Raw genomic sequence first — 72089 nt, forward strand, 5'->3', positions numbered from 1 at the left:
AGCAAGATTAGGACAAGTTTTGGTGGGGAGTGATGAAGAGAGGGCATGGAAGGGGTCGGCTAGAACAATGAGGTTGAGCTGACATAAGTCTAGCTGCCATCGACCAGATGGTTCAGCGGGTGGTTTGGAGGTGCCTTCTGTGAGGAGGTTGAAGGTGAGAAGGTGGTGGTCTGAGGGTGGGAAGGGTGTGATGTCCAGGTCTTTTAGGGTGGTGGCTTTAGTAAGTATAAGGTCAAGAGTGTGACCTGCAGAGTGGGTGGGGGTGTTGGTGTATTGTACTAGGCCAAGGGAGCACTGCAATATAATAATGCTGCAATGGATGCAGTGTGAAAGTACCAGTGAGTGCAAGTGTTAGCACAGAGCAGAGCACATATGGAAATTGAGCCTTAGTGATGGCTTGTAACGATCAGTGGCGTAACAGATGATCAGATCGTGCTCAATCAGAACAATAGTCAGTATTTTATTCAGAATGGGATCACAGGTGTATTGGTGCATATTAGAATCAGGAGTACTCCTAAAGTGATAGCCCTAAGGGCTGGGGCTATCACTATGCAGAGAGTGGTCGTACAAGCGAGGTGGGTAACGGGTCGGTCAGAAACAGTACAGAATCGTCAGGCAAATATCGTAGTGAAAATAACAGGCAAAAGTCGGCAGCAGATGAGATTGGCAAGGTACAGAATCGTGAGGCAGAAATCAGGGTCAGTAATCAGGCAGAGAGTTGGCAACAGATCAGAAAGGCACAGTACAGAATCAGGAGGCAGAGAACAGAGTCAGAGTTTCAAGCAAAAAGTCATACACAGTAATATCAAATACAATAATAATAATATCCTAAGCTATGTGTGAATCCCCGGGGTCCTGCCGGATCAAACACACTGGGAACTGACTAAGGTCTGAGAGCTAGCACTGTGAAGTATTCGCAACAACAGACAAGGAATGAATGACAGGACAATTCGAACGGTGCCGCCCAGAAGCCCAGCCAATCAGCTTGCAGGGAGCTGTCAGCTGACCGGCTTTCTGGACGCATAAGTGCGGCGGCGATCCGCGCGCACGCGGGCCTGAAGTTCGCCACCATTCTGTAAAGACCCGGACCTCGCCGATGCCGGCGGGAGGCCCGGGGATGCCGCGTGATCAGATGCGGAAGCGGTGGCTGCGCCGCTATCCGCATCACGCCTGGCCGGCATAACATGGCTCCTTCTATTTGGCCACGGTTGGATTTTCCCAGGTGAAATCTGAGTGAACATGTGTGGCAGGCAGCTAAATAGAATACAAATAAATACAAATTCCACATGGATAAATATGCTGTACTAATGGATCTGTTGGGGAGGAGATATACATGTGTCATATAATCAAGTGTATCTGCACTACCTGCAAATGTCCAGAACTGTACAAAAGAATAGACACAATTATGACCTCTCTGTACATGATGACTGGCTGCATACTCAAAGATGCACAAAACTGCACTTTCAATATATTTCTAATGCAGGGAGTCTGCCGACATTACATTTGCCTTTTAGGTTTGGTTGTGAAACACTAATCCACAGGACAATACTGACTCCAGCTCACCTTTCATGGCATACAAATATTTACCGACGTCACTGCAGCCAGCAATGGCTATTTGCAAAGCATATGAACTGTACTCAGCGTACAGGTTAGTGGAGATAAAGGGTGTGTTCAGTGTTGGCTGGGTCTGTGCAAATGGCTGATAGGAGAGCTCAACTTCCAAAATGACAGTGTTATATTCCTAGCACATAATGAATAAAGGACCACTACAGCAAAAAAACGTAAGCCGTTAAAATCTTACAGAACTGGCAGGTTTTGGACTAGTCCATCTCCTCATGAAGGATTTTTAGGGTTTTTTTTGTTTTCAAAAGCATTCCCTGAAAGACTGCCAAGTGAGCAGGGAGGCTGGCTGGTATCTTAAAGAAGAACTTTTTTCAAAAGGGGGAAAAAATATATCAATACTTTGTAAAGTGGGAAGTTAGATAATAGAAAATAGATCAAGAAATGATTGATATTTGGCATGTGTGAGGAAACGCGGAAAAGCCGCCGCGTGTACTAACGGTAGGACGGCTGAATCCGCGTCCAGCACAGCGGCTGGCATGTGGAGACGTGCGCCTGGCACCACGAGAGAACGCGGAAAGATCGCCGCAGGTACTGACATCAAGGCTGCTGTTTCCACGTCCAACGCGGCGGTGTGCGTTTCGTGTGGCTGGGTCTGTTAGTTCACATAGGCGGATGGAGAGCTACGCGCGCGCGGCCCAGATGTCAGGACCTTTATACCAGCAGGGGAAGTGTCAGCTGATCTGGAGGATCAGCTGATTCCTGCTGGACTTATGATTGGCTGAGTGGCTTGGGCGGGGCGGCAGACTCCAGCAACTATATATTCTGGTTGCTTGTCAGTTGCTGGTTGTCTGCCATTGCGAATGCTTTATGTGTTAGTACACAGACCTCAGTCAGATCCCACAGCGTGTTAGAACCAGGACGACCTGGGAATTCACACTGAGCTAGATTATTCTCGCATTGTTATGTTATGCTATAGACTAGTTCCAGGGTGTTGTGACTACGGACCTCACACCCAAGCCTAGGATACTGTGTCAATGCTATGTTATGCTATAGACTAGTTCCAGGGTGTTGTGACTACGGACCTCACACCCAAGCCTAGGATACTGTGTGTCAATGCTATGTTATGCTATAGACTAGTTCCAGGGTGTTGTGACTATGGACCTCACACCCAAGCCTAGGATACTGTGTCAATGCTATGTTATGCTATAGACTAGTTCCAGGGTGTTGTGACTTGGACCTCACACCCCCAAGCCTAGGATACTGTGTCAATGCTGTGTTATGCTATAGACTAGTTCCAGGGTGTTGTGACTACGGACCTCACACCCAAGACTAGCATTGTGTACTTGTATTACTTTAGCCCGCTTCCAGGGTGTAGAGAGCTAGGATCTCACATCCAGTTAGGGCAAGTCTGTTCTTCTTCGCAGCAGGGCATCCTGCAACCAAGCCTAGGTCCCTATAGGGATTCACCCACAGTCTGGGGTGAATTCCCTTCTTCTTCTAAACCTCCAGCTCCTCTGGTGGTCCTTACTCAAAGTGGTACTGTTACACCAAACACTCATATCTCAGGTGTCCAGAGGTTAGACATACCTGGATTAATGGTAATTCTGCAGATCATCCATAATCTGGTGTATATCTGCATTACTGGTGATTCTGCAGATCACCAATAATCAGATTCTCTCTGCGTGTTGACACCAATCGTTACAGCATGTAATTTTTTTCATATTGTTTGATCCACAATCTGCACGTAATCATCTTTTGTAACAATAACAACAATAACAATAACAATAATATTTATATAGCGCTTTTCTCCCTGGGGACTCAAAGCGCTGTGACCCTGCATTATGCAGTCTCAAAGGCTCGGGAAAAGAGGTGAGTTTTTAGCCTTTTTTTAAAGCTGTCCAGAGAAGGAGCCTCTCGTACTGATTGTGGAAGTGAGTTCCATAGAGTAGGGGCTGCGTAGGAAAAGGCCCGAGCACCAAATGTTAAGTGTATCCTGGGAATAACCAGCTTCATCTTGTTGGCAGAGCGGAGGGTGCGTGAAGGGGCATAAAGTTCCAATAGATCCGCTATGTATTTGGGTCCCATGTGGTGTAGAGCCTTGAATGTCAGCAGGCAGATCTTAAAATTGATTCTCCATTTTACTGGCAACCAGTGAAGAGTTTGCAGTACTGGGGTGATGTGTGAGCTGCGGGGGGCATTGGCTAGGAGTCTGGCTGCAGCATTCTGTACTAGCTGTAAGGGGCGCAGAGCCTTATCTGTAGATCCGATGAACAGGGCGTTGCAGTAGTCTAGGCGGGAGGATACAAATGCGTGAACCAGGGCAGGTAGGTCTTCAGCTGGGATAAGGTGTTTGATTTTCGCTATATTTCTTAGATGGAAGAAGGAAGACTTGACGACAGCTGATACCTGCTGTCTGAGTTTTAGATTTCTATCCAGGATCATCCCAAGGTTTCGCACAGAGTCTTTATACTGTACAGTATCTCCCCCAATTGCTAGTTTGAGGTGGTGAGCGTTTTGAACTTTATCCATCATGTGTGGACCACCTACCACCAACACCTCTGTTTTGTCAGAGTTCAGCCTCAGCCAGCTGGTGTTCATCCAATTTTGTAAATCCACTAGACACGCATTTATGGATGCTGATGGGTCTTGGGTGCCAGGCTTGAAGGACAGATACAGTTGTGTGTCATCTGCATAACAATGGTATCCTAGGCCATAGTTCTGGATTATTTTGCCCAGTGGGAGCATATAGGCTGCAAAGAGTAATGGTGATAGTACAGAACCCTGTGGAACTCCATAGGCAAGTGGCACTGGATTAGAGTAGTGTGTGCCCAGACATACTTGCTGTGTCCTGCCAGATAGGAAGGTCTGAAACCATCTAAGAACAGTACCCCTTAGGCCACAGTAATTCTTCAGTCGCTGGATAAGAATTTCATGATCCACAGTATCAAATGCTGCTGACAAGTCAAGAAGAATCAGAATTGAGCAATCACCCTTGTCCCTTGCAGTAAGTAGATCATTCATTACTCGGACTAATGCTGTTTCAGTGCTGTGCCTTTTCCTGAATCCTGACTGAAAAGTATCAAAGATGTTGTTATCTGTAAGCCTGGCTTCTAGCTGGTTGGCGACTGCTTTCTCGATAACTTTTGATAGGAATGGTAAGTTCGCCACAGGTCTGTAGTTGGTTACAGAATCAGGATCTAGTGATGGTTTCTTCAGGAGGGGTTTTATGATTGCTTTCTTTAGTTCTTCTGGGAAAAGACCACTTTGCAAGGAGCACTGAGTGATTTTGTGAAGTGCTGGCCTGATCAGCTCTGGGCACTGCATTAAGGATCCAGTTGGGCCAGGATCCAGGTCGCAGGTAGTGGGGCGGAGACTTTGAATGAGAATTCCTAAATCTTCTACACTCAGAGTGTCAAAGACTTGCCATGGTGGTACGGTAGTAGGCATATGCAACGTCCAGTGGTCAATTGATGTAGTTGGTGTAATGCTGGCACGGATGGTAGACACCTTGTTTGTGAAGAAGGCAGAGAATTCTTCACACCTTTCCCTGGAGTATGTGGTTGGGGCTTTTAGGCAGGAAGGATTGCAGAGTGATTCCACTGTGTGGAAGAGTTGAGCAGCTCTGTTGTTGGCTGTAGATATTTTGTGCGAGATAAAGTCTGATTTTTTCTTGGTTATTGCTTGTTGGTATTGTCTGAGGTGTTGAACTAGGCTAGATTTGTGCTCCTCAGTCCCTGATTTACGCCACTGTCTTTCTAGTCTGCGCCCTTTCTTTTTTAGATCCATGATGGTTTTGTCAAACCAATTAGCTTTCTGCTTTTTGGTTGCTGATTTGGTGCGCCATGGGGCAATACTGTCAAGTGTTTCATATATCGTGGTGTTGTACTGGGTTACTAGAGTGTTTGGGTCCATTTGGCTGTGGAGCAGATTTGTAAAATCCAGGTTGGCAGTTATCCTCTCCGGTGTTAATTTACTCAGGGGACGGGTTTTGATTGTTTCTTTAGGGAGCTGCTTGATAGGGTGATGTTCAATAGTAAAGTGTATTATGTGATGGTCTGACCACACCACTGGGGTTACTGTTATGTTACTAATGTCCATTCCGAGGTGGAACAGTAAGTCTAGCGTATGCCCTCCTCTGTGGGTAGCAGATTTTACAACTTGTGTGAAGCCTAGTCCACCCATGAGATTTATTAGTTCATTTGCATCTTGTGATTGAGTGTTATCAGCCCGGACGTTGAAGTCACCAAGGATGATCCATCTCGGATAAGACAGAGTTAGCATGGCCAGAAGTTCTGGGAATTCCTGTAGGAAAGGGTCAGCATCTCCGGGGGGACGATAAACCACTAAAATTTTGAAGCCTTTACCAGCTGAGATCTGGGCACCTATACATTCAAAGGACTTTGTTGAGCCAACATTCAGGGCTCTGAGCTGCAGAGTTGTTTTGCCACAAATTGCTACACCCCCTCCTCTGCGGTCTCGTCTTCCCTCACTTAGGACTGAGTAATTGTATGGGATGGTTGCTTCCAGTGTGGGGCCCGCATTGGCATCAATCCAGGTTTCAGTGATGCATGAAAAATCGCATGTCTGAATAAGGTCCGCAATAATGGCTGTCTTATTGTTTATAGAGCGGGCATTGCAGAGCAATGCGGTGACTGCATGGGGCTTAGCAATGGCGACTGGGTTCACTGCTGGGGTGTTACTGCATCTCTGACTAGGGACATGGTAACTTCTGCTACTTTCAGCCTCTGATTTCCAGTAAACATCACTGGAGATCGCTGGAAAGTTCTTTTCTTTGAATGGGCCTGGGTCCCTGAAGTTGGACTGAGACTGAGTGTGGCACTTTTTATGGGCCTGGCCGCCTTTTTTTACCTCTGTGCGTTTTATTTAAAATCCCTAGAGATTCCAGCAAATTAGCTTGTTTTTTTCCAATGTGAGATGCAGCTCTCAATGGCCTGAGAGATAGTAAGAAGCTGGCTGTATAGATTCACATTGCTCTTTGTGAAGGAATGGGTTAAGTAGGCTCTTCCTTTGATTGTTGTTGTTTATCAGTGGGGGGTATACAAAAGCAAATGCTGGCCTTCAGAATCTGCTACAAGAGGTGTGAAAAGTCCATTGATATGCAGAAGCATGGGGCCTACTAAGGTTTACTTAGAAAGGCAATGGAGTCAATATAATTTCAGCCTCTGAATGCATTTCAAGTATTTGTACAGTCTGCAAAAACGGATTGCCAGCTGAAGGATATTACTGCTGTTTGAGGAAGGAGGATGAATTCCCTTACCTTGGGAAGAGGACTTGGGAAGGTAGGAAATCTGCTTGCTGTGTTGCATGGACATGCTTTTTGATGTGTTTGCTTGTTTGAAGCTGTGGACCTCATGAGTATCCAGGTGGAGAAATCCTATTTCATTGTGTGTCCTTGTAGGAGTAGAAAAGGTTTTTTTTTGTTTGTGTGGATTATCAGCTTCCCAACCCCATGCAGGACTCCAAAACCAAGGTCAGCTACACATGACTTTCATGGTGAGTACAATCCAGCTTGTAACTTAGCCATCCATAAACTTCCACGTTTCCCAGAAGGTTCCAGTTGTAGCCAGAGAGTTCATGGTGCAGAATCTGTAAGTATTTTTGTTCCTTCTGTGCATATATGTGATTAATGCTTCCCAGAGCCGAGACAAGGTGTGGAGCAGGTAAAAGGAGAGGCTGCCATCTTGAGCACGCTCACATAGAATACTGTACTGGCAGACATAAAAATACTGGTTGCCTGGCAGTTGGAAACAGCTGTTATTTTCCACAGTGTAATGTCAGGACCTAGGCCTTGGACCAGGGCCGGGCCGAGGCATAGGCTGGAGAGGCTCCAGCCTCAGGGCGCAGTGTAGGAGGGGGCGCACAATTCATTCAGCTGTCATTCCTAATTGTGTTTGAAGCAGAAAGAAGTAAGAAAAGGGGATACATGGCAGTGACTGCAAGCCAGATAACTAGATATTAGGGTGTTGGGGAGGTTGTGGGCCCTGTGGCCCTTCTTAGTCTAATAGCAATCAGTGTGTGATGGCTGGAGTGGCAGGAATGGAGGGGCGCACTTTGGTGTCTCAGCCTTGGGTGCTGGAGGACCTTGTCCCAGCTCTGCCTTGGACATTCAAACAGTTCCTGTTCCTATTTTGGCAGTTAGCCTTCGAAACTGCTGTTCAGGAAATGCTTTTGAAAACAAAGAAAACCCTGGGAATCCCTCATGAGGAGATGGAGATAAGGAGAGGGACTGTCATTTCTGTCAGATTTTAACGATTTACTTTTTTCGCCATAGTGGTCCTATAATTGTGACCTGGAACTCAAACACAGTGTTTTACAATATCTGTGAGGTTTTTATTGCCATGTCTGTGTGTTTTGAGCGTTTTCTAGACTTTTGTGACAGGGTCATCAACAATCCGGATGTGAGGACATTTCTCCTAAAAGGGAATACAAACAACAAGAAAAACGTAACAAATCCAAAAAAAACCCTTCCTCTATCCAATACTATCAAAAGATTTTTCATGACATAGAGAAATAGGGAAAACACACCAGTTGTGACATACTGTACAGACATAATACTGTTCTATTTCATATAAACAGTTCTACACAATTAATCATCAAGCTATTTTGTAACAAAGAACATATATAAAGTAATAATGACAAATATTGTTATTGTGCCTCATCTATTTATATCTATTTGCTTTGCATAACCTACAAGGCCTGCTACTGGTAATTCTTGTACTGCATAACATTGTGACTCAGGAAGCTCTGTGAGTCTGGCTATGACAAGCAGAAACAGGAATGTAACAGGACGCTGGTGTGATGTCACTGCGCTTTACATTATGTTCATCCCAGCTGGCAGGTAGTACAGGTATGCTTCATTTACATATCTACCTGGATCGGGCAGGAGTCAGCCAGCTAAAATGAACCAGCCTAGAAGTCATGAAACAATCACAGATAATCAAAGATCAAAATTATTCTCTGGTGACACCTTGTCACATGAGGAAAGCGCACAGTATCACAGTAACTCCTCCTTTCCTGTCACTCCCCTCCCCCTTTAGATTGTAAGGCTTTGGCAGGGCCCTCTCTTCTTGTGTATCATGCTAGATTGTACACTCTACCTAGAATATGTGAGCCCTATTATTGGGACAACCACTCCAGTGCATGATTTGGCATTGTATTATTACATGTGTTTTGTTGTGTATTGTATTGCTTCTTACTTGTATTGTGTTGTATCTTATTGCTTATTACCTGTTTTGTGTTGTCCATCCCCCGTTACTATTGTCTGTAATCTTATGTACAGCGCTGCATAACATGTTGGCGTTATATAAATCCAATAAATAAATACATAAATAATAATAATATCACATGGCAGATGGATCCTTTTTTTATAGTTTTGCCATTGCTGAGTAGATGGCAGTGGAAAAATAGCTAATTGTCTCATTTCTTTGCTGAGTTACATTGGCTAAAATAGGCACGTGCTAAGTACACACATGCGATAACCGTTGGCTGAAACAGCTGATAACGACCGTTTCAGCCCACGATTGTTATGTGAATATTCTCAAGAGGTCATCAAGCTGTCAAACATAGCAGCAGTGCTGAATCCTGTATGGCGGTACACAATCAGAGGCCACAATCATCCGTTGTCCTCTACAGCTCCTGCAATACACTCCAAGGAGTGAGAGATAAATAAGAACAGATCAGTGGCAGTAAAATAGTAGCTTTATTCCGTTTAAAATATTCCAAGAAGCACACATGGCTCGGCACTCACATCATGGGTCCGCTGCGGATCGTACAGAAACAGCCTTATCAGTCAGCAGACACACTGTAAACACGCACTACTGTCGGGAGAACGACCACCCAGCGGGAGGGTCTAAAGGACCCGTCTTTCTCTGTGTACGCACCTTAATGGTGTCAGAATCACAAACCTGAAATAAGCACATGGCTAATCCAGCCAGACTTCAGTCAGAAACACCACCACTGGGCCTCAATTCACAAAGCATTATCAAACACTTTATCAAACGTTTGATAATTTACCTCTTGGGTAAAACCTAATTTTGGATTCACCAAGGTGTTATATATTTATCGAATGTTTTATCGATAAAACGTTCAATAAATCTATAACACCATAGTGAATTCAAAATTAGACTTTACCCATGAGGTAAATTATCAAATGTTTGATAAAGTGTTTGATAAAGCTTAGTGAATTGAGGCTCATCTGTATACTTGTTTGGGATCTATGGCTAAAAGTATTAGAGGCAGAGAATCAGCAGGGCAGGAAATAAATATTTCAGCCTCCATATTCCGCTCACTTAAGGTGTGCTTTAATCTCAGGTTTAAATAATTTTTGATTGCATAAAAGGTGTGAGGACTTCCTGACAGAGATATACTAGCTCTGCCTCCCAGATATAGTTGCTGGTAATGAGCAGAGACCCTGGAAGCATTCTGGTCACCCCTACTCTAGTTGCCAGCAATTTTATACCTGTCTGTGGGGTGCCTTACAAGGGAGAGTGGCAAATCATCTGTTCTGATGTAGAAGAGCCAAAATGTTTCTGCAGTTAGATTTTAGAAGTGCCGAGTTCTATTGCTCCATCTTGCACATGAAATAAATGTTATATTCACCTAGTGGACAAACTAGCAAATAAAGTGTTCTCTCTCTCTCTCTTCCCCCTGCTTTGGGGAGGAAGGGAACTAGTAGTGAAGGGACTGTTGAGAATATGCTCTGCTTTGTATTCTCCAATAAAATACAAGGGGAATTAAGCTGGTCGTACATCTATTTTACTGCCCATCAACCAACCATTTTGATAGTTTTATCGAGCAGCAAGCCGCCCAAGCAACAAGCATGCCCAATCAACAATTTTACCAATTTTGGGCCAATTTTGTTGGGAAATCTCGGAACAAGCGAATAGCTGGGTGTGCAGCAGTGACGGTGTGCGATATCATGACGGTTAACGATGACCGTTGTCCCTCCAAATGTTTGTGCCCTGTGCAGTGTCCATGCATTCAAATCTCACCCGCCCAGCTGCCACGAGTGTCCAGTTTCTCTCGTTTTCCCTTTCCCATCCCACGTGGCGCATGTGTGACGTCACACATGCGCCATGTGCTATACACGGCAGCCATGTGGGGGGCAGATTAACATTTGGGTGAACAGTCATCGTGTCATAAGGCCAATTCCCAAGAGATTTCATGCAGAATAAATCAGGAATCAGCCTGCGGTGTATCAGATTGAGTGAGAGTGAGACGTGTCTCTTGCTCGATCTGCCCATACATCGCTAGATGTACTTCCACAAGTAGTATAACAAATGTTACCATTGTAACCCGCACATTACCCAGGCTGCGCTAATTGTGTAACATGTGTTATTCCCCTGGCGATTAGAACTGGTACATTGCTGTGTGCTCCCTGCACACTGCAAATTAACCACATGTGCATCAGGCCCAATGTACGCAGCTAAAGTCCAATCATAAGCTGTATGTTACATTACAGCCTATTACACACAGTGGATATTCCTCGGCTGAGACAGTGGTTAAGGGCTATCTCACCACAGTATCCGATATGTGTACAGCTACCCCCAGATGTCATATAGTAATCTGCTGACAAACAACCCCATTGTGCTCTTTTATCCCCCAAATCTCAGGATGCTGCTCCTTTATTTGCTGCTCATCGTCCCTCCTTCCTGCTCAAGAGAACAATACACATTGCTGAACCCCGGCCAAACAGCATGTCTGTACAGTGTTCATTATTGGAACTGTCACTCTAATGATCAATTAATAATTATTTAGAGTAACATGTCTATGAGGCTTTAGAGAGAAAAACTGGAAGATTCACATGAAAAGGTGTCCTCCTGTATCTGGGTTTGTTTTGTTTGTCTTTAAACATGTAATAAAGAATTATTTGCCTGGATGATATTACTGAGGAAAGATTTTTTTTGTATGTATATGAGATTGTATGATGGTACAAAAGCGCATTGTTAGCCTTCCCAGCATTATACAATGAAGATTCATATGTAAAGTCTAAACAACAGATATGTATAAAAGAATCAGTACTGATGGATGAATAATATTTGTCTTTTACTATGATGTAAACAGTTACACAGAGACTGATTTAACATCAGTAATGAGAGGGATAAATCCTATTTACCTTTAACTAGTTGTCAGTTGGTACAATACTCTTCTGTATACCCACTGAGAAAGTCTTTTGAGCTGTTTATCAGTGGTGCACACTGTTCTATGCCAAGGCAGTTGGTTGAGGCCATCACAGCCAACAATCTATGTGTCAGGACTGAACTGACAGGGCTGACGTGAAAATACTGAACTGACAGGACTGAATGGCAGGCAGAACTGAGAAACGATGTAGACACACTCCACAGCTGTAGAGATGCAACAGCAGTTAACGCTTGATTCGTCTGGGTTTAAATAACCCGACCTGCGTGCCAGTGGTGAAGCCACACTAAAGGTGGCCACACACCATACATATTTTTAAATATCAAGAATTGCAATTTTTTTTTACTGATTGTAACATTTCAAAAATATGACCAATGTACCACACACTTGTTTAATGTTTCACCTATTATGATAAAAATGATGAAAAACTCAGTGAAAAGTGCTAGGGTGTGTATATTAACCACTAAAAGACAGTGTTAACCCCCCCCCCCCCCCCCCCCGCCTCCTAGTGACCAGACCATTTTTTACTAAATAGGCCAATGCAGCTTTAAGGCCTTGCTGCAGAGCCGCACAACTCAGCACACAAGTTATTCCCCCCCCCCCCTCCCTTTTCTCCCCACCATCAGAGCTTTCTGTTGGTGGGGTCTAATCCCTGCCAGCTTGTTTATTTATTTATTTTTATATTTATTTGTTGGGTTTTTTTTTGCAATTAATTATTCTGTTTTTTTTAAAAAAAATTCAAAAATGTTTTAAAGTCCCTGGCTCCCCCCCCCCCCCCCCCCCCCGGTAGACTTTTAGGTTCCTCAGTGTCTTCTGTGTCCCTTCTATTGTGCTGGCGCATCTGGAAGATCTGCAACAAGAACTCCAGTTGTAGACATGATTGAGGGGGCGCGCAGACAGGATTGCACATGCGCAGTAGCCCCGTGACTGAAGTTCTAGTTGCAGAACATCCGGAGGGGGAAGCAGCGCAACGGAGGGGACACAGAGGACACTAAAGAAACTGAAAAACTACAGGGGGTGGAGTGGGAGTGGGGGGGGGGGGGGAGACTGGAAGAAGCTCCAGGAGTGTAAATCTACTTGGTCTTCTTGGACTCCTGACAGGCCAGAGTTGTCATGTCACATTATTCAAGCCTGGCAAGAAACCAACAGAAGCAAGAAACTTTCATTCAGTCTCCTGCTTATGTAATCTCTACAAGATGTCTGAATGTGTCATCCTTAATTGCCTTCAGTCAATCATTAAATTGATACCAGAACAGTCTGGCATCTGTCCAGGGAAGTTCTTTATGGTCCCAATCCTTAGCATAAGCCAGTCACCAGTACACGTGAATTTGGTTATGAAAAACTCTTCGGTCTTCATAGACCTTACAGCAGCAATACAAGCTATAAAAACTGATGTAAAAATCAGCTGACTGAATCATCCCTAAAGAATAGACTTGCTATTTTAATCTAAAAAGAAAGGTAGTGTAACTGTTTACCTCAGGTAAGAGTTCTGGCATCCATGTTATGGTGGCCACACACGATACAATAAAATGATCCGATTTTACAGTAATTCGATAAAAACAATCGTATCTCTCGAAAAAATCGAAAGCTTATTTTTCATTCAACTGAAAAATCTGATTGAATTTACTGTTTTTTTCGATTTAAATCGATCCGGAATGCCAGATATTTCTCTTCAATTTCTACTAAAGATTGTATGGTGTGTGTTGGATTGTTAATTTATTGATATACACACCCTAGCAATTTTCTCTGAGTTTCCAATCATTTTTATCATAATTGTGGAAAAAATTGAACATAGATGTGCGGTACATTGGTCATATTTTTGAAATGTTTCAATCAGTCAGAAAAATTGATTGCAATTCTTAAATTGAACAGATATTTAAAAAAATGTATGGTGTGTGGCCACATTTAGTATCTACTGTATATCAATGACTAACCATTTTACCCAGAAACTCAGAGCTTTGTGTGCACAGATGATCTTGGAATTGCTTGCAGGCTACACATGCTAGAGAAGCAACTACAGGGGCTCTGTCCATGCTGTCAGAACACTATAAAAAAAAATGAAGGCAAACCCCACTAAAACTTACAGTAGATCAGCTTGTTTTGCCTGAGGAACTGGTTCATTGGCCATAAGTTCAACGTTAGCTGTAATGGAGTTTTGAACACTGGCTGAACCTAGTTTATGTGTGTTCCTAGACAGATCACTAACATATAAAAAACTATAAAACATTCTGAAACTGAAAAGCAAAGAGGACAATTTTGGTAACAATCATTGCATTTCTGTTTTGGCCTGCTGCCGTCTACTCTGGGGACTGGCCTGGCAGTGGTTTTAGGGCCTAAGCTCACCTTCATGTCAGGCTGGATGCACATCTACGTCACTCTATGCACATTGCATAACAGGCGTTATAATGAGTTTGAACTGCAATGGAGACTGGACAATTCAAATCCTGCATGCAGCGAGTTACAGTAACGGCATCCATTACAACGCAGATGTGAGCAGGCCCATAGATGTATGTGTAGTAAACTGACATGCAGAATTATTCTGCAACCCAACTGATGGAAAATTGAAATGCCGCAGCTTGGGAGTTAGCACATACAACAGGCCAGTTTAGCTTGTCCATGCTGCTCACTGAGCACTTTGCAGAACTTTTAGTCTGATTTTGGACTGGACTATTTAAAAAATTAAGAAAATGTATTTGTATGCTATCAGGAGCTTCTGTTTGAATGTTTGAATGAGTGTGCCAAACTGCTTGAGAAACTTTGGGACAGCAGAGGAGAACTTAGAGAGGTGAGGGGTTGTCATACTATACCCCACATGTACTAAGAGATAATTTCTACTTAATGAATGATTAATGAATGAGTTGAGGAGGAGGGAAAGAGGAAGGATGGGGTGGGGGGGGGAGGGGGTAATAATAGCGCACTCAGACAATTTAAGAAAATGGTTCGCCAACTGTGGAATAATCTTACCTGAGATATTTTTTTTGCCAATCAGCCCTTATGGGTTGGTCAGCTGAAGAGCTACATGTATATGCAGCCACCTATAGCGGTTTGTGGCATTTGTAAGGAGTGGAAAAAACGGAAAATTGTATACTTACCTGACAGTAATTTTCCTTTCCTTCCTAGATCCATGGCAGCCTTACTACGGGGTTAGTCCCGCCCCCTAACCCCTACAGGACCTATCAGTATAAATTTCTAGACCTGCCCCCTCCAAAGTGCTTTTTTTGCTAGTCCACAACTGACTGAACTAATTAGGGTGGGCCCTCCGTAGGCTGCCATGGATCTAGGAAGGAAAGGAAAATTACCGTCAGGTAAGTATACAATTTTCCGTTTTCCTTCCCATCTCCCTGGCAGCCTTACTACGGGGATCTGAATAGAATACGAAAAAAATGGGAGGGAACAGGCTTTGCAATAAGTGAAAGGTTTAATTTCCCATAAAGAAGACAGAAAAATAATTTTACATACACATGTGATCTTAATAATCAAGTACATACAGAATCTCTAACGGCAGATAAGACTCCTCTACCGAATTCTACTGTAGATAGTCCCCCCGGATCTACTTTATAGTGAGCTATAAAAGTATTTTCTGATGACCAGTTTGCGGCCTTACAGATGACTTCGGGGGGTACTTTTACCAATGCAGCCCATGATGAGGCAATTGATCGAGTGGAATGGGCCGTGACTTCCTCTGGAGGAGTCAAACCCATAGCTCTATATGCTGTTTTGATAGCCCTCACTAGCCATGAGGCTATCGTTCCGGTAGTTGCCGGCTGTCCCTTTCTGTATCCTGCTGGGATTATGAATAATCTCCTAGTGGTACGAAAGTCCTTTGTACGTTCAATGTAATCTCTCAGAATTACTGGAATATTTAATGCATCCGGAAATTCGGCCGTGCTGTCAGAGAAGGATGGTAGATTCCATTCCTGGTTGAAGTGGAACCGAGTGGCTACTTTAGGAATAAATTGCTCGATAGGTCTTAAGGTTATACAATCTGGAAAAAATTGCGTGTTTGGAGGGTCGCAGCTGAGCGCCTGCAACTCCGACACCCTCCTAGCTGAGGTGATCGCCGTTAGGAATACTACTTTTATGGTGAGGTCAAACAGAGAACAGTCCTTTGCAGGTTCAAAGGGTGATTTGGATAGACCATTCAGTACCAGGGGTAAATCCCATTGGGGGTACCAGCTTTTCCTGGGTGGTCTCATTTTGGTCACAGCTTGCATGAATTGTATTATCAGCGGGTCAAATGCCCATTTGCGGCGCGTGAGTGCTGATATTGCTGATATCTGTGTTCTAATAGTGCTATGGCCGAGTCCCATGTCCAGGCCTTTCTGCAGGAAGTCCAGGACGTTATTGACCTGTACTATGGAGAGATTTAAGCCCTTTTCGCTCAGAAACGCTAAAAAACGTTTCCATGTTCTATGGTATGTATTATTAGTAGTGGGCTTTCTGGATTTTAGCAAAGTCTCGATTACCTCAGTTGAACAACCTAACTCCTGTAGTTTTCCCCTCTCAGTCTCCAGGCCATTAAATTGAGAATCTGCGGATGCGGATGGAATATTTGATTCTGTGTCAGTAAATCTTTTGCACATGGCAGAGTAATCGGAGGTGCAGTAGATAACCTCTGGAGCAGCGGGAACCATGGCCTGCGAGGCCAATAAGGAGCCACCATAATCACCACCGCCTGTTCTTGTTGTATTTTCCTCAATGCCCTGTGTATTAGTGGGATAGGGGGAAAGATGTATGCCATCTGGAAAGTCCATGGGAGTGAGAGAGCGTCCCATCCCGCCGCCTGCGGGTACCTGTACCTCGAAAAGAAATTGAGGCACTTGGTGTTCAATGGGGTGGCCATCAAATCGATCTGGGGTGATCCCCAAGTCTCGCAAATCATCTGAAAGATCTCCTCCTTGAGACTCCACTCCTTGTTGTCTATCCATTGACAACTGAGGCAATCTGCTACCCGATTCTTCACACCCGGTATATGCACTGCTTGAAGGTGAAGTAGATGCTTCTGGGCCCAGTACATCATCGGTTCCAGCTTCCTGAGAAGTGTCCGGCTGTGTGTACCTCCCTGATTTTGTACATACGCTACAGCAGTAGTGTTGTCCATTCGTAGTGTCACGCTCTTGCCCGTGACTGCTTTGGCAAAATACTTGAGTGCTTTGAATGCGGCCCTCATCTCTAGTATGTTGGCCGGGGTTCCTGCTACATTTTGGTGCCATGTGTCTTGCGCATACTCGTGTTGCATATGTGCTCCCCAGCCCCAAAGGCTGGCGTCCGTAGTTATCACTAACGAGGGATCCACACTCAGTTGGTGGTGTTTGGTCAGATTTTCTCTGCGTAACCACCAAGTAAGGCTCAACTTTACTTCTGGCAGGATTAATATCTGTTGTTGGTAGTCCAGTCCGGTCCATTGTTCTAGGAATGACTTCTGTAGGTGTCTCATGTTCCACCTCGCCCACTTCACCATGGGGATGACTGCTGCAAATTTCCCTAACACCTGTAAACACTGTCTTGCGCTTAGTGATGTTACTCCAGCTACGTCCCTCACCATTGACATAATTGCTGCTATCTTCTGTTCCAGGAGTGCCACTGCATTCCCCAGTGTATCTAACTCTGCTCCTAAGAATATTAACCTTTGTGTTGGTTGGAGCTGGCTCTTGCTCCAGTTCACTAACCAGCCGAACTGTTTGAGCGTCTGTAGAAGTATCGCTCTGTGTTGACATAGCTCGATCCTCGATGGTGCTACTAACAGAATATCGTCCAGATAGTGGTGTACGTGGAGGTTCTGCTGTCGAAGTAGAGCAATCAACGTGACTAAGATCTTTGTAAAAGTCCTGGGAGCAGTGCAAATGCCAAACGGCAAAACCTGAAATTGGTAATGAACATCCTGAACAGCAAACCTCAGATATTTTTGGAATTTTTGATGAATTGGGATATGCAGGCATGCGTCGGCAAGATCTACCGACAACAACCAGTCGTTCAATTGTATCGTTGGTATTATTGACTGTAACGACTCCATCCTGAATTTGTCCTGAAGAATGTGGTCGTTCAGTAGCCGTAGGTCTAGAACAGGTCTCAGCTGGCCTGTTTTTTTCGTCACGAAAAAGAGGGGGGAATAAAGGCCTTTGAACCTCTCTGCTGAGGGTACCCGTATAATTGCCCTTTTCTGAATCAATTCTTGTACATATTGGAACAGTATTTCTGCCTTCTGAGGTGATCTTGGAACCGTTGTAGCAATAAATCGTGTTTCTGGGGGATGTTGTTTGAACTTCCATGTGTGTCCCCATGCCAAGGTAGTTGTGACCCAATTGTCTCCTATTTTCTCCGCCCATAGATCTACAAATCTCTGGAGACGTCCCCCTACAGTCTCCAGATGGGCGGGCATACATTCAGAATGACTTGGCAGTTGAGGTACTGGGGTTGGAATTTCGTTGCTTGTTGAATCTCGCCAGAGAGGATTGAGTTCCCTGCCAGTTCTTGCGAAAGGACTGGTTTCGTCTTGAATTCCGGAAGTCCCCTGTTCTATTCTGAAAGGACCTTTTCTCATTAGGCTTAAACCTCCTCTGCTTCCTATCCTGGGGAAGGAGACCTGACCTGCCTCCAGTGACTCGGGAAATGGCCGTGTCCATCTTAGGCCCGAATAAATTTTTGCCATCATAAGGTATCTTGCACCAAGATGTCTTCGAGTTGGCGTCAGCCGACCACGGTCTCAGCCACATTGCCCTCTTTGCTGTAATTGCATGAATAATGCCTCTGGTATTACCTCTAATTATATCAAATGCTGCTTCACTGATAAAATCAGCGGCTATTCTAAATTATTCTAGGGCGTTCGACAACGTCTTGCGATCCACGTTGGATTGGATTGCTCCATCTAGATTGTCCGTCCATGCCCTGATCGCCCGAGATACTGAGGTAAGGGCAATCGCGGGTTTGCATGCGCCTCCAACAGAAGAATAGAGTTTCTTTAAGTCAAAGTCTACTTTCCTCTCCAAGGGTTCTCTAAAAGATACAGCATCTTCCAGGGGCAAGGTTACGTGCTTCGCTAAGCGAATTACTGATGCGTCCACTGCTGGCGGGTTGTCTAATTGGGTAATGATCTCCCCTTCCATCGGATAAAGCTTTGAAAACTTATTGGACATTGACATTTTCCTGTCCACCTTCGCCCATTCCTCCTGAATCAACTCCGTAACCTCTTCCATCACGGGAAAGGATAACGGCCTTCTCTTTAGGTGTGGGTAGTATCGTCTTGTCTTCGCAGGTGGTTCCTCCGGCTCCTCCCATTGTATAGCCTCCCTTACTGATTTTACAAAGGGATCCACCAGGGAAAAATCGAAGCCGACCGCCATGCCCTCGGCCTCCTCCGGCACATCATAGCCTGAACTCTCAGCCCCCCTAGTGTCCTGCGGTGCACTATAAGAAGCGGACTGTTCCGCCAAGGATTGCTGGACGATGTCCCGCACTAATGAGGGCAAGTCCTGCAGAGGTTCTTCCTCCATGGGAATGGAATAGAAGCAGTCTGCGCATACAAGTTTCCCTGGCATACAAATTTCTCCGCACGCCCAGCAAGGCTTGGTCTTCCCTGGCCGGGCTTCAGACTTAGATCTCTTATTGGGCTGTGATTTTGCTGATCTGCTAGACCGTGAGGATGAATCTCTTCTGTGTGTAGAAGAACCTTCTCCCAACTGTGCATGGCTGTGTAAGAGAAGAACAGAAATAAATATTTCTGTTATTTTCCTGTGCCTCGTTAACCTAAAATTATATAGGTGTAGTTTGCCAAAAAAATACAAAATAAAAACCGTGCCCACCTATCGTCGTGTGCCTGATCTGTTTCGCGGGCGGCAGCAGCACCTTCCATAGTCTTTCAGCAAAAGCTAAAAGAAAGGAGATATGCAGTGAGGAGCGTGACAAGTGAACTGCCATATGTAGGTAGTTGCATGAACACAAATAGTAGCTGTACCTTAATAGATGTGGAATTTGCTTGATCTGTGGCTGAGCAATTGTCTGGTCCTGCAAGAGAGAATCCTGCGTTTTAGGCCATCAGACATAATACTGGGGTCACAGTAAGAGAAAACCCTCTTCAGAGCAAATACACGAGTTTCACCTACCTGCTCTGAGCAGGGATGGTCGTGAAGCAGCTTCAGAGGTTGTGATCCGGAACAATCCGACTGCCAGTGCCTCTGCAACAGGCTGCGCCATGTCTGTGCGCTCTGCCGCTTTTGAACAGAACGCTGCACTGACCCGGAAGTCCTCCTGATCTGGAAAGCGGAAACCGGAAGTTGTATGCGCTCCATGCTGAGTAGCACGCCGACCTTCACTGCCGCCCGCTCGTTTTCGCGCCGGTTTACAGCGCCCTCCGCTCCCTCTCAGCCAATACATCCCCAGAAAGATCAGGCGAAAAAGAGGGGAATCCTGCCGCCTAGGTTTGTTTAAAACCAAACAGCGGAGGCATCGTGCAGCGAGGCTGACTGCACGGAAGCTGCTTTAACACAGCCAGGTAGGCAAAAATAAAAACGTTGTACATAAAATAAAGAAAAGAAATATTATGTTTAGGTGATAGTCCTGTAGGTAGGACGGGAAAAAAAAGCACTTTGGAGGGGGCAGGTCTAGAAATTTATACTGATAGGTCCTGTAGGGGTTAGGGGGCGGGACTAACCCCGTAGTAAGGCTGCCAGGGAGATGGGAAGGAAACATCTAATCCAGGGCTAAATTTGGTGGATGGAGGAATATATATGCCAGTAAATCTTGTGGAGGAGAATCGCTGACAAAACCTGGTCCTCGGTTTGAGTGGGACAAAGGCTCTTCATCCAACCAACCCATAAGGGCTAATCGGCAAGTATCTCAGGTGAGATTATTCCACGGCTGGCTAACCATTTTCTGAAATTTTCTATTGAGTGCGCTCCCCCCCCCCCCCCCCTTTTCCCTTGTCCTCTACAGATATCTATATCTATACCTCCCAGAATGGTTTTTAAAGGAGGGGCACCAGCTAACACACTTTTCTTCTCCAATGCTTAATGAATGAGGGGGCTTGTATGAATTGCCCATGTAAGACATTTCCTAGTCTTAGGCTGGTTTCACACTACAAACTGTCGGTAATGTTGTAGTACGGCGCTCCCGCCGCACCGCCAAAATCAGGCCTTCAGGGAACACTGCGTTAGTACACGGTGTTCCCTGTCTGGCCACCAGCCAAGCAGGAAGTGATGTACACTTTTGGTCTCTTCCTGCTTCGGGTATGCAGAAATGTATTGTAAAAATACACTTCTGCGCATGCGCGCTGTGAGGTCATGGCGGCCAGCTTTTTAAAAAAATCCTGCGTTGCTATAGACTAACATGACTTCCGGGCCAATGCAGATTGCCGTGGGTCCTGCAAGTTAACGTAGTTCTGCGCTAGTAATAGATTTGGCACTTCCGGCGCAGCGTACCGCAACGTGGGAAGTATGAACTTCTCCATAGGGTTTCATTAGACTGCAGTAGCAGTGTGGCAATTTGCCACACGGGACCGTGCCAGTGTGAAAGGGCCGTTATCCTTCACCAGAAACTACACAGCTTGCAATGGCGCTTCAATAGCGCGAAGGGCCCTTTTACACTTAATGCATTAGTATGTGTTTTTTCCATAGCACTGCATTAAGAAAAAGCTTTCAGTTAAAATGTGTATAGTGTAAAAGAGGCCATAGGGAAACATGGACATTACTTTGAAAATCAGTCACAACTGAGACCAACTGATTAAGTGTAAAAAGGCCCTAAGACTTTGATCATTGTGGACGTTTGAACGCCTAAAAATTGTAACTTAATGTTAGTGATTGCTCCACCAATTTGACATCACATTTTTTTCAGTAGCGGTGCTTGGTATTACTTATTATTTTGAGTGCCAAAACTTTATTTGTGTTTGAAAGCAGGAAAACAATTTTCTCGCTCAGGCATTGTGTGATTGCTGAATGCTGAAGACACAAACTAGATTCGAAAAGCCAAGGTGGTCTTTACACCTTGGTCTTGAAAGTGGTGAAGATGAAGACCACCTTCAAACTAGGTTCTGCCAACGTGCAAGTGAACAAGTGGGAACAGAGGCATTCCAGGTTTTAATCCAGCATGTATATGTAGTGTGAATAGAGCTTGCTGTACCACGTGTGAACACCTATCACTGAGATCTCGTTCCTACATGTAATTAATTAAACACGTCCAGGTTTAGTGAACAGTCTCTGTGATGAGGCACGGAAAGTGTATGTGCCCTGCTTACTGCACATTGCCATGCTGTTAGTCAGGTGGACGAGCACAGAACACAGTTTACAGGACTGCGTGACACGTTACAGGTACGCTTCACGTCACGCTGCTGTCGTGCATTCCCTTGTGCCTGTGTTCTTTTCAGGAGTTACCGCATGCCCCGCACTTCCAGTAGTGGCCGCTAGGGACGCTGTGCGCAGGGAATATATCTCCGGGCCCCTCACCGGCAGCGCATGAACACACTCAGCTCGCACCATGCTGGCAGTAACTAGTAGGATGCTTCTCCGGGGCTGCCGGCCAGCCACCAGCTCACTGACTGTATGGAGAGCCTGTAGCTCCGGCCAGGATTCCAGCAAGTGCAGTCCGCTGGTGTACATGGACCTCACGGCGGACAACCAGCCTGTGGGACGGGTAGTGTTTGAGGTGAGTCGCATGTGTCCCAGTTCTGCATCTCTGTGATATGATGGCGGGACTCGCATCACTTGTTGCCGGGGAAGGGGAGGCCAGCAAGTGGCGGCGGTATTTATGTATATCAGGCCCACAGCAGCTTCCTCCTTCTATAGAACCTAGAAGCGCTGTCATTGTAAATTGCTGCTGTTCCTCACTTGTCACTGCTGCTGGGTACACTGCTGGTAGGTAGCCTGTCCCCTCACTTGTTACTGCTGCTGGCACATAGACTGTTCCTCACTTGTCACTGCTGCTGGGTACACTGCTGGTTGGTAGCCTGGCCCCTTACTTGTCACTGCTGGCACATAGACTGTTCCTCCCTGGTCATTGCTGCTGGGTACACTGCTAGCACATAGACGGTCCCTCACTTGTCACTGCTGCTGGGTACACTGCTAGTTGGTAGCCTGTCCCCTCACTTGTCACCGCTGCTGGCACATTGACTGCCCCTCACTTGTCACTGCTGCTGGGTATACTGCTAGTTGGTAACCTGTCCCCTCACTTGTCACCGCTGCTGGCACATTGACTGTCCCTCACTTGTCACTGCTGCTGGGTATACTGCTGGCACATAGACTGTCCCTCGCTTGTCATTGCTGCTGGGTATACTGCTGGTACATAGACTGTCCCTCACTTGTCATTGCTGCTGGGTATACTGCTGGCACATAGACTGTCCCTCACTTGTCCCTGCTGCTAAGTAGCATGTCCTCTCACTTGTCACTGCTGCTGAGTATACTGGTGGCACATAGTCAGTCTCTCTCTCTCTCTCTCTCTCTCTCTCTCTCTCTCTCTCTCTCTCTCTCTCTCTCTCTCTCTCTCTCTCTCTCTCTCTCTCTCTCTCTCTCTCTCTTCTCTCTCTCTCTCTCTCTCTCTCTCTCTCTCTCTCTCGTCACTGCTGCTGGGGTCACTACTAGCATGTAGCCAGTTCAATCACTTTGTTTCTGCTGCTGGGGAAACTTCAGTTTTAGATCTAGTTCATCCGTTTGTCGCTTCTCTAGTAAAGAGCACACATGTAGCACTCATTGTCAGGACTGCTCACTGCGGTGACCTTCTATTTCTGTAATTATGTTATTTTGAAGATGGGCGCTGTGACACTAAACTGACTTTTTTGCTGTAGATTTTAATTTATGATCCTGAAATTGATAATAATGAATATAAAGTGGAGATTGATCAATGGTATGTGGTTGAACATTGTAATATAATCTCACTATTGTGTGTTGTATAATGTAATAGTCTTCAAACTCAAGCGAAGTATTGGGCTTGTATGGTTGAGTGGTTGAGGTGAGCCAGCGTGAAAGTCCACAGCAAACCGTTCTCCAATCACAACAGTTCTCCAGTCTTCAACTTGAACATTCACACTGGCCGAGCCGGCGCCCAATTCTAGCAGCGCTGAAAAGCACTGCTCCGCCAAATAGCATGGGTGCATTACTACTACAACCTATCCGAACCCTAGCCGTTCGAGAGAGCGTTGTCCACCCAATCACATTTGCCTACGGTCTTTCACGCTGGCTCACCTCAACCATACTTGCACACTGGATTTTTCTCTTTGTGATGTTAAAGATCTGTGTCAAGTTTTACAGCGCTATCATATAGTAGATATTTCAGCATTGTCCAGTGATGATAGTGTCTTGCATACATACATTTAATTTTTACCACTTCCATGTAGTATGAGAGCCTACCTACACAAACTGTTCATAGTACCGTATTTAAAATCTTGTAGTCCTCATGGAGGTGGTAAAATCCGCCAGTCAAAACTGCATGTGTACGCACCCTTTAGGGCTTGTGTATTGTCTTGTCTGTGATTCAGCTGGTGCTTTATCATCTTCAAAGCAGGTCAACTGAAGTTAGTGACTGTAGAGTATCTTTTAAGTTTTCAATGCTATAGCAGAAAAATGAGCTAAAGGTAACCTGATGTGTACACTGGCCCTTATGAATTCAAGCAGGAAGTATTCAGTGCCATTGTTCTCAGTTCAGCTCACTCCCCTCACTGATAGAAAATAACCAAATAATTAGAGAATCCATATCGGTATGTCATTTCCGTTGTTATTTGTTTGGGTACCATCCTCACCCAAAAGACAACGATTTTTAGGTTGCTCAGGCTGTTTGAAAACCTAAATAGAAGTTGTGAATACAATTCTGATTTGAGAAGATCCACTTTCAAGTTGGGACCTGAGGGTGTTGCTCTTTTATGTTGGGTCTACTGAGGATAAATGGCGGAGTGGCTGTAATATTTACATGTGTTGCTGTTCTTATTGTGACTCAAGGTCATGGGCATATTGCCTGAGCTGATGTGTGTTTAACCACAGGCTGCACTTGTCAGTGTACAGGAGGTCACCTTGCTTTGTAGATAGTGCAGCTCCACTTTCTGTCATGTAGAAAGTTGCTCTTTATAAGGGCTGGTTCTTTTTGTTAGAGTAGTACATCTACTGCAACTCCTTTTTCATATGAAATCCTTTTTTTTTTTTTTTTTTTTTTTTTTTTTTCCCCCTTCTACTGGCAATAAAAAACGTAAAACAGAATAAACATTGCTGATGTGTAACTTTGTACGCTAGAATAAGTTGATTATGCTGTTTCATTGTTGTTGTGTTTTGGAGACCAGTCACCACAGACTTAATAATCTATTATGAATATTACAAACAATACATTACAGTGTATTGAATAAGCTGTTAAGGGACTGTGGCAGTATCATTCTACGTGCTTATTGTCTGAATAAGCCCTTAAAAGTATGGCCACTCTTAGTGCCTTGGCTTGCTTTTATTAGGGTCTCTGTTACACCTGGAGACAGAACAGTTGTCATACAGACAGGGAATTGATAAAAATATTTCCAGCTTTGATGATAAAAAATAAAATAAAAAAATGTATATACATATAAAGTCCTCTATATATAAGTCCTCTTCTGCATGAAGTGACTGACAATTAGTTTTGTCATACATTTGTGGGTTGTGCTGTTGGGGAGACAGTTGAGAACTGTATTCCTTATCTACAGAACAGGGCTGGTTATGTAAGCTGAGTTCCCACATGCTTTTCCTGCAGTCATTCTGTAGAGTGGCAGAGCTATGTATGTAGCAGATAACAGCCAACAGGACTCCGCTGTCACTTTATGGGAAAAAAGTATTCCCTGAGTAGAAAGAAACATACATAGACTTATGGTAAGAATTAGATTGTTAGCCATCCTGAGGGGCAGTTATTTACAGGACTATATACTTTGTGCAGCGCTGCAGAAGATGTCGGCACTATATACTATATACCTCCATCACAGAAAGCAATGGGATACTGCTGAGCAGATGACAGGCTTGAGACAGCTCCTAAAGTTAAAAATTCTGACAGTTAAATGTACTTTCTGGGAGAGGTCAGATTTTGGTTTTAGCTGGCCGTTTTGCTGCAGGGGCTTCTCCTCCCCCGCTCTTAAGAGTAATGCAGTGTTCATCACCTGTCGCTGGCTGCTGTCTCTGCTGCAACAAACATGAGCAACTGAGTTGACTGGCACAAAGCTAGGGGGGTTTGTATGGGCCTGACAGGAGCTCTGCGAATGACACAGAGCAACTATGGGTTGCAAAGATTTTTATTTATTTTTACTCCCTGCCCCCTCCATTTATGATGTATTTAAATGATCACTGGTAGTAGAGGTAAAAATGCTTTGGGGGACATACCTACTGGTGAAACGTTCATTTATTTTAATAATTCAACTTAAAGCGGACCCAAAGCAAACTTTTTTTTTTTTTTTTTTTTTTTAAGTTCAAAATATTTAGTTGCACCACTCTGACACATACCAAGGTAAATAAACACTCCTTCAAGCCTATGCGCATTTCAGTGCATGCTTTTCACCCTTCTCTTTTCAGAACTAGGGTTATACAGGTGGCAGCCATTAGCAATTCCTCCTTTGCTGGACACTATCTACTCCACCAGTTTGTCCCGGCAATTTGAAAGGAAGGGAGGGGTTTCTCCTATAAATGTAAAATATTTTATATTTCTCATCATGCAGCTGAAAAAAAGGCTGCTATTTATTATTATAATTTAGAAAATAGATTTTAGTTCTGAAATCTTGTATTTTTAATTTGGTTCAACTTTAAATGGTGAAACTAATATATGAAATAGTCATTACATGCAGAGCGAGATATTTCAAGCCTTTATTTGTTATCATTTTGATGATTGTGGCTTACAGCTGCTGAAAAACATCAAAATTTCAGACCATGATAATATTGTGACAAGGTTCAATACTCTAGGCTCAAAGTGTCAGACTCTAATCAGCTAATTAATCCAAAACACTTGCAAAGGGTTCCTATTTCAGGGGGTGCATACACACATCCAATCTTGATGGGCCAATTTCACTACCTACCTCTAATATGAGGGTCAACAGAGTTTGAATACTACAATCATTGGCCAATTTAAAACTGGATGTGTGTACCAACGTTATTGATTTAGCAAAATTATCATGGGAAAACCGATCCCGTTATTAAGAGCAGTTTGGACATGTACACACGCTACAACGTCCCGTCAGATAAGATTACCTGTCAATCAGACAGGAAATTGAAACGTATGTAGCCAGCATTAGATTACATTTAGTACAGCAAATCCTTACTTCAAACTAAAGTGAAATTCCACCATTGTTAAAAGAAATTAAGACCTACTTGTACACAGGTCATTTTATAATTTAGCAGTACAGTATTAGAAATGGTTTCTATTGGCCTGAACACTTACAGCAATCTGTACTTTTCGTTCTCAGTTTAGAATAAATGGACCAGGAGCCTCACTGTTTATTTTTAAGTGCATTGTTGGCTGACTAAGGGCCCATTCACACGCAAAGTCAAAAGGGATATTCATTGAGGGTTGCAGAAAGCAGTGCCCAGTGCAGAAGAAAGAGCTAAGCTCAATGACTGAACTCCCGCTTCTGTATTCCAGTGGCATACACCGGCCTGTGTGATGGGCCCTGATGGGCAGTAGTAAGCCATGGGTCTTCTATGGGTGATCAGAAATCTGTGCTGTTGGATAAAAATGTGTACCATGTACACCGGTTCGCTTTGATAGAAATTTTATTTTAAATTATCAGAATGCAAACTGCCTTTAGATTTTACTATAAGGTCTTGTTTAGAATTATTTTCTTGGTTATGTCATATTTTATATTGTTTTGTATTTTTTCTTTTGCAGTTGAAATATGACACTGTGCCAAAAACTGCTGGTAAGTAATTTTATAACCCTTCTACTTATAACCCTTCTATTTAGTACTTATTTAAATATATGGGCACTATACAAAACACATGACGCCTGCATTACTCTCCATTGCACATCCTTTTCACGAATCACTTTCAATGTACAGCTGCAGAGCGCATAAGCAGTAAAAATCACACAGTGCGCTTCTGATGTTCTGGATGTTGGCAGTAGTGTTATTCACTACGAGTATGTAACTACTCAAAATTGAAATTTTAAATTAAATTGCATTGGCTGCGGCAGATGGGGTTTTAACTTACCCGTGCCGTTGCCTTAGCCGATGCGATCCGCACCACTCTTATGCTTCCTTCTTCTGGGATGAAGGAGGAAGCATAGGAGTGACATGGAGCGCATCGGCTACGGAGGCATCATGGGTAAGTGAAGTTAACAATCCACTGGCTGCATGCTTGTTGAAGGTGTGTGACTAAAAATAACTAAAGCCAAAAGCTCAGCATGACAGCCAGATAACTGGCATTATTTATTAGGAATGAAAAACAGCCTTTGTATTACATTCCCTTTTAAGCAGATAGTAGGAGAAACAAGTTAGCTGAACTCTGGATTATACTTCAGGACTTGTCCCCATTATACAGTGCAGATGGCCTTGTGTTTATACAGCAACACATAACACCTGCTAGGCCTAAACCGTTTTTGCATCGAAATCGCAATCACGGAAATTACGATTCTGTGATCAGTATAGCAGCCATTTTTATCCTCCTCTGCAGTCATCCCAGTATTCCCCTCTACCGCTCCGTGCAGCAACGGTTTGCGTCGGCTCAGCACCAGTGCTTTCGCTCACCGTGACGGAAGCAACTCCATCTCTCCCCCAGCGTCCGCCTACTAGTATGCAGCCAATCAGCGGAGTGGTGGGCAAACTCCACCCACAGGCTTTTACGCCCACAGCAGCTCACTCTTCCCAGCACTTCTACGTCACTAGCTGGGCGGGCGACAGACTCCGCCCGCATGCCAGGCTGTCAATCACATGTGTTACGGGTGGCAGACTCCGCCCGCCTGCAGGCTCTCACACTTGGGGCAGCTCAGTCCAGGTTAGGCTAACAATCGTATTGTGTAGTAAGGGTGGAAAACTCTGCCCGCAGGCTGTCACTCGTGACTTCCTATTCCCAGCACTCTCACATAATTTGCTGGGCGGTCGGCAGACTCCGCCCGCATGCATGTCAATCAAACTTTGTCATGGGCAGCAGACTCTTGACTGCACGCCTGTCTTTCAAGTTGTGTATCGCCTTTGCACAGTATGTCAGCATGATGATGACTACTGTGGTGTGACTGATGTGGTAATCTATTCTTTCTGAAGTCTGCAAAGCTGCAGTGGGGCTGTAACGATCGGTGTCAGCACGCAGAGAGAATCTGATTATTGGTGATCTGCAGTATCACCAAGAATGCAGATATATACATGATTATTGATGATCTGCAGAATCACCGATAATACAGAGTTATTGCTAACCTCTGAACACCTACAGGTATGTGAGTGTTTGGTGTAACAGTAATACTTTGAGTAACGCACCTGCTGAGCATTGACAGTAAAGAGACACTGCTCTGAGAGCACAGGAACCTTCCAGCAGCCTGAGGCTCCTCAAGGGGAGGAGTCAGGCTGAGGATAGGGTGGGCCAGAGAGTGAGTGACACCTGACGGTGGATGTCACTATCTGGTCTGGAGACTATCTCTCTTAACAGGAGAGATAGCTCTCAAGGTCGGTCTCGCCTGGTCGGCAACACACTGACAGATAAGGTACAAAGACAGAAGGCTGATTCGGTGTCCTAGGCAAGCAGGGTCTGGCAACGGAATATCAGATATGCGAGGTACCGAATCAGAAGACAGAGGAGTAGTCGGAAAAGCTATAAGTCATAACATATAACAAACAATGCCTATTCTGGGTGCGAGGTCCTTGGTCTCAGCACCCCGGAACTAGTCTGAAGTATACACAGATAATACAGTTCCCTAGACTGGGTGCGAGGTCCGTGGTCTCAGCACCCTGGAACTAGTCTGAAATATAACACAGATGGTAGTACAGTTCCCTAAGCTGGGTGTGAGGTCCTTGGTCTCTACACCCTGGAACTAGCTTAACCTTCCTGGCGGTAAGCCCGAGCTGAGCTCGGGCTATGCCGCGCAGGAAGATATCTCAGCCCCTGGTGGGGCGATTTTCTTCATTTAAAATGCTGTACGCGCAGCTAGCACTTTGCTAGCCGCGCGTACAGCTTGATCGCCGCCGCTCTGCGGCGATCGCCCGCACGCAGCGGCGCAACAGGGCCCCCCCCCCGCCAGAGCCCTGCGCTGCCCGGACCAATGAGTTCCGGGCAGCGCTATGGGCTGGATCGGAGGCGTCTGACGTCAGGACGTCGGCTGACGTCCATGACGTCATTCCGATCGTCGCCATGGCGACAGGAGAAGCCAAACAGGGGAACGCGTTATATACGCGTTCCCCTGTTTGCTATTGATGCCGGCGACGATCGCACTAGAGGGACACATGCGCCCTCTAGTGGTGTTTCATGTAGCTACCACTCTGGTAGCTTTACATGAAACAAAAAAAAAAATTAAAAAAAAAAGGATTTTTGCCTTTTTGGCAAAAACAACTAACCGCCAGGAGGGTTAAAGCATAAACAGAATACAATTCAAATAATCTGGCTAAGTGTGAATTCCCAGGTCCACCTGGTTCAAACACACTGAAGGATCTGACTAGGTCTGAGTGCTTCCACGTAGTGATCGCAACGGCAGACAACTTGCAAGTGACCAGCAGAAACTATATATGGAGTAGTGCTCTCCAGCACCAGCCCTAATTGCTCAACCAATAGTATCCTGCTCTGGAGTCAGCTGATCGGCGTGGTCAGCTGACTCCTCTTGTATAAGAATTCTGCCTCTCAGCGCGCGCGTGTGTATTCCTAAGCCTATGTGCACTAACAGACTCAGCCACACCAGACACATGCTGCTGCGTGCAAACCGCGGAACCAGCCGCCTTACTATTGTTGCATGCGGCGGCTTTTCCGCGTTCTGCCCTGCCACCAGACACACGCTTCCGCGTGCAAACCACCGCACTGGACGTGGAATCAGCCGCCTCCTTAGTAGCACATGCGGCGGCTTTTCCGCGATCTCTCACAGGGGCACTTTAAATGTGTGCAAACTACGGTGCTATTCATATTCCTTCATATTTCCTTCCTATTCACTGTAAATTTAGTGCTAAGGCTTGATTTGAAGAAAATCGTGAATCAAATCGAAATGGCAATTTCTAACAGAAATTGTGCAATTCAATCTTTTCCTAAAATCTTTCAGGCCTAGCACCTGCCTTGCTTTCTGTTGCAGTGCTGATAACATGCAGTGACATTAAAATGCATGTAGCAGTGCCTTGCGATAGCACACTGCTGTGCAGTCTGAAGTGTCCACATGTAAGAGGACCTCGTTCTGAATTCTTCTAATCAGAACCTACATCTTTCTACATGTGCACCACGGAAATCACCTTTGACGACTCCTCTTTGCGCTGCCCTTTGCATGACATGGCCGCACCCTTTGCATGACATGGCCGCACCCTTTGCATGACATGGCCGCACCCTTTGCATGACATGGCCACACCCTTTGCATGACATGGCCACACCCATATTGTTATGCAGGACTATGAGCAAGCCTCTGTTCTAGAGGAGGCCTGATGTTTGGTCACATAGGGTACTGGGGAATGTTTCAAAACAATCCAGTAAATACAGGATGGTCTAGTCACAATAAATAAGCACACAAACATGAAATGATGCTACAGATCTCCACTATATTTACTTAAACTATTTGTATTTCATTACACAGAAAATTTCCGATCATTGTGTACTGGAGAAAAGGGTTTTGGCTACAAAGGATCCACTTTCCACAGAATCATTCCCAGTTTTATGTGCCAGGTAGGTGTACATGGTCGGCACCATTCTCTTAGCTGTTCTACCCATACAAAATGCATGCATGTACTGTATATTTATACCTGGATGATGTCAAGACGTGGCTGCCATTACAGTCCCTGGCCTTGCTTCATAACTGTCTTTCCCTGTCCTTGGACATTAAAAGGGACCCTGACTCTTTCAGTACAGAATAAGGCCAATGGCATCCCATTTTGTAACTGTGATTTGAAACTGAGTTGTAGTATATGCCATTCTTTCACTTGTGTAGAGAGACGTGTGTAACATAGCCACGTGGGCAGAGCTGTGACAAGCCTGATTTGTGGAAGTGATGACAACCATAGACTCTGTGCAGGATGTGCAGATCCTCTTTTCACTTTCACATGTGAGGCTTTCAATCGCAGCAAGGAAAGCCACACAGAAGAGGTGATTATGTTTGTTGATCAGCTTACAGTTACAGCACAGAAAGCAGATGCAGTGTAATTCCCTAACCATTCTGCTCAGGCCTCTGCTGCATGAGAGACGTATTGCTTGAGATCAGATTTAACTGCTTGCTAAAACACTTTTTAAATGAAGCACAAAAAGGAGTTTGTTCATATTCCTTGATTGGCCAGGCTGAGACCAAGTAGTACATGTAATTGCTTTAATTAGATCCTGCAACTGCTGTCTGAAAAGTGAATAGTGCTTTAAGATCCATCTCTTGTCTTTAGAACTGATACTTTTATATTGGAGCTGTTGATCAGCAGTGTATCTCTCTATCTCCTTGACTTATTCAAGTACAAAAGTGGACATTCACTAAGCATCCAGCAGATGATTTGTTTGGTATGATCCCAGCAGAGGTGGCAAGGCAAGCCTTTACTACAGAATGGCAGATGACCCTATAATTCCAAGCCATTTGTACAGGAACTCCAGTGCGCTCTGGTGCAGAGATGCATTACTAATGCAGTTTCTATGCGTTCACCTCATTTGTTGGGAGTGACTGACAGCTGTCATTAAAACCTTGCTATGAAACATTTGCAATAATCCTCTAAGGCCTGGAACCCACTAGCAGCACTTTTCTTAAGCTGGCCACTAACTATCCAATTTCTAGCGAAAAATCGTTCGAGCGATCAGAAATTCTGATCGGATTGGTTGTAAATAATCTCCATTGGTGGACACAATCGATTATGAACGAGTGAAAAAAATGTCGCCCGAATGAATTTTCGTCAAACGAAAATTTGGATTTTCTTGGTGGTCGTGATAGATAGGAAGCAATGATTGGTTAGTTGATGGTGTAGTGAACGATTTTTCGTCCGATCAGAATTTCTGATCGCTCGAACGATTTTTCGCTAGAAATTGGACCGTTAGTGGTCAGCTTAAGCATTTTGTAAGCGGTTGTGATTTTAAAAAGCTCTTGCTATGTAATCCTATGGGTGTGATCCCACTTGAGGGATGTTGAATTTAAAAATCCATGATTGCATTGCATTAGCAAGAGCTTTTCAAACCACTGGCTGCTAGTGAGTTTCAGGCCTAATGGTCTTTAATATTTAAATCTCATTTGTGCATTTTTCCTAAGTGTTTCTTGTTGAAGGTAAGGCTGTTGTACTGTCATTGATTGCTCAACTAAATAAAACTGTTTGTTTTGGCCAGGGTGGAGATTTTACAAATCACAATGGAACAGGAGGGAAATCTATTTATGGAAGCCGCTTTGCAGATGAAAACTTCACACTGAAGCACATAGGGCCAGGTACAGTCTCTAATCTTGTGATATGTATGTAACCATCCCTAAAGGCCCATACACAGGTCGGATTTTTCTGAACGCTGGGTCGTTTGAACTTCCCGTCGTTCAGTCGTTCGCACGCGGAATCAGACGTGTGTACGGACTATCGTTCGCGTGATAAGACTGGCGGATCGCTGGAAACCAGTCTTATCACCCGAACGATAGTCTGTACACACGTCTGATTTGACGTGCGAACGACTGAACGACGGAACGTTCAAACGACCCGTCTTTCAGAAAAATCCGACGTGTGTGTGTATGGGCCTTAATTCTCTGCTTGGGGGTATTCTTAATTTCCTCTAAGTTTTTTTTTTTTAAGTCCCTCTAAATCCTAAAGAAGCGCAAAACACAGTGGGGTTAGTGCTGACCAGTTGACCATTCCCTGACGACCTACAAGTCCTGATGAGGCTGAACTCTGGATGGATGGTCATGGGAGGCATGGATTCAGTGTTTCCATGGGAACAAGACCGAAAAAAAATAAAAAATTGGACTTGTAGTTTTTGAGAAAATCTCAATTTTTTTTTTTTTACAAATTCAAAGAAAAAATGGCCTTTAAACTTGTATAAGCAGGTACAGAGTGCAGAGTTGACACAGAGGGGGACACTGGAATCACAGGGGGACAAAGAGGAGGTACAGGGGACAGAGATAGCACATTGTTCTGACTTAAGAACAGATTCATGCATATGTTGAGATAGAGAAGAGGCACTAATTGTTGCAAAAGAAGGTACCTTTTAATCCAGGGTGGTAGGATACAACGGGGTGTACAGTGGGGGTGAGGGAGGCCTGACAGCTGTTTCGCTTACAAAGCTTCCTCAGAGGCCAATAGAAGCTTTGGCCTCTGAGGAAGCTTTGTAAGCGAAACAGCTGTCAGGCCTCCCTCACCCCCACTGTACACCCCGATGTATACTACCACCCTGGATTAATCAGAATCACTTTATTCGCCAAGTGCGACAGGCGCCGCACCCTGAATTATTTGTGGACACAAGGCATATTGGCAGGCGCAAACAGTGCAAGTAACATTACACATAGTACAATTTTAAAAAGAAACAATTCAAACATAGCAAATGACACATAGAGCAGTTGACGCTATATTAAGCAGAGATGAACATGAGTGTCAGCCTATGGGCGGGCGTTCGTCCTCTAGTGCCCCGAGGTGCAGAAGGGGATTAGGAGATGGCATTGGGGAGATGGTCTGAGTTGAAAAGCGTGATCGCTTGAGGGAAGAATGTGTTCCTACGCCTGGTGGTTTTGGTGTAGATGGACCTATAGCGACGTCCCGAGCGAAGAGGACTGAAGAAGTGATTGACAGGGTGGGAGGGATCTTCTTTTGCAACAATTAGTGCCTCTTCTCCTCTATCTCAACATATGCATACTTGCCTCTGGGTGCACAATTGGATGCAAAATACACAATCCGGTGAAGCCAGTAACCCTTTGGTCAGCATCTAATGCCAGGCTTTTTTCTTCTTATCTTATTATTAAGAACAGATTCAGGTTAAGAACAAACCTACAGTCCCTATCTCGTTCGATAACTGGGGACTACCTGTACTGTGAATTATGCACTGCTGATAAGATTTTGGAGCTGCATAATAATCAGATGCCAGTCTATCATCCTCTTATTTCCCTGTAAAAATCCAGGTCAGCCCTGCAAATTCCAATTCCTGTGGAACCACTACTTCATTTGACTTTGAAACAGATATTCCGGTCCCATAGCCCCGTGTTACCTCTATTTATGCAGTAGGTTCTGCTGTGGAATTCTGATTTTTGTCTAGAAAAAGAAGGCTGAAGGCCACCCAATATATGACCTTATACCGGTCAACCCCATAATTGTATGTGTTTGATTTGTACTGTGTAAATTCCTATACAGTCAACAGGAAATGGGTTTGGTTGTTTTCTTTCTAACTCCGTAGGTATTGGGCTTCTTGTTTCCTTGCTTCTTGATATATTAATGTTGCCTTGCAATAAATATTATTTTCTATACTTAGGTGTTCTTTCAATGGCTAATGCAGGGCCCAACACAAATGGTTCCCAGTTCTTTATCTGCACAGCAAAAACAGAATGGTGAGTGGTTGTTAGAGCTATGAAATGCATCAAGTTTTGTTAATTTTTCTGTTTGCTGAGTTAAGAGTATATTTTGAGATCCTATTGAAGGAGAATTTGCATCTATTGAAGAATCTCTATGGTGAAGCGTTTGACCTCCTACTAAGCTCTATAGTCTCTCCCTTTGTACCTTGTGTGTTTAAAGGCAAACTTTTCTATATCTAGCAAATCCTAATCTGTGAGCAAAACTGCCGGCTATGACAGGTACTCTTGTACCTGTCTGACAGGTACTCTTGTACCTTTCTAGACTTCCAACATCCATTACCTCTTGAGTAACCTGACTGCTCAGCAGTGGTGTATAGATAAATGGCAGTTGTCGATCTAGTAAGGTGGGTGAGACCAAGTGAAGAGTGATCAATAATATCCCCTTTCAGCATACTACTCTTCTGATATCACCCATACGACCATTGCAAACATTTTACCAGCTAATACCATAGAGGTTTCCAAGTGATAGTCAAACCTTTGAATTGGGGGGAACCCCCAACACCCCCCCCCCCCTCCTCTTCTCAATGGATAAAGGATATAAGGGCACTGCTTTCAATGCTCTGCACTCCTGAGTGCATGCCCTGAGGTACGCACATATGTATACTCTTTACAGAGAGTCGATGATAGTACATGGCTGTTTGTACATTGACTTGGCACCAAGGGGTGTGGCATGCTGACAACATCCATCTCCCCTTGTGTCCAGAGATGCATGAGGAGAGTGTTACCTATGTATCAGTGACAGGTGGCGGAAGAGGAACAACAGAATATGTTTTATTATCCAGTATTGCTGGTCTGACCCCATTGGTAGAAAAATCAAAGGGTAGAAAATATCCAGGTCAGGTTTTCCAGATTACTTGTTTCCCAGTAAATGTACTACAAAGTGTATTGAACATTTTATTCCATCAAAAGTTGAAGAGAAATCGAGAGCCCAATATGGTGTAATATGTCAAAATTGATTGGATAAATTAAACAGTGAGATGGTAATACTCACAAACACGGGTTACCACCTAGGTAACCACTCATTAGGCAGGTGAGGAGATTAGACCTGTCCTCACTCAGGATTAAGAAGTCACTCTGTAGATAGGAAGAAAGGGGGTAGATCACCCCTCCACCTGGGGTGGACTCAAATATATTGGTAGGTGAACAGAGGCGCCAGAAGGATAAAAGTACATAAAATTTTTAAAAAATTGCTGGGAGGAAGTGGTGGACTCGCCTCCGTTAAAGCAGACACCAAGGACTGTAAATATATATATATATATATATATATATATATATATATATATATATATATATATATATATATATATATATACACATTTATTGAAAATACCCCAAAGATGCAACGCGTTTCGCAGGCACAGCCCACTTCTTCAGGCAATAAGCAGGGGATAAGCAGCAGCAATTCAGTTATAGCAAGCACAGAGGTGCTCTGCTTGCTATAACTGAATAACCTTGGTGTCTGCTTTAACGGAGGCTAGTCCACCACTTCCTCCCAGCAATTTTTTAAAAATGTTATGTACTTTTATCCTTCTGGCACCTCTGTTCACCTACCAATATATTTTATTCCATCAGAACATGAATAAATATCTGGGTAGTGACTTTTTATCTTTTTTTTTTTTTTTTTTTTTTTTTTTTTTTTTTTTTTTTTTTTTTAGGGAGGGGAAGATAAGCAAACTACCACTTGAAATCTATGACATCTAAAATGAGTCGCAGGAAATGGGAATGTGTGTTGCTTCTCTCAGCGTATGTGAGAATTACTGCTGGAATTTTGTCCTCAGCACATTATATTTGTGAAGGATCTAGTTTACTGAGCCTTCTCATGAGTATTTTTGCCCAAATGCCAGTGTCAAGTGCTGTTGTATTTGGGTTTATATACCCTGCTTGTTAGAAGTACTTGTTTTATGTTGTACCACCATGTAAACGGGTCACAATTTGAGTCTCTTGCTAAACCCTGAGTAGAGCGATTTTATTTATGTTTTTCTTTTTCTTCTAGGCTGGACGGGAAACATGTGGTGTTTGGGTATGTAAAGGATGGCTATGATGTAGTGAGGAAAATTGAAGCTTGTGGACAAAAGAGTGGGCGTCCTACAAAAAGGATTGTCGTTGCAGACTGCGGAGAACTTCCTTGATACAAGAAAACTTGAACTGTTTGTTCACCTCTGCCACACGGGAGGAACCCGGCAATGTGATCTCGGCTATTTAAGCCATACATTTTGTTAACCTGATACAGGAAAAGGGCTTTTTATTCATCCATTTTTCCTGAACTTTCATGACAATTTAGCTGTTTGTTGCTTGAGAGTAGCCACCATGAACAAAAATGTGAAGACTTTTGGAATACACTGGAGCGGCGTGCCTTATGTTGACTTGAATGACTACACTGGTTAAGCATGGATATGTTTACATTTGACTTAGTATGCAGTCCACTGGATGCTACCCAATATGTATAGATACTCCTGTTATGCAAAAGGATCAATTTTAATATTCCTACACATCCTCACATGAGATATATATATATATATATATATATATATATATATATATTTTTTTTTTTTTTTTTTTTTCTATGCCCATAATCTAATATAAGTAGAACTATATAATGAATGGAAATAGCTTGATGTAATGCTTTTGGCAATGTTTCAGGTGTAGTTTGTTTTGAGAAGAGGAGTGTTTGTTACCTTGATGAGATGGGGAATTTAGAAAGTGCTGACACATTCCTTAACTAAACTCTTATATCAGGGAAGCTTGGGGCTCATTCACACTACTGTTTGCTGTTACAGTTTAATGCCTACCTTAAAGGGGAACTTCAGCCTAAACAAACATACTGTCACCAAGTTACATTAGTTATGTTAATTAGAATAGATAGGTAATATAATCTCTTACCCACCCTGTTTTAAAAGAACAGGCAAATGTTTGTGATTCATGGGGGCTGCCATCTTTGTCATGGGGGCAGCCATCTTTTTGGTTGAAAGGAGGTGACAAGGAGCAGGAGACACAGTTCTAACTGTCCTGTGTCCTGATTACCCCTCCCAGCTGCACACGCTAAGCTTCAAATGTCAAATTCAAAATGTAAAAGAAAAAAATTTGCACCAAAACAGCAGAAAGAGAACAACATCAGAAATCCCATCATGCTTTGCACAGCATCAGGGGGAAAAAGCCCGGGCAGTTTTCTTCTGTGCAGCTAAAAATGAGGCTTGTATAAGAGAAACAAAGTTCTGATGCTGTGAAACTTAAAGAAACACCAAGCCTTTTCAGTGCTGCTGAGTCGATTTTTAGTACGGAGGTTCACTTTAAATGGAAAACCATGTTTATTTAGAGCATTCTGGGAGTTTTGGGCTATAGTCTATGGGGCTAACATTTAGTGACTGACATGTCATAGTTGGAAGGAAATTGCCAGACAAATACCAAGCTACTGTATGTAGCCAATGATTTCTAGACATTAATTGCCACTGAGATGCTGCATTCCACTGTAAGTAAACACAGTACCAACCAAAATCTGCCAACTAGCTCGTGTGAACTGATTCTGTTGCCATTCATTTCTGTCAATGTTTTCAAGGCAGCTTCTTGACGGTTTAAACCAATCAGGTAAACGCCGGTGTGAATGAGTCCTTAGAGGCAGAGTAGAGTTGGGGGAAAAAGCATTAGATTCTAGAATTGCAACAAACAAAATGGCCACCCACATGAAGCAGCGATGGCAACTTGTGCAGCTCTAGCCGGCAGGTTTATATAGCAGTATGCATTAGTAAGAATGTTCTTAGTATGTAGAAGATGGCATTGATGAAATCAAGTGAAAGAGTTTAGTTCAGATTTGGGCCAAGGAGAAATGTTAACTGTAGTTTTATGCACTATATGCAATAAGATCTATAAGAAAACAAAAGTTTGCTTTCTTAAAACAGAAAGAATTTGCGATAATTCAGGTTGGCGTGAGCTTGAGATGTCTCCCAGAGCATCACTGCTGAATATATGCAAATTAACCATTGTACCCTTAGAAGCTAAACACACCTCCAGAACCGCTGCTATGCAATGATGTGTCAGCTTGTTAATTTGTACAGAGCCATAATAATCCAACATGCATACAGACTGTTTCGGATTGTTTGATCCTCATCAGTGCATGGTATGGATCTATAAGACATTGGGAAATGTCCTGTGAAATAGAATGAAAGGTACAATGATACCAATGCTGAACTGTAATTTTGTTTTGCAAGTATTTTTCAAGATAGATTTGAGGAACTACTAAAGAGAAAGTTATAAAAACCTATACCATTTAATGGCTAGCGAAGTCTCCTAGTACACACTATTAGAGATCTAGGTCCCTCCTCCATTGGGAATATTTATGTATGAAAACTGAATGGAACTGCCTCCCATTCCCACCAGACACCACGTACACAGGACATGCCAGTAATGTTTATTCCAAATGGACTGGTGGGGTGTGATGGAATTTTTAAGGGCCTTTCTCCGCTAGTGCTGAATTTGGCACAAATCTGCAGCGTTTCCCCGGAGATGAGAGGGGTGGGGCAACGTTGCCTATCTCTACTATGGGCTTGCTGTTCACATTACACTGCAGTGCGAATGTGGGCGGCATGCTGCAGATTTCTGAAGCATGCACCTGAAACCCTATAGCCCTGCAGTGTTTTGGGCTGCACAGCAGGCCCTTACTAAGGTTGGAGAACACAAGTGACACAAACAAACTAGTGTATGTGTTTTTCTTTTAGATTGCTATTTGGGTAGTAAAAATTAGCATCACTCACTCAGGTCATACTGGGTTATATCTGAACATGGTCAGGCTTTTGAAGGTTTCGTAAATTTACGGTTGTACTTATGTCTTGTGCATACACCCATAGTGAAAACTTATTTTCAATCAATCCAGACTGTCCTGAACCCGGTAAAGACAAGTTTTTGCTATGGATACATCAGTGTGACTGCAGTAGCACAAACCGTACTCTATATTCTGATATGACCCAGGCTAAGGTTGTAAAGCTTTTGTAAATCAATCTTTTTAAACAAATCCAGTCCAGGTTTGCTGGATCACTTATGTTCTTTAGTGCTCTCCAACCTTAATAACCAGTAAGTTTAATTTTGTTGAATTATAAAATGTAACATTTAATTAGCCTCAAATATAAATGAGGTGCTCTTTGGGATACACTTTAGCTGTAGATGAGCTACAATGTGAATATGCCTTGAAAGGTGCACTAAGGTACTCTATACACAGGCTACATGTAGAGGGAGGTGTAAACCAAGGTTACTTCAGCCCCCACTCCCATTAAGTGCCACAAACTCACTTTGATGGACTTTTTTTTTTTTAATCCCCTCCATTGTATTTCCTATGCAGACTTCCAGGTGGGCTGTATGTGTTGCACCACCTCTGACTAACATGTCTGTGTAGAATACCTTCTGCAGGGATCCCGCCCTCTTTCATTTTATACATGGAATTTTTTCTTTTATCACTAGTTTGTTTTTGTTTTGTTTTGGTTTTTTTTTTGGGGGGGGGGGGGGGGGGGATTACCTGGAATTCCATACTAAAGGGTTGAATGTGATATCATTTTTGAATACATCTCACTGTTACTCTGGCCTGAAAATGACAATTTCTGCACTTTAAAGGCCAAGAAAACTGCAGGAACAAAATGCCTTTTGATCCCTGACTCTTATGGAGTTATCTAGTGAGGACCAGTCCTCTATGATGCAACTAACTGATACGCTTGCAATTTCACTGCAGGGTTTTGTGCTAGCAATAAATGCACTTTCCCTGTCACTCTGAGGTACTATTTACTTTTGTGGTGAAAATAACTTTTTTTATCACTTGTTGTTTTTGTGTTAAATGTTTACAGAGCATTAAAATGTATTTTAATAAATGTTGTTTGATCTTCTTAAAGCTTGGGAAGTTGTCTGACCAGTGTCCCGCAGTAGAGAAATGCCTGGTACTGGGTGCAACTAAAAGGATTTAATTTTTTCAGGGAATGTTGTACCCTTTCTATTGTTATCTTCGTACTTTGTCGTATGAGATCTTCTCACCAGCAGTCAGGCCCAGTGCACACTGGGCGGATCCGCCGGCCGAATCCGCCTGAAAACCCGCGTGGCTAATGTATCTCTATGGGCTGGTGCACACCGGCGGTTTGAGGTTTTTAGCAAGCCGCAAACGTGCCTCTTGCTGCACGTTTGCAGTTTGCTTAAAACCTCAAACCGCCGGTGTGCACCAGCCCATAGAGATACATTAGCCATGCTGATGCGGCCGGCGGATCTCCTACAAAATCCGCTCGGTGTGCATCCGGCAAATATCGGCTCTCTGCTCCCAAAACCGCTAGCGTTTTGACGATCTGCTAGCGGTTTTGGTGTGCACTGGGCCTATGGCTGTAAAGCTTATTGTGTGCTCTTTGCCCAGGTGGCCAATCAAAGCCATCTTCTGCCAAGAATCTAGCATGACCCAATATGAAGCCAGGATATCTAGAGTATAACAACAATACCGATAGGCGTACAGGAGATAATAGTATGCAACACGAGAGTCGGTAATTGACTCAATCAGTCCTATATTGTGCAAGAAAGTGGTGGGCAATTTCGCCACTCATATAACATTAAGTATAGAACTAACTTAAGTTCTATACTTTATGAGTGGTGAAATTGCCCACCACTTTCTTGTACAATATAGTACTGATTGAGTCAATTACCGCTTCCACCTGTGAAACCGCTTGACTAATGTATTTCAATGGGATGGTGCACACCGGCAGTTTTCAGTTTTTAGCAAACCGCAAACGTGGGTCCTGCAGCACTTTTGCAGTTTGCAGATGCGTTTCTGCCTCAATGTAAAGTATAGGAAAAGCTCAAACTGCTCTGAAAAACGCTAGATCAGAGCAGTTTTCCAGGTGGTTTTGTTACATTAGCTGTTCAGTAACAGCTTCACTGTAACAATATTTGTAATCTGCTACACAAAAATGCTCCAAAAAATGCTAGGCATGTTTAGAAAACGTCTCTAAACCTGCCTAGAATGACTCAGACATCTGCTTCAAAATCCTGTAGCGTTTCGCAGATCTGCTAGAGGTTTTTGGTGTGCACTGGGCCTAATGCTGGGAATACACGGGTTGATCCGGATCGACTCCCGCTGTGTCCCCGCTCGTCCGCTCGGATCGATTACTGCTCGTCTCTGCCTGCGCTCCTTGTCAGCTGCTCGATTCCCTGCCATTGTCTGCCGGCGGGGATGGAACGGACTGGGGTTAGGGCAGCGTCATCGGACCAGCTGAATATTCATCAGCTGGCCGGATCAGCTGCTCGATACACGGTACAGAAACGTACCGTGTATCCCCAGCATTAGAGCAGACTTTCTCAACCAGAGTTCCCTGGATACTTTGCAGGTGTTCTTTGGCATATTCCCTCATTGGCCTCAATTCACTAAGGTTTATCAAACACTTTACCGAACGTTTGATAATTTACCTCAGGGGTAAAATCTAATTTTGAATTCACTTAGGTGTTATATATTTTTCAAATGTTTTATCGATAAAACATTAAATAAATATGTAACACCTTAGTGAATTCAAAATTAGATTTTAGCCATGAAATAAATTATCAAACGTTCGGTAAAGTGTTTGATAAACCTTAGTGAATTGAGGCCATTTATTGTGTGGGAAGGACATTATAATACGGGGTACTATAAAAAAAAAAAAAGCACTACATTGGGGGACAGAATAATAATGAGCACATTAATAAAAAGCCCTAGGATAAGGAGACAGTATAATGAGTGGCAGTGTAGGGAAATAAACAGCCTCACCTACTTTTAAAGACCATGCCTCATGCAAAATAAATGTAGGGGTTCCTCGGGATCAAAAAATTGTTTGCAGGGGTTCCTTGAGATCCAAAAGTTATTTGCAGGGTTCCTCCAGGCTAAAAGGTTGAGAGAGGCTGATTTAGAGAGCTCCTTCTTCCCCATGCTCTCTGAGGTTTTTCTTGTGATTTTAAAGTACATCTGAACTGAGGGGGATATGGAGGCTGACCTATCTATTTTTCAACAATGCATATTGCCTGGCAGTCCTGCTGAGCCTCTGTCTCTAATACTCTAAACCATAGACCCTGAGCAAGCGTGCAGATCAGGTGGTTCTGACCGGATTCGGTGTGTGTGTGTGTGATTCAGACACTACCGCCGATCATCAGGGCTGCCAGGCAACTTGTATCGTGTAAAAGGAAAGAACTATGGCAGCCACCATATCCCTCCCAGTTCAGGTTTACTTTAAGGAAGTGGGAGGAATATGTAAGGTATGGTTACATTTTTAAAAGTAACAAAGCCAGTTTACAGCAATGTGGTTATGTTAATCGTGTGGCCATTTTGTGAGCCACTCATCTTGCTTTCTTCTACATTATGAGTTGCCGTCTGTATGCTTGGAAAACGGTCTGTGCACTGAAACCCAACTCCAGCCATGAATGTCTCCTGCTCATCTACAGGCACTCAGCATCAGACGCAATGCTTTTTGTAACATCAACAAGAACACTAGAGCGTGCACCTTCCGACCAAAAATGTATTTATTCCTTCCATAGTGACAGCATCAAAGTGCATAGCGGTGAATCAACTGTACATGCTGAATATAAAAAGCTGCATCAAACCATTTAGATAGTTCTTACATATCCTTGGAGTGCTCGGTCATCGGTGCGGGAGGTGGGTGGTGGGCACTAAGGTGGTGTGTGACGGCCGTTTCGCGTCTGGCGACGCTTGGTCACGCTGCGTACCACTGCTAGAGGAGGAAGTGAATGCCTGGCATATGACGGTGGAACCTGGAATGACCAGTCGCCTCTGAGCTAGATGCCAAGTCTAAAAAAGTATTGCTCCGGTTGTAATTCTCCATAGTGTTTTTAAGAGTCACTGTTCACTCAATTCACTTGTCACCTCACTTTTAAAAGTTGCCATGGCGATGTAGATGCAAACTACCTATGAAGGTCCGTGCACGTTCGTGCAGGTATAAATATATGCTTATAATTACTTTGGGGAAGAATGATTCAGCCCAGGTGCCTTATGTGCTGCACAGGGCAGGGTTACCCTTAAGCTTATATGCAGCTACGTTGTTAATTAACAGACGCTGCTATGTCATGGACATCGGTACCTTCCAAGGGGCGGGGCTTGTTTCCCCGCCCTATGGATTTTTTGCGAGACGCCTGCGTCTCTATGGCAACTTGCTCCCGATGTGGAGGAAGTGATGACACTGGAAGGGGCTGGGTTTTTCCTCCATCATATGCCGGGCATTCACTTCCTCCTCTAGCAGTGGTACGCAGCGTGACTAAGCGTCGCCAGACGCGAAACGGCCGTCGCACACCACCCTAGTGCCCACCACCCACCTTCCGCACCGATGACCGAGCACTCCAAGGATATGTAAGAACTATCTAAATGGTTTGATGCAGCTTTTTATATTCAGCATGTACAGTTGATTCACCGCTATGCACTTTGATGCTGTCACTTTGGAAGGAATAAATACATTTTTGGACGGAAGGTGCACGCTCTAGTGTTCTCGTTGATGTTTCAATTCGAGTTGTTTCTTCTGATGATAATGCGGAGCACACGTCCTATGACAGCAAGTGCGGATGCTGCAGCTTGATCTGAGAGTGATGTTGCCAGCGTGATATAGACTGTTCTAGCTGCCACAAAGAGCTCACAATTACGAAGGGATGTGCCACACCATCTAGCTTTTATCTTCTACTGAGACTGTATTGTTTACTCTTTTCCTGTTTTGAAGTGTTGAGCACCCCATAATGACCTCAGCTGAACAAGTACGGGGGGATGATTGTCTAGAGGAAGAATCCTCAACAGACGAATTGGAAATTGATTTCGATTCTCTGATGCTAAGCGAAAAAGTGGCAGAAGGAAGAGAGGATCTAGGGAACTTCTCTTCCAATACAGCAGAATCTACGCAGGCTAACAAGGAGGTGGGTGCTAGTGTATTGGAGCTGAGATTGGGGAGACTCAGCGAACAGGAGACTAAACTCTTCTGGACTGTAGCCACACTAAAACGTTACAAGAAAGTAGGCATAGTAGCAAGAGGCTTCAGGTCCTACAGGGAACCCTCAGAATATAGAGAAGACGTGGATTTCGTTGATGAATGGTCATCAGCGTATTTAGATCTGGCAAAAAGATTATAAGACATAGTCCTGGCCTGTACTGTAAAGGAGTACAATAAAGTTTCTGACGAACTGCAAGATACCAAAAGTAGATATAAGGCCTCTGTAAGCGATAATCAGCAAAATTGAGACCAAGATTCTTAAAATCCAAGACGAGATCAAAACCAGAAAATTAAGGAAATTCTACAGGGACAAGGAAGATTTTGACAGGAAAAAAAAATCTTTAATTGGGGACCCCCAGTTCCAAATAGTAAAAACCCAAGGGGAAAAGGTTAATGGACTACTGATTCAGGATCCGATAGTGAAGATACTAAAGGAAGAGGGGGAAAAACACCCATTAACCACCCTAGCGTTCTGGACGAGCTGAGCTCGTCCAAGAAAAAGTTGCTGTTAGTGTTTAGGACGAGCTCAGCTCGTCCAGCGCTGTCCCCACTCACCAGCGTGCACAGCGTGATCTCCGCCGCCTCCTCTGTGCTGCTGCGGCTGCTGCGGGGCTCCCTCTCCCTCCTGCTGGCTCTGATCGCCGGCGCCAGGCTCCCCAGGCTCCTCCGATCCTCCGGTCCCCGCTCCCCAGGCTCCCCCGATCCTCCGGTCCCTGCTCCCCTCCTCTCCGCAAGCCTATGGAGATCCGGCAGTCAGGGAAGATGGCGTAGCCCAGCCACTTCCTCTGACGCCGGCTCCTGCGCCCCCTAGTGTCCGTCGCGGCGACTGCATCATTGGATTACATAGGTACACAAACTCTATGTAATCCAATCATGCTACAGTAATTCAAAAAGTTGTTTGCACAAACACAAACACCTGTCAGCTCTCAATAAAAGCCCTGAACAGTTACTGGCTCTCCCTCTTTCAGAGTCCTCAGCGTCCAGTGTTAGTCTGTTTACAGCTATCATCTGTGATTTCTGTGCGATTACTGCTTTTTTCCAGCCTTAGCTTCGTTCATATTACTGTCAGATTGCGTATTGCTTTCCGTCTTTTTCAAGACGCTGTGATCCCTGTGCGTTTGCTTTTGCTGGTTTTTTTTGTTGTTTTTTTTTGTCGCTGCTCGTGACCCCGTACCCTGCTTGGGGTCATGGCCTCGTCCTCCCGGAGGCGTGTGCGTGACGAGGAGTTGTTGGATGTCCTCGAGGCAAGCGACAGCGAAGACGAGCTCCTAGAGGAATCGACAGACAGCGATGTTCCCGGTAACCTGTCTTCGGAGACGGAGACCAGTGATGAGGAAGCCGAGGAGCCAGTGACGGTCGCACGCACCTGGTGTGAGCTGGGGAGCCCCACTCAAGCTCCGCCACCCAGGTTCCCCTTCACAGGGGCACCCGGGCAGAAGATCGCGTGCGACGAGAGTCCGCTGTCCTTTCTGGAGCTCTTCCTGACTGATGACGTCATCCGCAAGATTGTTGAGGAGACGAATCGCTATGCAGCGCAACATCAGCAGGGATCTTCTCTACCCAGGTTCTCGCGGAGCAGGAAGTGGGAACCTGTGACCAGCAACGACATCTGGGTGTTCCTGGGGCTCGTCATCCTCCAGGGAGTTGTTGGTAAGCCGCTGCAGAAGTGGTACTGGACCACTAATAAGATCCTCAGTACGCCCTTCTTTGGATCTGTTATGTCCGAGCCACGGTATACCCTCATCATGAAGTATTTGCACTTCGGAAACAACGAGGAGTTTGATGAGGCCACCCATCCCGCACCCAAGCTGAAAAAAATTTGGGACATATACCAGATGATTGTTGCGAACTTCAAGGCTGTGTATGTTCCAGATCGCGACATCACGGTTGACGAAAGCCTCATGGCATATAAGGGGAGACTGAGCTGGGTGCAATTTATTGCCTCAAAAAGGGCACGCTTTGGGGTGAAGTCGTATATGCTCTGTGAGGCAAACTCCGGGTACATCTGGAACTCTGTAATTTACACGGGCAAAGGCACCAAATTTGCCCCTCAGTTCAGCCAGTTTGGGTGTGCCACCTCCTCTGTCCTAACCCTAATTGAGCCATTGCTGGATCAGGGGTACTGCCTGACGACAGACAATTTCTACAGCTCCCCTGAACTTTTTGATTACCTGGTCCAGCATAAAACCGATGCCTATGGTACCTTGAGGGCTAACCGTCGGAATCTGCCGCCGGCCTTTTCTGCCAGGAAGCTGAAAAAGGGGGAGGTCGTTGCCTGGCAGAAAGGCAAAATGATGGCTCTAAGGTGGAAGGACAAACGTGATGTCTGTGTCCTCAGCACTATTCATAATGCCGAGACTGTCCGCACCACCAACAGGAGTAAACAGGAGGTGGATAAACCCAAAGCCATACTGGATTATAACAACACTATGGGGGGTGTGGACAGGGCTGATGGAGCCATGACTTTCTATCCGGCTGTCCGCAAGCAGCAGCGGAAATATTATAAAAAAATTTTCCGCCACTTACTTGAGCAGTGCTTGTGGAATGGCTATGTGCTCTACAAGAAAAGGTGTGTAAGGCCTGTACCCCACCATGACTTTGTCTGGCAGCTGACGGAAGCAATCTGCACGAAGTACCCCGCACCAGAGTCAACATCTAGACCGGGGCGCAGGGCATCATATGTCGTGAATCCGGCACGGCTTTCAGGGAGACACTTTGTGGAGTACTTGCCACCGACCCCACAGAAAGCAAACCCTACAAGAAGGTGCGTTGTTTGCTGCAATAAGAAGGACAAGGATGGCAAAAAGATGCGGAAGGAGACCCGCACTTACTGCCCAGATTGTGACGTGCCACTTTGCGCATTACCATGCTTCAAGATCTACCACACTAAAGAAGTGTTCTAAGGTACACTTGTAGCCTGTATAATTTTGTTTCTGCCTTCATTTATTTATTTCTGCATTGATTTATTTATTTCTGCATTTTCTTTATATTTCTGCATTGAGGAAAAATGCAAGGTATTTCAGTTAGTTATTCATAAATTTTATTTTATTTTTGACAAGAATTAGTGTTTGACACTTTTATTATACTCAGAATGTATACTAAACTCTTGCTTGGCTCATTTTGGTAAGTTACAGGAAAAAGGTGCTGAAAATTAAATGTACCGCTTTTTGCACAGAAATCCTTGGGAATCAGAACGCCGAGGTGGTTAAAAAGAAACACCCTAAAAAAAATAATAAAAAGAAGGGGAACAACGATAAAGATAATAAAGCAGGATGTGCAGGAGCAGCAGCCCCTTTAGGAGACGAATCAGGGGAGGAGGAAGGAGAAGAATTAGCAAAGAGACTCAAGGCAGTCAGCTGGGATGGATCCAGTATCCTAAAACCAGTGAAAAAGAAATGGAAGGCAGAGAATTAGATAATGAGGATCTGCAAGTTGTGAATATTTCGGGAGTGGATATTACGCCCGAATGTATCGCACTCCTAAAGAGAGGACTTAATTTCTGCCCCACACAAAAGTTCGATTTTGTATCTTTTACTATTGATCTGTTCGAATCAGTACGGAAACTGGCCATTCTCCAAAAATTTGGTCGAGAGGAACTCCCTATGCCACCCGAGCGGGGTGGATCCGGTGCAGGGCAGAGACCACAAAATATTATGGATACCCCCATGATAAGTGATGCCAAAACAGGTGTGTTAGGGCGAAGCCTAAACCCCCTGCAGGCACAAATTGAGGGGTCTTTTATTAACTCTGAACCTTTGTTTTCTCCCACTCAGATGATAGAGGGTAATGACACAAGCACATTGGGGTTTTTTTCCCTGGGTGCAGTCGAACCCTACTGATGAGGAAATGTTACAGGTACTCGAGGATCTATTAATGGAGACTGAAGAAAAGGGTGAAAGTGGGGATCTAAAGACTCTTAGATTGGGTGATGTTGGCACATTTAGAGCATGTAGGTCGGTACAGCCCTTCCCTTTGGTTCCTGGTTCCACTTTGGAACATTTTTTTGAATGCACTTTAAAGGATATAAAAGCTGAAATGTACGACAGTGAGGAATCTAATTTGAGTACGGAAGAACAGAGGGCATTAACATGGCTAAGGAAAAATCGTGAGGTGGTGCTCAGAAAAGCTGACAAAGGGGGAAACCTAGTGATTATGTCTAGTACCCAATATCGCCAGGAGGCATTGAGGCAACTTGACGATAAGGAGATTTACCAACCCTTGTTCTCTGACCCCACCACACGATATCAAAATATGCTCCGCTCTTTGTTGAGAAGGGGCGTTGAAGAAGGATTTCTTTCTAAGAAATTGGTCATTGATCTGCTTCCGTTGTTCCCACGACGTCCAGTTTGGTACCATATTCCAAAATTACATAAATCCCTGGCCGCACCGCCGGGACGACCCATAGTCTCGGGCTGTGGGTCTCTAACAGAGAGATTGTCCAGATACCTGGACCACCTCTTGCGCCCCCTATTGGAGGGAGTGGCTTCCTATCTTAAGGACACTCTAGAGGTGTTGCGGTTGGTGGAGCGCACCACGTGGGTTCCCGGTGACAGGCTGGCCACTATCGATGTGGTCAGTCTGTACAGCCGAATCCCGCATGACAAGGGTATCTCTGCGGTCAGGCATTTTTTATTACGCACCAATAAGGATGAAAGATATGTAGATTACATCCTGGAATTACTGGGATTTGTTCTTACAATGTGTTTATTTTTGACCGGAGGTGGTATCATCAGGTGTCCGGGACGGCGATGGGGACCCCCGTGGTGTGCTCCTACGCAAACCTCTTTTTGGGGGTGTGGGAGGAGTCTGCTGTGCTCTCGGAGAAAAATCCATTCCGGGGGCGCATCAGACAATGGTCCAGGTATGTGGACGACGTCCTGGTGGTGTGGTCAGGGAGCGAAGAAGAATTCAATGGATTTATGCAGTATATTAACACGAATGAAGTTAATATGCAATTCACTTCTGAAATTGACAAATATGAGATCACGTTTCTAGACGTTAAATTGCTGGTTGAGGATAATGATCTGATAACAAAGGGATATAGAAAGAGTACAGCTACTAATACCGTTCTCCACGCGCAGAGTTTTCACCCTAAGCATGTCATTGAGGCAATCCCCTATGGGCAATACCTGAGATTAAGGCGCAATAACAGCAGGGATGTGGACTTTGAGCTACAGGCAGATGAGCTCATTCCAAGGTTCCAGAGAAGAGGCTACGATTGTGACCTGTTAAACAGGTCAAGATCGAGGGCATGGAAACAAGGGAGAAAAAAGTTGTTGACCCCTAGAGAGAGAAGTAATAGAGACTCCGAGAGAATGACATTTACCTTTGACTACTCAGCAATGGCCGATCGGATCAGAAAGGCTATACATTCAAATTGGCCAATGGTTGTTAGAGACCCCGATCTAAAAGTGGTCTCACAAGAGACCCCGAGAGTGGCTTTTAGACGAGCACCCACATTGGGTAATCTGGTAACTAGCAGCGAGTTCATCTCACCCAGACACAGGGATTGGCTTAGTGCCTCTTTGTCGCCAGGAAACCACAAATGTGACCGGTGTAAATGGTGTGATAAATTGATGGTAGTAAAAAAACATGCGTGTGGGGAAAGAGTGGATAGAGGTGAAAGATTTCTTCACGTGTCAAACAGAATTTGTTGTATATGTCCTACTATGCCCTTGTGATCGCTTTTATATCGGGCAAACCACGAGACCAATGAAAGTTAGGTTTGGTGAACAATGAACATATGGCGTCTATCAAATCAGGAAAGGGCTGTACCCGACTTATTGATCATATGAGGAATGAACATGGGACTGAAAGATTTAACTTAAGGTTTGCGGCACTGGAGAAGCAAGAGGTACCCCGGAGGGGGGGGGGGGGGGCGATAGGGAGAGACTCTTATTAAGAAGAGAAACCATATTGATATTAAAAAACAGAAGCAATGGGCCCCTTGGGTCTTAACGAAAAAACTGAACTTTCCTGTATGCTTGATCCCTGAGAAACAGGACTGGTTGTTATAACTATTCATTCCTGCAGTGTAAATACTAATGATTGAACGGGTTGAGGGCGGGTTGTGGCTATGTAAATCCAGTATAAGTAACGTTATGTGTAAAATCATGTATTAGTTGACCAGTTTTCAGAATCGTGGTCTGGTTCCACCGCAGGCGACTCACCCTTTGGATCAGGAACAATAATGATTGTAAAACTTATAGTGGATTGGGCCATTAATTGGAGTCCACTACTAGGGGTCTGGATCCTATGTTAGGCCAGGAATTAATTGGGGATCAGTAACAATGACCCAATGGCTTACGTATGGGCGGGTCGCTAGTGGTGGAATATTAACCTCTTGGGTTACCCTGGAATGACCAGTCGCCTCTGAGCTAGATGCCAAGTCTAAAAAAGTATTGCTACGGTTGTAATTCTCCATAGAGTGTTTTTAAGAGTCACTGTTCACTCAATTCACTTGTCACCTCACTTTTAAAAGTTGCCATGGCGATGTAGACGCAAACTACCTATGAAGGTCCGTGCACGTTCGTGCAGGTATAAATATATACTTATAATTACTTTGGAGAAGAATGATCCAGCCCAGGTACCTTATGTGCTGCACAGGGCAGGGTTACCCTTAAGCTTATATGCAGCTACGTTGTTAATTAACAGACGCTGCTATGTCATGGACATCGGTACCTTCCAAGGGGCGGGGCTTGTTTCCCCGCCTTACGGATTTTTTGCGAGACGCCTGCGTCTCTATGGCAACTTGCTCCCGATGTGGAGGAAGTGATGACACCGGAAGGGGCGGGGTTTTTCCTCCATCATATGCCAGGCATTCACTTCCTCCTCTAGCAGTGGTACGCAGCGTGACCAAGCGTCGCCAGACGCGAAACGGCCGTCGCAAAAAATCCATAGGGCGGGGAAACAAGCCCCGCCCCTTGGAAGGTACCGATGTCCATGACATAGCAGCGTCTGTTAATTAACAACGTAGCTGCATATAAGCTTAAGGGTAACCCTGCCCTGTGCAGCACATAAGGCACCTGGGCTGGATCATTCTTCCCCAAAGTAATTATAAGCATATATTTATACCTGCACGAACGTGCACGGACCTTCATAGGTAGTTTGCGTCTACATCGCCATGGCAACTTTTAAAAGTGAGGTGACAAGTGAATTGCGTGAACAGTGACTCTTAAAAACACTCTATGGAGAATTACAACCGGAGCAATACTTTTTTAGACTTGGCATCTAGCTCAGAGGCGACTGGTCATTCCAGGTTCCACCGTCATATGCCGGGCATTCACTTCCTCCTCTAGCAGTGGTACGCAGCGTGACCAAGCGTCGCCAGACGCGAAACGGCCGTCACACACCACCTTAGTGCCCACCACCCACCTCCCGCACCGATGACCGAGCACTCCAAGGATATGTAAGAACTATCTAAATGGTTTGATGCAGCTTTTTATATTCAGCATGTACAGTTGATTCACCGCTATGCACTTTGATGCTGTCACTTTGGAAGGAATAAATACATTTTTGGATGGAAGGTGCACGCTCTAGTGTTCTTTTGATGTTTCAATTCGAGTTGTTTCTTCTGATGATAATGCGGAGCACACGTCCTATGACAGCAAGTGCGGATGCTGCAGCTTGATCTGAGAGTGATGTTGCCAGCGTGATATAGACTGTTCTAGCTGCCACAAAGAGCTCACAATTACGAAGGGATGTGCCACACCATCTAGCTTTTATCTTCTACTGAGACAATGCTTTTTGTATCAGCTCCATCATAAGCTGTTTTTGTCCTTAGGCCCATGTCAGTTGCTCGAGTGCGCTGAATGGGTGCTTGCTAGTAATAATAGTACACACTTTCCCCAAGGAGGAAGGAGAGATATCTGCTGCACTGTCTCACCTGAGACGCAATAAAGTGGTTTGTTGCTGCTGAGTAACCAAGCCCCATGTCAAATACTGGTTCAAGTGGTATTAAAGACTACGCCATTTGGCTGCAATAAATTGTAGCTAGAAAGCCCTTGTTGGCTGTCAGCTATGATACTGAAGTGTTCGATAGGCTTGAGCTCCACAGCGATCTGCTGTTTGGATCCCAAGTAAAACTAGCAGGGGGACAGTTAAAGGGACACTGTAGGGAGGTCAGGGGAAAACGAGTTGAAGTTACCCGGGGCTTCTAATGGTCCCTCACAGACATCCTGTGCCCGCGCAGCCACTCCCCAATTCTCCGGCCCCGCCTCTGGTACACTTCTGGAATTTCAGCCTTTAAAGTCTGAAAACCACTGTGCCTGCGTTGCCGTGTCCTCACTCCCGCTGATGGCACCAGGAGCATACTGCGCAGGCCCAGTCTGGTCTGTGCCTGCACCGTGCGCTTCTGGTGACATCAGGGGAAGCGAGGACGCGGCAGCGCAGGCGCAGTGGTTTTCAGACTTTAACCCCCTTGGCGGTACAATAAATCCGCCAGGGGGCAGCGCAGCACTTTAAAAAAATTTTTTTTTTTAAAGCATGTAGCTACCCTAGCGCTAGCTACATGCTTCCCCCCTCCCTTCGCTATCCCTCCTACCCCTCTGATTGCCGCCGGCGCTTTTACCCTGCAGGGAATCCTGTTCTGAACGGGATTCCCTGTATGGTCTTCCCCGTCGCCATGGCGACGATCGCGATGACGTCACGGATTCTATTGATCTTATCAATTTAGATAGGATGCCTGGGAAAGCCTCCTCAGTAACAGTTAAGGCATCTAATTACATTTATGTTTGCTAAAGAATGTTTCTCCTCTGTATGTCAATGTATATAAGCTGTGTTTTTCAGTTTTGGTCAGGAACCAGTCCGACGAAGGCTTTTTATAAGTCGAAAGCTCACTGTTTATCCATCTCTAAGTTAGCCAATAAATGGTATCATCCTGATTCAAAACTTCTTGCTTTTATTCATGGCTAACACGGTACAACACTTTACTGTTCAGACAATATTTAGGGGTGACATACAGCAATAAGACAATACAGAAATACAAGAAAGACCACATCACACAGCACAATATGAGTACAAGATAATGCTTAGTCAGTCACTGGATGGAGCATGGAGATTAGGCAAGTTAGGTTCACTCACATGCATAGCATGGGTGCACAGTAATGCAGGTGCATGATCAGGTAGGACACAAAAGGAGGAGGACCCTGCCCAAAGGCTTACAATCTAGATATGTGATGATTTGCTGGTACGTGACCACTTCCTCCTACTATGCATCCTTTGCAACAGCTTCTGCCAATGTTAGTTCTGCTTACAGTAAAGGCAAGTTTTCATTTGACTGCTTAAAGCTTCTCTCTGTACCAATATTATCCCTGTATTGTAAAGCAGACATTTGCCTCCTTAAAACAGAAGGTATTTGAAATTATTCAGGCTGGAGTGAGCATTTGTGGTGTCCGACAATGCATCACTGCGGTATATGCAAATTTCTCCTTTGTTGTCCCTGAAAGCTAAAAATGCCATAATGAACTTACCTCGGCAGCCTATGGGCTCCTTCCGTTCTTCTGCTGGCAGCTCAGTTAGCTGTGCTACTTGGCCGGGCCTCATGCACAACTGCACATCCAAGTCTTATATCACCAAGCGGTCCACGCGGCCATTGCCGTGAGTGTTCTGCGCACGTGCGGTTCTCGAAAGAATGAAGTGCATGCGCAGAATGATCATGCCAATGTGGCATTATATTATTAATATATAAAGCACCTATATATTCTGTGGTGCTGTACAAAGTATGGGGTAGGTCTTGAAACAGCCTGAGATACAGATTGCCCAGCATACTCATGGTGAACCAGAGCTCCTAGGAGGGTGTAAGGGCTCCTTTTTAGCTCCTTTACACAATACTAGAAGTTCTGGTTCACCATGAGCTTGCTAGACAATCGGTAAGCGTGTAGTGGAAGAAAACGTTTTAGGAAATATAAAGCACCATACACCTGAGGCCGGTTGCACACTGTGGCGGTGTGATTGTCCAGCGTCAGCTCTACAAACAGACCACATCGGCCTCAGAAATTCGCACCACACATTATAGTGACGGCACAACCGTTAAAAATGATAATAAAAAAAGGACTTCTGGCTTACTTCCAGGAATGGCAGGTTAATGTACTGCAGCTTCTGTGATAGGCCACATACACATCAGACCATAGTCTTTTGAAAATGAAAGATCACAGACCAGTTTTACCCCCTTCCATGTAGTATGAGGGCCATACTCTACACAGTATATTCTATGGAGCTGAACTCCCCATCAGAAAGAAGTCTTTGCAAGATGCTGCCCACACAGATGTTGTAGACATTCAAAAGATCAGTGTCTGCAAAAGATCTGTTCCTGCAAAAGATCCGTTCCTGCAAAATGCATTCATAGTCTATGAGATCTGCAGATCATCATACACACCTTGTTTAACAGACATTCATCTGCAGATCAGATCCACCAGGATGGATTTTCAGATCTGCAGATGATTGTCTGATCTGCAGATGAATGTCAGTTAAACAAGGTGTGTATGATGATCTGCAGATCTCATAGACTATGAATGAAATTTGCAGGAATGGATCTTTGGCAGGAACAGATCTTTTGCAGATACTGATCTTTTGTGTCTGTACAGCATCTTTGCGTCCAGCATCTTGCAAAGATTTTTTTCTGATGGGGAGTTCAGCTCCATAGAAAACACTGTGAAGGTATGGCTCTCATACTACATGGAAGGGGGTAAAATTGGTCTGTGATCTTTCATTTTCCAAAAACTATGGTCTGATGTGTGTATGAGCCTTTAACCTGTGGAGCATTTCTGTTGCATCACGGGTACTGTGGCCTGTCACATAGAGACTAATGGCCACTGTGACAACCTACAACGCTACATGTGTGAAAGGGGCCTGCAGTGTAATTTTCCTTAACATAAAAAGCTGCTTTACACTGACGTATACCATATTGGCAAAAGTATTGCGGTGCCCAGCCAAATCAATAAATTAAAGTGTATAAAATCAAGCATCCAGGCATGCAAGCTACTTCTGCAAACACGTGTAAGGGCTGGAACCCACAAGAGCGGTTTTGTGAGCATTTTGGCACCGCTGCGATACGCTAGCGTTTTGCCAAAACGCTCAGCTAATGTTAATGGATGGGGCAACTTCCACAGGAGCGTTTGCGTTTCCCAAAAACGCAAACGCAGAACATGCAGCATTTTGGGAGCGTTAGTGCTTCAATGTTAAGTATGCAAACGCTAGCGTAATCGCTTATCAAAACCTAAACAAAGCGGTTTTGCTAGCGTTTTGAAGTTACAGCACACTGTAACAAAATTAAAATTAATTGAGAGGACCAATCAGGATTAAAACACGAATCGCTAAACGCTACACAACCGCTGACACATAAAATACACTTTTTAAATACACTCCCTAAAACGAGCATGAATCCGCTTGCAAATCGCTCATACAAAACGCTAGCGGTTGCGTTTAGCGTTTGCAGATTTCAGTGGGTTCCAGTCCTAAGGGTCAGTTCACATTCAGTGCTTCCCCACTGCTTGCACGCGATCGAGTTAGCGATTCATGGGTAAAATCTTGTGATTCTCCGTGATTTTCTCTTGTGATTCCCGTTCAATACAGCGCGCTCGCCCCAAATTCATCACATTTTTGATCACAAATTGCTCACAATCGCAAACGCTGCAGTATGAAAGTATCCATAGGGATATATTAGTGAAAAATTACTGAATTACTGAAAAAGCACCAAGTGTGAACCAGCCCTAAAGGAATGAGTAGCTTTCAGGAGCTCCGTGATAAAGTGCTACTTGTGTAATTTGTGACATTTCCTCACTACTTATTATTTTACATTTAACAATTAATGGTATTATAACAAACTGGAAGCAATTGGTTAAAATGGCAACTCAGCCACAAAGTGGTAGGCCATTAAGGCCTAGTGCACACCAGAGCGTTTCCGCTGCGGTTTGCGATCCTCCTGCGGGTGCGGATCCGCTAGGGTAATGTATTTCAATGGGCTGGTGCACACCAGAGCTGGAGGCGTTTTGCAGAAACGCATACTCCCGGGCTGCAGCAGATTTTGGATTGCGGATGCGTTTCTGCCTCAATGTTAAGTATAGGAAAAACGCAAACCGCTCTGAAAAACGGCACTTCAGAGCGGTTTGCCAGGCGTTTTTTGTTACAGTAGCTGTTCAGTAACAGCTTTACTGTAACAATACAGGAAATCTACTACACCAAAACCGCTACACAAAACCGCAAAACGCTAGCTGAAACGCTACAGAAAAAGAAGAAAAAGCGTTTCAAAATCTGCTAGCATTTTGCGGATCTGCTAGCGGTTTTTGGTGTGCACCAGGCCGTAAAGTCAGTGAGAGCAGCACATAGTGAGGTGCACATTGGCCTCAATTCACTAAGCTTTATCAAACACTTTATCAAACGTTTGATAATTTACCTCATGAGTAAAATCTCATTTTGAATTCACTAAGGTGTTATAGATTGATTGAACATTTTATCAATAAAACAGTCGATAAATCTATAACACCTTAGTGAATTCAAAATTAGATTTTACCCATGAGGTAATTATCAAACGTTTGATAAAATGTTTGATAAAGCTTAGTGAATTGAGGTCAAAATTGTGCAGAAGTCACCAACTTTCTGCAGAGTTAATAGTTACAGACCTACAAACCTCACATGGGTTTTACATTAGCTCAAGAACTTTGAATAGAGAGCTTTATGGAAAGTGTTTCTATGGCTGAGCAGCTGCATCCAAGACAAGTCTTACATCACCAAGTACAATGCAAAGGGTCGGATGCAGTGATGTGAAGCACCAGACCACTGGACTGTGTAGATCAGTAAAGAGGTCTTCTCTGCAGTGACAAATTACACTTTTCTGTCTGACAACAGCATGGATGAGTTTGGGATGAATTAAGACTGCGAGCCATGCCTGACTAAAGCTGAGTACACACGTACGATAACGATCTTTCAAAAACGAACGATAACGACAATTGGACCGATAATCGTGCGCTCCAAATTTTCCAACGATCGTTTTTTGGGACGATAACGACCGTTATCGTTCAATCCGACCGATCCAACCCGGCGGATTTTTTCGAAAGATAATCGTTCAATCGTTGCAGTGTGTACAAAGATCGTCCGATAACGCATGTTCTTATTGCCTGTCATAACGTCACTTCCGTTTGCGCACGCATTTTTTAATCGTTCGTCGTTCAGTACTTTATACTTATATCGTTCACGTGTGTACACAATCGTTCATTACGAACGATCTTTTCCGTCTAATTTGAATATTGTGTAAACGTCACGAATCGTTCGTAACGAACGATCTTTATCGGACGTGTATACGAACCTTTAGCAAATCTGGAGGAGGGTGGGCTGTGAAAACAAACGGAGACAAAAAACAGGAGCCAATAGTGCATTGTCTGTTGATGGCACCCAAATTACTACTGTCTTAGCACCGCTATAGCCGTAATTAAGATTACGGCATATGGCAGTACATGGTGCGCCTACATTTCCAGAGTCCTTTTTGCCTGTCATTTTTTATCACAAATTGCTCACAATCGCAAACGCTGCAGTATGAATGTATCCATAGGGATATTTTAGTGAAAAATTACTGAATTACTGAAAAAGCGCCAAGTGTGAACCAGCCCTAAAGGAATGAGTAGCTTTCAGGAGCTCCGTGATAAAGTGCTACTTGTGTAATTTGTGACATTTCCTCACTACTTATTAGTAGCCCTTTTTGCCTGTCTAGCTGTGAGGGTCCTCAGTAGGGGCATCTTAATGCAGAAATTCGCACAGCAAAAGTAAGTGCATGTGGTGCATTGGCATTGGCATCCAACGCAAAACAGTATCCCAATGCACTACGTTGGCCAACAGTGCAGTGGCAACGCTTTACTCTAAGCTAGCAGCGGGTCTGTTGCTATGGAGAGGGGCTGGGAGACGAACACGCTAAATCCAGCGCTGGAGACTTGGGCGTAGCAGTGCAGGAGACTTGGGCGCAGCCGGCGCCACCATAGGCCGTAATAGGAACTACGGCTATCGCAGGCACAGGGAGTAACTTCAGCGCCGTCAGAAGACGAAGCTGAAGTTGCTTTTAAAACAAAATTCGGCTTCCAGCAATTGCTGGAAGCCGAATTATTTCATTCCCCCACTATCCATGGCGGCCTGGAGGGGGAATAGTATTTAACATGGCCCGGACTTGTGCGGCAGCAGGATCAGCCATATACTGGCTGTATCCTGCACCCACGTCTCCGGCACCGTTCTCTCTCGTACGCCTGGGAGAGAGGCATATGGCGGAGTGGATTCCCATAGGCAGGGAAGAGAGGAGAATAATGTGATCTTTGCTCATTTGTCGTCAGGGATTTTCTAAGATACGGCATGCCAGATCTTTAGCAGACATCAGGCGGCTGATGTACACATGCTGGATTCACTCATGATTCTTGGCCAAGGCGGCCTTTACTGCCCACCACATCCTAGTTCAATCCAGCATGTGTACGTAGATAAAGGGCATTTCCCGCTTCCTCAGTTCAGTGAAAACCAAAACTATGCTTTACTGCACAGTATGCTCTATGTTATTCCGACGGGATCTGCTGCACCGCACCCTACGTGAACATACCATAGAAATATGGGAATGTGAAGCAATTTTAGGGCCCATTCACACTAGAGCGTTTTGCTGGCGATTTCGGCAAAACGCACAAGCGCTAGCACTTTTTAAAGCGCTTGTGCAATAATACCCAATAGGGCCCGTTCTCACTTGGGCGATTTGCGTGCACTATTTTCTGGCGATTTCCTTGCGATTGCGTTTAGTGCTATAGAAGCGCTAATCGTGATCGCGGAAAAGTCACTGCAGTGTCCAGTGATTTTTCCAAGTTAATCGCGGAAAAATCACTCCCGCAATTTTGCGCTTGTAGGTGGGAATGGGGCCTTATTGTTTATTGCAACAGAACACAATGGATTCAGTATGAAAAACCCTAAGGCCCCTTTCACACGGACACGGTTTCATTGCGTTGCGTTACCCTTTTTAACCGCCGGGTAATACTATAGCAATAAAAACCTATGAGGCACTTCATACCTACCATGTTGTGATGCGCCAAAAGTTTGGGATTTGACGCGCCGACAACAGCACGTTACCGGCAACCTGTGGCGACCAGAAGTTATGAAAGTCTATGGCGCCGCAGATATTTTAAACTGTTTGCCCGGAAAAGAATAAATACAATGTAATTATTCTTACAAACGCTCACGCAATTGCTGCACAAAGTGATTTTGTGAGCGTTTTGCGTTTTTCCTATACCTTCCATTGAGGAGGAATGACCCATGCACCGCTTATCTGAGCGGATCGGAAACGAACCGCTCAGATGCGACCTTTGTTATAGACAATCAGTGCACAAGCACTTTCAGGGTGATTATGAAAATCTCCAGCGCTTAAAAAAATCTCAAAAACGTCCCTAGTGTGAACGAGCCCTTAGACCATGTATATTCACTGCCAATTGATTTTGTTAGGCCCAGTTTTTGTTATATTTGCATGCAAGCTGGAAAAATTGGCATCTCTACTTTTAATCTAAAGCTGGGTACACACATAAGATAAAAATCTTTGGAAAACGAAGGATCATATAATCTTTGTAAAAAAGTTTACAAAAGAGCTACAACGCTAGTCTACTTTGGGGACACAGCAGGAATCCTCATAGGGAACAGTTCTCCAATCACAGCACCCTCTGTCTTCTCTGGCTGTCACTGTCAGCATTGGTCTAAGGATGCTCAGAAAATTGCTTTCTGTGGCCCAGTGCACACCAAAAACATCTAGCTGCAGATCTGCTAAATGCTAGAGGTTTTTGAAGCAGATTTCAGAGCGATTCTAGGCATGTTTAGAGACGTTTTCTAAACAGGCCTAGCGTTTTTGGAGCGTTTTTGTGTAGCAGATTACAAATATTGTTACAGTAAGGCCCTGTTTCCACTTGTGTGTTGCGATTTTGTTGCAGAAAACGCATCAACGAATGAGCATGCGGGTGCGGATTCGTTTGCGTTTCCATGCCGATTTTCACACTGAATCGCTCACGGTTTTCCCTATGCGATTTTAACCATCTCAATGCTGGTAAGCATTGACATGGGTTTTTAAGCGATAATGCACGCAAAAACGCATGGAAAACCGCAAGATAAAGACGCTTGCAGTTCTCCTATTAATTACATAAGCGGTGATTCGCGTGCAGGTGTACGGCATGCGAATTCTGACGGCTCTGCCGTGCAGACTTTTTCTGCATAGCAGATCGCACAGAATTCCTGACAAGTAGAAACAGCCCCATCCACTTGTATTGGTTATGCAAATCTGCATGCAGAAAACGCAAGCAGATTCGCTCTAGTGGAAACGGGCCCTAAAAGCTGTTACTGAACAGCTTCTGTAACAAAAACGCCTGGAAAACCTCTCTGATCTAGCGTTTTTCAGAGCGGTTTTCCACTTTCCTATACTTTAACATTGAGGCAGAAACGCCTCAGAAATCTAAAAAATGCTGCAGGACAGCCGTTTGCGCTTGGGAGAAAAACGAACCGCTCTGATGTGCATCATCCTATTCACTTTCATTAGCCAAGCGGTTTTTCCCCTGCAAATGTTTAGAAAAACGCTCCAGAACCGCTTTGGTGTGCACCAGCCCTCTGTTTTGGTTTGGACCAGTGTTTTCCTTGCATAAGCACAGCTGAGGTAATTAGGGTCTTAGTTATGTGTATTAAAGGTAGCTGAGTCACTAATTACCCTGTGCATGTGTGAGACTACCTGCAAAGCATACAGTGCTTGTGGGCTTTGAGGACAGGCTTGGAAAACACAGTTTCTGACAATGCAGCTAGTTATGTGGCCAGGGTCCATTGGGAGTTCAATGATAGTCTCCTGGTAAGTGTCTGGCATTGTTATTTATTTATACTGACCACACAGGGGGACGCAAGAGCAACCAATCATTAGACTGGCAATGTAGGGGAATACAGGAACAGCCAATCATTACACTGACCACATCGGGAAAGACAGGCAGATGACATGGTAACAGCCAATCATTACACTAACCACCCAGGGGGGCACAGCAACAGCCAATTGCTTTTCCTGTGTCCCCCTGTCGGAGCAGTGCTTTTCAGCGCTGCTAGATTTGGGCGCAGCCAGCGCCGCCATAGACTGTAATGGGAATCAGTCTATAGCGGCGCTCAGTGAGGAAGGTCGGCTCCGTCAGAAGACGGAGCCGAAGTTGCTTAAAAAACACAATAATTCGGCCTCCAGCAATCGCTGGAAGCCGAATTATTTCATTACCCCACTATCCATGTCGGCCTGGAGGGGGAATAGTAATTAAAACGCCCCGGACTTGTGCAGAAGCAGGACCAGCCATTTAACAGCTGGATCCTGCGCCCAAGTCTACCAGCGCCGTATTCAAATGTACGCCCCCCTGTATGGTCAGTGTAATTTATTCCAGTGCACATATTGCTCTTGGGATGCTAGAGGTAGGTGCATAGGCAAGCACAGGAGGTCTAATGATGTGTACACACTTGAAAGATTAATTAAACATCTTAGACCAATTTTACCCCCTTCCATGTAGTATGAGAGCCATACCTACCCAGTCTATTCTGTTGCACTGAACTCCCCATCAGATAAAAAATCTTTGCAAAATGCTGCACACAAAGATGCTGTACACATTCAAAAGATCAGTATCTGCGACTGCAAAAGATCTGTTTCTGCAAAAGATCCGTTCCTGCAAAATGCATTCATAGTCTATATCTGCAGATCTCATACACACCTATGCTTCATACACACTTGAGATAAAAGTCTTTGGAAAAGGCAAGATCACAGACCAATTTTACCCCCTTCCATGTAGTATGAGAGCCATACTCTACACAGTCTATTCTATGGAGCTGCACTCCCCATCAGATAAAATCTTTGCAGGTTGCTGCACACAAAGATGCTGTACACTCTCAAAAGATCATTATCTGCAAAAGATCTCTTCCTGCAATAGATCCATTCCTGCAAAATGCATTCATAGTCTATGAGATCTGCAGATCATCATACACACCTTGTTTAACAGACTTCATCTGCAGATCATATCCACCAGGATGGATTTTTAGGGCGGGTACACACGTCAGATAAAAGTCTTTGGAAAATGAAAGATCACAGACCAATTTTACCCCCTTCCATGTAGTATGAGAGCCATACTCTACACAGTCTATTCTATGGAGCTGAGCTTCCCATCAGATAAAAATCTTTGCAAGATGCTGCACACAAAGATGCTGTACACGTGCAACAGATCAGTATCTGCAAAAGATCCGTTCCTGCAAAATGCATTCAAAGCCTATGATATCTGCAGATCTCATACACACCTTGTTTAACGGACCATCATCTGCAGATCAGACAATTATCTGCAGATCTGAAGATCCAACCTGGTGGATCTGATCTGCAGATAGTTGTCCGTTAAACAAGGTGTGTATGAGATCAGCAGATATCATAGGCTTTGAATGCATTTTGCAGGAACGGATCTTTTGCAGGAACTGATCTTTTGCAGATACTGATCTGTTGCATGTGTACAGCATCTTTGTGTGCAGCATCTTGCAAAGATTTTTATCTGATGGGGAGTTCAGCTCCATAGAATAAACTGTGTAGAGTATGGCTCTTATACTACATGGAAGGGGGTAAAATTGGTCTGTGATCTTTCATTTTCCAAAGACTTTTATCTGACGTGTGTACCCACCTTTAGATCTGCAGATGATTGCCAGATATGCAGATGAAGTCTGTTAAACAAGGTGTGTATGATGATCTGCAGATCTCATAGACTATGAATGCATTTTGCAGGAATGGATCTTTTGCAGGAACAGATCTTTTGCAGATAATGATCTTTTGAGTGTGTACGGGCATCTTTGTGTGCAGCATCTTGCAAAGATTTTATCTGAGGGGGAGTTCAGCTCCATAGAAAAGACTGTGAAGGTATGGCTCTCATACTACATGGAATGGGGTAAATTGGTCTGTGATCTTGCCTTTTCCAAAGACTTTTATCTCAAGTGTGTATGAAGCACTAGTTTAACAGACATTCATCTGCAGATCTGAAGATCCATCCTGGTGGATCAGATCTGCAGATGAATGTCTGTTAAACAAGGTGTGTATGAGGATCTTCAGATATTATAGACTATGCATGCATTTTGCAGGAACGGATCTTTTGCAGGAACAGATACTGATCTTTTGAATGTGTACAGCATCTTTGTGTGCAGCACCTTGAAAAGATTTCTGTCTGATGGGGAGTTCAGCTCAATAGAATAGACTGTGTAGATTATGGCTCTCATACTACATGGAAGGGGGTAAAATTGATCTAAGATCTTTCATTAATCTGTCAAATGTGTACACACCATAAGGCACGCCTATGTCTTATCATATATTTAAAAATATGTGCAATTTGTGTCTTTAACCATTTCAGCCTGCAGGGACTTTGCATCTTATGCAACAGAGCAATTTTCACCTCCCATTCATTCGCTAATAACTTTATCACTAATTATCACAATTAATTGATCTATATCTTGTTTTTTTTCCGCCACCAATTAGGCTTTCTTTGGGTGGTACATTTTTGCTGAGGCTTTGTTCACAGTAGAGGCATTTTTTGAAAAATGTAAGCGCTGGCATTTTTTCCAAAACGCACAGAAAGCGGCTACACCATGTTGTGCTATGGTATAGTTCTCACTTAAGCGTTCCATGCGCTGTCAGTTTTCAAAAGCGGTGATTGAGCCATTTTAGGGCGTTTATGCTATAATGGGAGGTATAGGAAAAACACAAAATGCTCACAAAACCTCTTTGTTTTCGTGTTATTAAGAATACATTGTATTTATTATTTTCCGGATCAAAGAGTTCACTTCCTGACTTGCGTCAGGGAGTGAATTACCAAAACGCTCGGGAAAAACGCGTCGGAAACCGCTAACACTAAAAAAAAGCCCACCCAAGCGCCGGGAATCGGACAGAAAAAACGCTTCAAAAAACGCCAAACGCGAACGGAAGCAAAACGCAATGTGAACAAGGCCACAGAATTATTTTTTTCGAAATGCATTTTAACCGGAATATTAAGAAAAAAAAAATGGAAACCATTCATTATTTCTCAGTTTTTGGCCATTATAGTTTCAAAATAATACATGCTACCATAATTAAAACCTATGTATTTTATTTGCCCATTTTGTCTTGGTTGTTGCACCATTTTAAATGTTGTCCTTATCACAATGTATGGCACCAATATTTTATTTGGAAATAAAGGTGCATTTTTTTCAGTTTTGCGTCCATCACTATTTACAAGCTTATGTTTAAAAAAAAAATGTTCGTAATATACCATCTTCACATGCTTCTTTAAAAAGTTCAGACCCTTAGGTAACTATTTATGTTTTTTTTTTTGTTTGTTTGTTTTTTCACAAAAAAATGTATTTGGGTAATTTTTGGTGTGGGAAATAGACAATTTTAAATGTAATAATGTGTGTTTATTGTATTAAAAAAATGTATGTAGATGTAGTTTTACTATTTGGTCACAAGATGGCCACAGTGAGATTTTTTTTTTTCACCTTCTCACTTCCAGGGAGCATGAGGAGGACGGAAAACGTTTTTTTTTCCTTCAGAAAGACCGCGGCCTCTGATAAGAAGCCGTCGTTTTTTCTGCTGGAGACTTAGATCAATAAATGGGAACCATGTTCCCATTCATTGATCTCTGGGCTACCGGGGGTGGCACGGGGGCATGCCGAAGCATGCAGCAGCAGCACACAGCCGCCTGGACGTGAGGATCACATCCAGGGAGCAAAAATGGTTAAAGTGTATCTGAACTGAAGAAAAAAACTTTCCAGAGGCCTAAGGGACGGTTTCCACTATCCCGAATTCGCATGCGTTTGCCGCATGCAAATTCCTATAGCCAATACAAGTGGATGGGACTGTTTCCACTTGTCAGGATTTCTGAGCGTTTTCGCTTGCGTGAAAAATCCGCATGGCAGAGCCATCAGCATTCGCATACCGCTTATCGGGTGCATGCGAATTCGCATGAAATCCATGGAAAAGCACACAGGCACTGACATGGTTAAATTCACATCCAGCATCCGCATGCGAATTTTTACCGCGGCGATTCGCACCGCACAAGTGGAAACGGGCCCTCAAACACACTAGCAGCACTTTTCTGAGCGCTTTGTGATTTGAAAAGCTCTTGCTAATGTAATGCTATGGGTGTGATCCCACTTGAGCGATGTGCTTTTATAAAAATCCCCTATAGCATTGCATTAGCAAGAGCTTTTTCAAACCATTAGCACTTAGAAAAGGCTGCTAGTGGGTTTGAGCCCTAAGGTTCATATGACTAAAAACAGGTTTGCATAGATGTTACAACATGAAATTATAGCAATATAATATCCAGGAGTGATGGCGCTTATCTAGTTGACCACGGCTGCTTCCTCCTCCCTGCAAAATGGCCTCAACCACTAATTTGTAAGAAATAGGGGACACCGCTGGAAAAACTGCCCACACCACCAAACTAATTAGGTTTAGTAATGTAGCCCGAAGCCCAGCGGTCAAAGGTTCTGGGCCTGTATGCAATTTACTTTTCCTCCTGAGTTTTCCCATAAGTGATATTTTCAAACATATCAATAGAGATGTCGCGAACATCAAATTTTGGGTTTGCAAACGCGAACTTCCGCAAATGTTTGCGAACAGGCGAATCTGGCAAACTGCCATAGACTTCAATAAGCAGGCAAATTTCAAAACCTCAAACACTGGTTTGCACGAAAGCCGGGGGCCCCAGCCTCTCTCACTTGCTGGGGCCCCCAAACCACCATGCGATACCCAGAGGGAAATGTGGGCGAGCCCTGGCTCTCTCACCTCCAGGGACTTCACCCCCACTGCCTCTAAACTGAATGCAAACTGCAACACACACAATTGCTCACTACCAGTTCAGGCAATTTCCTACCTCTATCTGGCCAGCAGGCGCCAGTCAGCCAATGTCATACACCCTTTGCCTGCCATACCGATCTAGCAGGATCTGCATAAATTAGCATTCAGGTGGGAGGCTTGGTTGGACATAATCATTGATGACATCTTTTACAGGGACCGCCGCGTGTAGGCATCTCCCACACAGTCCCCTGTCAACCGCCCACATTTCCCTCTGGGTACAGTGTTTGTGATTTTAAATTTTTGTGATGCAGTTGACAGGTGAGTGGTTAGGGAGGGGACTGTGTGGGAGATGCCTACACGCGGCCAATTGATTAAGGTCCTCTCTTGAGGGATAAAGAGGTGCAAGGACTTTTTTCAGGCCCAGTGCACACCAAAAATCGCTAGCAGATCCGCAAACGTTAAGCAGTTTTTGAAGCATTTTTTCTTATTATTATGAAGCGTTTTGGTAGCGTTTTTTTTCCAAAAGTGAAGCGTTTTTTGTAGCGTTTGCGTTTAGCGTTTTTCATCAAAAGAGCTTGAAATACCTTAAGCAAAAGGTTGAAGTGAGATATAGATAGATAGATAGATAGATGAAACGTGAAGTAAATTAAGGAAATTAAGAAATTGAAGTCAAATCACCAATATAAAAGGGGAGGTGTCCTTCACAGCGTTGTGGGTTAGTTGAGGAGAGGTGACATACTGGTTTTCAGCGTAAAGTTTGTAGTTTTTGAAAATGTATCTAGATTTGCTCTTGTTAATGTGTGAGACGCAGGCCAAGGACATGGAGATACTGGGTGCATCCCATGCTTCAACAGCGGCACAGGAAGGAACAATTTCGGACTCTGTATCGTGATTTGAGGCAGCATCCAGAAAAGTTCTTTGGCTACACCCGAATGTCTGTGGCCAGGTAAGGTTTTGTTTGTTTTATGTTTTACATGTGGCTACGTTATATTTTATAGTATGAATGTGTTAGGCATTTTTGGCCCTTTCTTCACACTCTCTAAATTGATATGTGTTTTTGTATTTTTGGGAGTGTATGTCCCACCACCCATTTTTTTTCACTGCCACAATCTTGAATAGCTTTCTTCACACTCTGTTATAGTATAATTGTATACTGTAGACACTCAGCAATCATGTGTATGCATTTTTAAAAAATTACCTTTATGCTTGTTCCTAGTGTGTTATGCATACACTGCATAAGGCCTATAGCTAATTATGAGTACCCAGAAACTAGTATAGTATATATCCATTGTAAAGATATGTTATTTTTACAATAATTTTACCTTAAATTCCCGTTACATACATTTGTAGATATAACATTGTCATACAACAAACATTTGAAAGAGAGTAATGAAACCTTTGTTGCAACATTTTACTGTTTATTTGGTTTGTTTTCGAGAAAAAAAAATTTCAACCATGCTGTGAGCATACTTGGTTTGCAACCAAAAAAAACGGTATGTAAAATAACAAACCGCATCAGTAACAAAAATAGACATTTTCACTATTGGCAGTTTTGATGCCCTTTTGGACAAGTTGAAAGATGCCCTTCGACGTCAAGATACGAATTGTCATTGATCAATTAGTCCGACTGAGCGGCTCCTCATAATATTGAGGTAAGCAAAATGAACATCAAAATGTAAACCTAAAACAAAATGTCAAACAAAATAACATAAACTTTCTACTCCTGTTGGGAGAAAAAAATCAGACATTGAAGTAGCATGACTGAAATCAGGTGGAGTAGAGTCAGAAGTGCTTTGTGGCTGGGTGCGAGCTGTCAAATGATGTTTGAAACCTTGTTCAGAACGCATAGATGGTGGCATAGGGTAATGAGGCTGGTGACCATATGTGAGGTTTGACATACGCATAGGTGGGTAATTTGGTGGCTCATACATATGATGAGGATGGTAAGGTGCATGTGGGTATGAATTCTAGTGATTAGTAGAAGCAGGCATGTGTTCTTGAGGGAAGTAGTTTGGCAAATGTACAGATGGCTGGGTCTCAGTTTGCAAATATTTGCCTAGTGTCTCTGAAATGGCATGTCTGGCTGCCCATTGTCTATCAGCTGGCACTTTTTGTAACAATGGCACCAAACTTGAGAGATACTGGGTGCATGGCTCTTTTTAAGGGCTTGTTTCCACTATTGCGGTGCGGAATCGCCTGGATTCCACCGCTGATGAAATCGCATGCGGATGCGATTTCCCATGCGTTTTTTGCCGCGAATTCGCATAGGTGAGGGTATATGCGAATTTAACCATGTCACTGCCTGTTTGAATTACATTGGTACCTATGCGAATTCGCATGAAAATTCGCATACCATAGCCGCATGCGAATTTCCTATTAAATACATTAGCGGCGATTCGCATGCATTCCACTCGCAGGCGAATTCGTTGGCTCTTTTGTGCGTTTTTTTACCGCTGAAAAAAACGCACATCACCAACGCAACAGTGGAAACAGGCCCATCCACTTGCATACCATGTGCGAATCTGCATGCGTTGGACGCATGCGGATTCGCGATAGTGGAAACGAGCCCTCATTGTTTAATTTCCTCCTCTTGCTTCTCCATATGATCCACAGCCTTTTCGATAAAACTAATGAGCTTCTGATCGTATTCCGCCCTGCTCATGCCTCTTCCTATTCTCCTGCCTTGTGCTGCTACCCTCATACCTCTAGACCTTATAGTTTGTGTGTGTGTGTGTGTGATCTGGTGTTGTGTAGCTGTGTCAACATCCTGTGCACTGAGTTCTTGGCCTTCAACATCACTGTTCGTGTTGTGGGTAATGTCGGTTTCTTCCTCCTCAGGCTCAGCTGGTAGGCTATCTTCAGTTCTTATGTAAGAACATATGTATAACTTATGTAAAAACAAAAAATTACTGTGGGTACTACTGCTATAGGCCAGTGATCTTAAAGCGAAGCTAAACTGACAATGATGTGGATGTTTCATTTAGAAACAAGAATAGTTGCCTGACTCTCCTGCTGAAATTGTGTCTCTAAGACTTTTAGGCACAGCCCCTGAACGACCATGCAGATCAGGTGCTCTGACTGAAGTCCGAATGGATTAGCTGCATGCTTGTTTCAGGTGTGTGATTTAGCCACTACTGCAGCCAAACAGATCAACAGGACTGTCAGGCAACTGGTATTGTTGCAAAGGAAGCTTCCATATCCGTCTCAGTTAAGGTTCCCTTTAAAACCTGCCTCTTCAATTGTGATAGAAATAAAAGTCCTACAATACATTAGCCTTTATTAATCATGAATATGGCTGTCAGACTTCTGCAATGCATTGTGGGACTTGTACGTCCTTAACAGCTGGAGAGGCAACTTTGTACATCAGGAATTCAAGGATGCCACAGTGTTTGTATCTTGTTTTTTGCGAACTGCCAGACTCACTCTTTGATTCCTGATATTGTTTCTCCAGCTCGTTTCTGTAACTATCTCGGACAGACTTCCATCTTTTCCGCAGGAGAGCAACTATGAATAAAAATGAACATTAAATATTTTCTATTTTTCAGATTTCTGGCAACAGGACAGTCATATGCTGCATTATTAATTTCTCATGGGAAGATCTACAATCCGTTACCTGGTTGTGGACACCTGCAAATTGATCTGGAAAGTACTGCAGCCAGAATGTATGCCAACTCCAGATGTACCTATGTGGGAGGCTAACATGCAGCTGTTTTGGGAATGACATAATTTCCCTAACTGCCTTGGAGCAGTGGGTGGGAAACATGTGGGACTGGTAATGCCTGCAGCCACTGGCAGTCTCTATTACAATTATAAGAAATATTTTTCACTTGTGATAATGGCTGTAGTGGATTCTAATTTTACGTTTATCTATGTTGATGTTGGTGCTTATGGCAGTTGCCATGATTCTGCTATTTTTCACCACAGTAGATTTGGATTAACTGGTAACTGGGCAAATGATTTTACCGCCACCACGACCCTGGCCTGACACTGAAGAACCATATTACCCCTGTGTGTTTGTGGGTGATGAGGCTTTTGCACAGAACATGCCATGAGACCTTATGCACAAAGAGATATGTCTCATAAGAAAATGGTGTTTAATAACCACCTTACCAAAGGCCGGCAAGTTGTTGAATGCGCTTTTGGCAATCTGGCTAATAAATGCCGCATTTCTCACACTACCCTAAAATGCACAGTATGCGATAACTGTTGTGAAGGCCACTTGTGTTTTACATAATTATGTGAGAACACTAGATGGCATGAACATGGAGGAGGAGATCAGACCCAGTGCTCTTCAAAATGTACTACCTTCTACTTTACTTGGGCCTATTTCTGCTATTCAAATCAGAGACAAATTAGCTGATTATTTATTTTGTGCCATAACATGAAGCAATGTTATTACTGCAGGGTGCTATTTAATTTCCATACTTTCTGGTCGTTAGGTGAACAATAAACATTAGTTCAACATATGTTTCTGTCTGTACCATTTATAATGCTCTTGAAGAGACACTGAAGCCAGTTTAAAAACAGCTTTTTACTTTTATTTATGTGAGGCATGTTTGCCGCTATCCCGCGGCAGAACGAGGGGTCTTTACCCACCAAATCCCCTGGGCACACTTCCGTGAGATGCAGAGCTTTTGGCTGTAGCTCTGCCTCTACACGCGTCTATCAGCGCTGATCACCTCTCCCCGCCTCCTCAGTCTTCCTTCACTGAGAGGGGCGGGGAGAGGCGGAGATCCGTGGCTGATTGACGCGCATGGAGGCAGAGCTGCAGCTCCTAGCTCTGCCTCCATGAACAGCAAAGTCCACGACCAAGAAAGTTGTGAATTTTGCACAGGGGATTTGGGGGGTAAAGACCCCTCGTTCTGCCAGGGGATAGCAGCGTTTTAACAGGGGCAAACATGCCTCACATAAATAAAAGGTAAAAAGACGTTTTTTAAACTGGCTTCAGTTTTTCTTTAACTGTACTATCACAACATAAATCATAATACATGTGAATAGATACACACATGTACCTGCTGTTTACAATGAGAGGTGTGTGT

At 44.1% G+C, this 72089-nt stretch overlaps 1 protein-coding gene across 1 annotated transcript; it reads left to right on the forward strand.

The window, feature by feature from the left end:
- The first annotated feature begins 22129 nt into the window (after positions 1 to 22129).
- On the forward strand, positions 22130 to 37800 carry PPIF (peptidylprolyl isomerase F). Its single transcript, XM_068255458.1, has 6 exons — positions 22130 to 22353; positions 27517 to 27547; positions 31375 to 31463; positions 33084 to 33180; positions 35193 to 35268; positions 37286 to 37800. The coding sequence occupies exons 1-6, from the start codon at positions 22186 to 22188 to the stop codon at positions 37419 to 37421; spliced, it is 597 nt and encodes a 198-aa protein (XP_068111559.1). The 5' UTR covers positions 22130 to 22185; the 3' UTR covers positions 37422 to 37800.
- Positions 37801 to 72089: the final 34289 nt, after the last annotated feature.

Source organism: Hyperolius riggenbachi, chromosome 10, assembly GCF_040937935.1.
Source record: "Hyperolius riggenbachi isolate aHypRig1 chromosome 10, aHypRig1.pri, whole genome shotgun sequence".
NCBI lineage: Eukaryota > Metazoa > Chordata > Amphibia > Anura > Hyperoliidae > Hyperolius > Hyperolius riggenbachi.

What these genes read in the sequence shown, in the direction of transcription:
- PPIF (XM_068255458.1), top strand. Translation starts at nt 22,186, where the DNA reads ATGCTGGCAGTAACTAGTAGGATGCTTCTCCGGGGCTGCCGGCCAGCC. An exon ending in TGGGACGGGTAGTGTTTGAG is followed by an intron (nt 22,354 to 27,516) that starts GTGAGTCGCATG and finishes TTTCTTTTGCAG; the next exon opens with TTGAAATATGACACTGTGCC. An exon ending in TTCCCAGTTTTATGTGCCAG is followed by an intron (nt 31,464 to 33,083) that starts GTAGGTGTACAT and finishes TGTTTTGGCCAG; the next exon opens with GGTGGAGATTTTACAAATCA.